Source organism: Quercus lobata, chromosome 10 (assembly GCF_001633185.2).
Source record: "Quercus lobata isolate SW786 chromosome 10, ValleyOak3.0 Primary Assembly, whole genome shotgun sequence".
In the NCBI taxonomy this organism is placed as follows: domain Eukaryota; kingdom Viridiplantae; phylum Streptophyta; class Magnoliopsida; order Fagales; family Fagaceae; genus Quercus; species Quercus lobata.
The window spans coordinates 46,662,692-46,723,639 of record NC_044913.1 but is presented as its reverse complement, the minus strand read 5'-3'; the positions used below and the strand labels follow the sequence as shown (position 1 = coordinate 46,723,639).

General features: G+C 33.3%; 1 protein-coding gene across 1 annotated transcript; it reads right to left on the bottom strand.

Moving 5' to 3' along the window:
- Positions 1–20,186: 20,186 nt before the first annotated feature.
- On the bottom strand, positions 20,187–21,603 carry LOC115962617 (galactolipase DONGLE, chloroplastic). The gene has a single exon (XM_031081502.1). The coding sequence runs from the start codon at positions 21,591–21,593 to the stop codon at positions 20,253–20,255; it is 1,341 nt and encodes a 446-aa protein (XP_030937362.1). The 5' UTR covers positions 21,594–21,603; the 3' UTR covers positions 20,187–20,252.
- Positions 21,604–60,948: the final 39,345 nt, after the last annotated feature.

Here is a 60,948-nt window from a genome sequence, read left to right as displayed (position 1 = left end):
AGAACTTACCAAGAGAAAGAAGCTTGGATTAGGCCAAAAACTTGAAGGGAGGAAGGTTTTTGGTGAAAAGTTTAGGTTTGGAGAGAGAGAGAGAGAGAGATTTGATTTGGCACAAAACTAGGTCGAAGTTCAAATATATATATATATATATATATATATAAACGTAGCTCGATAGATTGAAAAAGTATCAAGCTTCTATCAAGAAGAAAATCTCGATAGATCGAGAGGTATCGAGGAGGTATTGACGGCAAAAAGATCTCGATAGATCAAGGAGGTATTGAGTATCTATCGAGCAAACAGAGACTCCAAAGAATTGGCTCGATGGATCGGGCTATCTATCGAGAGGTATCGAGAACAAACCCAGAAATCTCGATAGGAAGAGGCATGTATCGAGGAGCTATTGAGGAGGTGTCGAGCTGCCATTGATAGGTTTGAAAGGGAGTTTTCAAGGAGGAGAAGCAGCACAAGAATAATGCAATCAAGATGGACACCAAAACAAGCAATCAAAGAGCATGTTAAACATAAAAACACATCCTCAACTCTAGATGCAAAGCATTCCTAGATAAAAAATACACTAAACAAGTTTAACTAATTTTATTACAAAAACATGTTTTTAGATAGTTTAGAGAGCATATACTACCGTATGTATTCCTTGTAATGGCCAAATCACATTGTATATATACAATAGTATTAAAAGTAGCAAAGAGTATGCATGTTGTGTGTGAAACTTTTGCAAAAGGCATAGGTAAAATATTATATGAAAAGTAATGATGTAGGGGGATCAAATATATTCACACACAATCATAACTGTTTGATAGGGACCATCACTTTCAAGGTACATCATATAACTCCCACATCTCCTAGAAACATGCTTGCAACCATATTAAAAGTATTTTGATTCTTTTTGCTTTTCATGTTCTTTGCATATTTTTTTTAAGCATATCATGCATGGGCATATAGGAGAGAGAAAAGAAGATACCCAATTATGTAAGCTGAACATCCTTATATTGTTGTGCAAGTGTTACATCTTATCGATCACGGCTTTTATGAATTGCACACAGATGTTTTATGATTGACGAGTTTTAGTGGTGATATGGTTATTTATGCCTCTCTCTTAGGATTTTCTAGTCCTTCATGTCAAGAAAAGTGATTTAAGATATGAAAGATAAGAGATCAACTAAATCATGCAAATCACATAAACGAGCCACAAAGCTCACATTGCTTGGTTGTGCATGAAGATGCTCATCTAAGTTACAAGTAATACAAAGTTGAGAAACTTTATTTCAAAGGCCATCCAAGGTACACAAGTACCAATATGCACAAACACATTATTTTTGTATTTTTCAATTTTTTTATTAAAACAAAAAAAGAAAAGAAAAGAAAAAAAAAATAAGGCAAGCATATAAAAAGACAGCATAAAAACTAGATGCATATGGATGAAGAAAGGGGAGAGAGAGAGAGAGAGATCAATCCATAGATATAACACCAATGTTTTGGTGCAAGAATTCAAAGCGTCTACCATTTAAAGGCTTGGTGAACAAATCAACTTTTTGATCATCAGTGTGAATGAATTCAAGAGTGAGAGTACCATCTTCAACCAAATCATGAATGAAGTGATGTCGGATTTCAATGTATTTAGTTTGATAATGTTGAACAAGATTTTTAAAAATGTTGATGGCACTAGTATTGTCACAATATATAGTGAGATGCTTTTGACAAATACCATAATCAAGAAGGAGTTTTTGCATCCAAAGAAGTTAGGTACAACAGTTATCGGCAGCAATGTATTCATCCTTAGTAGTGGAGAGAGAGATAAAGTTATATTTTTTGCTTATCCATGAAACAAGGTTATTACCTAAGTAAAAACACTCACCAGAAGTACTTTTCTGGTCATTAGCATTCTCAGCCCAGTTCGCATCAGAATATCTAGTTAAGACATTATTAGTATCTTTATTATACCATACTCCAAAGTTACTGGTGGTCTTAACATATTTGATAATATGTTTTACTATAGTAATGTGAGACTCTTTAGGGATTAGCTTGATATTTAGCACACACTCCCACATTATAGCAATGTCAAGCCTACTAGCAATAAGGTAAAGGAGACTACTTTTCATGCTTCTATACAATGAGGGATCAACACTTTTTCCTAACAAGTCAACAATGAGTTTAACATTTGGACTCATAGTTGTTCTGACAGAGCTAGCAGGCTCTAAACCAAACTTCTTTACAAGATTTTCAGCATATTTAGATTGAGAGATGAAAATACCTGAGTCACTTTGACGAATCTACAATCCAAGGAAGTAGTTCAATTTTCCAATCATGCTCATCTTGAATTTAGTTTGCATCATGCTTGAGAAGGAGTGAGCCAAGTCGTCTTTTGTAGATCTAAAGATGATGTCATCTACATAAACTTGAACTACGACCAGTTCTCTATTAACTTTCTTGATGAACAAGATTCAATTAGCTTGTCCTCTTATGAAGTAATTTGACACCAAATATTCAATGAGGCGATTATACCACACTCTTGGTGCATGTTTTAATCCATAAAGTGCATTCTTAAGGTTAAGCACATGATCTGGAAAGTGTGGGTCAATGAACCCTTTGGGCTGAGCTATACAGACTTCCTCTTTGAGAAAACCATTCAGAAAGCACTCTTCACATCCATCTGATATAACTTGAACTTCAAGTGATAGGCCAATGCAAGTAAGACTCTTATGGATTCAATGCAAGCAACAAGTGCAAAAGTTTTATCAAAGTCCACTCCTTCTACTTGAGTGTATCCTTGGGCCACAAGTCTAGCTTTGTTGTGAATGACATTTCCTTCCTCATCGATCTTGTTGCAGAATATCCATTTTGTGCCAATGATGTTCACTCCCTCCGCCCTAGGTACTAGTGTCCAAGCATCATTCCTTTGAAATTGACGAAATTCATCATGCATGGCTTCAACCCAGCTTTCATCTTGAAGAGTGTCTTCAACCTTGGCAGGTTCTACCTTAAGACAAATAACAAGAATAAGAAACAAAATTAGTCACATATTTATCAATTGTGCGCTTTCTCAAGGTTAGTTCATTCATGTTTCTCATGATCATATTTGAAGGATGATTCAGTTTGATTTTGGATGAAGGTTCTCTTTCCAGGTGATCTTCAGGTTGAGGAGATGTAGAAGAGTCTTCTAAAACTTGTATAGCACTAGGCGAGGCAGGAGGAGAATGATCTTGATCACTTACTTCTTGGTCAGTCTCTAAAGTTAAAGGAAGAACTGACTTTGGCATTTCCTCAACAGCTTTTGGAGACTTTGAAGTTGATGCTTCATCAATCACAACATTGATAGTTTTCATGACCTTTATATTCCTTTTGTTTAGCACCTTGTAAGCTTTGCTGGTGGAAGAGTACCCAAGAAAGATTCCCTCATCGCTTTGAGTGTCAAACTTTCCCACATTCTCTCTGTCCTTTAGAATGAAACAAGTGCTACCAAATATTCTGAAGTATTTCACATTTGGTTTTCTTCCTTTCCATAGTTCATAGGGAGTCTTCTTTGTACCTGGTCTGAAGTACACTTGATTCACAATGTGACATGCAGTGTTTATCGCCTCTCCCCACAGATCTTTTGCCACATTCTTGTTTTGTAACATAGCTCTGGCCATTTCTTGAATGACTCTATTCTTTCTCTCTACAACACCATTCTGTTGAGGAGTGATAGAAGTTGAGAATTCTTGAGCTATGCTAGCACTTGTGTAGAAAGACTCCAATTGAGAGTTTTCGAATTCTTTGCCATAATCACTTCGAATTCGATCAACTTTCAATCATTTTTCATTTTGCACCCTTTTGCATAATGACTCAATGTGATGAGGAGCTTCAGACTTAGATCGTAGCAAGATGACCCAAGTCTATCTAGTAAAGTCATCGACCACTACCATGATGTTCTTCTTTCCTTCAAGAGATTCTTTTCTTGTTGGGCCCATCAGATTGACATGAAGAAGCTCGAGAGCTTTGGCCGTGGCTATGGTCAAGGTAGCATGGTGTTGAGCTTTTGTTTATTTTCCAAGTTGACATGGTCCACACACAGCATTTGTCACCTTATTGAGTTTAGGCATTCCTAGAATGACATCATTTTTGGACATAATTGATAGTTGCTTATAGCTAGCATGCCCCATCCTTTGGTGCCATAAGTCTTCATTTGGCATTCGAATGCTGTTACATACAATCTCAACATCAGGAACTAGACCATAGCAGTTTTCTAGTGTGCAAATTCCACTTATGAGTTGCTTACCTAACTCATTAAAAACTAGATACTTCCCTTTTGAGAACAACACCATGAAGTCTTGATCATAAATCTGACTTATGCTTAATAGATTCACTTTCTGCCCTTCCACATACAACATATTTGCAATGTCCAGTAGTTTTGGTAAAGAGATGATTCCCTTTCCCTTTATTTGGGATTTGCTTCCATCACTAAAAGTGACATTGCCACCTTTCTTGGATTCAAATTCCTTGAAGAGAGTGTGGTCTTTGGTCATGTGTCTTGAGTAACCACTATCAAGATACCATAAGCAGGTGTTCATAACTTTGAAGGCTAAGTGCATCATGAAGCATACTTCTTGCTTATTTGTTAAGTCATCAGGTATGGACTTTTCTTTGATTTGATAACCACATGATTTTACCCTTGCCTTTATCTTTCTAAGGCGTATGCCCTTATAAAGGAACAATTTGAGATAGTGTAGTCTTCTTCTACTCACAAATAGACATTTTTCAATAATCATCAATAGAGTTTTCAAATAACTTTTAGACTTGCATGTTTTGAAAAACTTAAGCATATAAAGGTTAGAAACGCAAGAGATATTAGAAGAAAAGTTTTTTCTTGCAATTTGATTCCATGACAATAGGGGTTAATGGATCACACAGCAAAGATTAAAACTTAATTAGAGTGTGCTTGCTCTGATACCACTTGTTGGGTTAAGATAGCTTTACCTCGGTTAATTAATTCAATTACCGAAGTTGATTTAGGTTTAGTTGCATGCAAATTGTGAAGGTGCCAACAAATCACCAAAAATATTAAATGCAGCGGAAAATAAATTTGACACGATGATTTATTGGCAAATGGGAAAAACCTCGTAAGGCAAATACCCCACAGGTTAATTTTAGGGTTACTACTCTTAAGAATCCACTAATCAATAATCAAGCGGTTACAAGTATAAGGAATCTTACCAATTACCCTGACCTATCTCGAAATACCAACCTACAGTTGAACCTTTGCTTTAATACCCAATTGGACTTTATCTTGTAGTAGCCTTCTTTCCCTTGATGCACAAGCCTCCAATCTGTGACTAACCTTTTGCACGGATCCCAGTACGTAATTAACTCCAACAACTTGAACATATATTGTTGGCTGTAAAGTTCTCCACTTCATCAACGATGAAGATCAGGAAGCACTTGGTTACAAAACTTTATAGCGTACAAACGCAGTAGCTTCTCACAGAGAAAATAAGTTTCTTGATCTCTATATCCATATATGACAACTCTTAAAATAAGCCTTATATATGTCTAGGGTTGTGAGAAAAGAAAGCCTGAACAAATACAAAAGCCTGAGCTAGATTTCAGATTTGGAAATTCTGAAATTGCAATTCTCGATAGATTGAGCTGCTGTCAAACTATCTATCGATCTTCACATTAAGTCTCGATAGTAAGCAACTGTCGAGCTATCTGTCGAGACTTAATGAACAACTTTTCTTCACTTGTTTCTTGGACCAATCTTTATGTCTTTAATACTTGACTTGAACAACATGTTTCTTGAAGTACTAAACTCATCTTAGATCTACCTAATTACAAGTAAAGTGCATTTTGTCAAAGGATTAGCTAATTACAAAACATATGACCCTAACAAATACAATTCCACTTAGTATTTTATTTATTTATTTATTATTGAATGTAGACTAAGACTACATCTGATTGATATTAAATTTGACATGTGTTTTAAAAATATAAAGAAGATTCAATTTATAGGTTAGATTTTCAAAATATTTAGTCATGTTAATTTGTTTAGTGAGAGTTCTAGCCTTATGCTACAACTAAATTTGTAGCCAAACTTTTCTTTACACTTTGGTCCTCTTAACAATATATTAGGCCCTTACAAAAAAAAGGAAAAACCCAAGAAAAATTTTATTGAACTAAAATTTTGAAAGAGGTGCACCTTGTAGTATTGATAATGAGACTATCGTGCAACGATTTCAAAATAAGAAAACTCATAAAAGAAAATTGTATGACTTGTATTTGTGTGTGTGTTGGTTTCTTTTTATTAGATTTTATATAATTTAAGTTTGAAAATGATCACCTTAGAAAAAATACCGTGTTCTCTTACACTTATTGATATACACTTGGTACACAAAACATCCATATTTTCATGTGCTTTGACCACATTTAAAACGTAAAATTAGTGACTTTTAATCTTTGTGTGTGTTAAAAGTCAAAACTTAAAATCCAATTAGATTTCAATTGGATTTTCAATTTTGTGCCATGTGTCCCATCTAATTTTTAATTTTTGTACGAAGTGAATTATTAAGTGTAGAAATCAAAGAGGCTAAATCTAAATAGATTCTAAATTGGAATTCAATTGCACTCTAATTTTGCGCCACGTATCCATTTAATTTTTAAAATTTTTGTGGCAAGTGAATTATTGGGTGCAAAAACCAAAAAGTCTAAATCCAATTAAATTCTAAATCATATATATATATATATATATAAAATGAGAAATCATTATGTATTTTAGAAATGTATGGTTTAAAAAAATGTGTAAGCTAATACCATATATAATTTAAACTTCTTCTAAAAAAAATTATAATTTAAACCATATAATTGTAATTATTTTTAATTGTAGGTTAAACTAGTGTATAATAAATATATATATATATATATATATATATATATAATGAGAAATCATTACATATTTAAAAATGTATGGTTTAAAAAATGTGTAAGCTAATATCATATATAATTTAAACTTCTTCTAAAAAAAAGTTATAATTTAAACCATATAATCGTGATTATTTTTAATTGTAGGCTACACTAGTGTATAATAAAGAGCAGGCGAGAATCAATTCCCTAAATTTTCTATTTAGGGTTCGTTTAGATACCGTTTATTTTGCTGAAAACTGAAAATTGAAAATACTGTAACAAAATAATTTTTAAATGTGTGAATAGTGTCATGAGACCCATTTTTAATGAAAAATTTGATGAAAAAAGAGGTTTGTGAGTCCCGTGAATAGTGCATGGGACCCATTGGTGTAACATAAAGCCACTGAAAAGCGCTTTTCCAAAAAAAAAAGAAAAGAAAAAGAAAACGCAGACTTGGATACTGTGCTCTCTCTCTCTCTCTCTCTCTCTCTCTCTCTCTCTCTCTCTCTCTCTCTCTCTCTCTCTCTCTCTCTCTCTCTCTCTCTCTCTCTCTCTCAAACACTGGACGTTACACGTGAAAATAAAAACTCAACGAAAGACTGTTAACAAAAGGTTCAAATAATGTATACACTATTCACTACACTCATAGTCCACTCCATGAATTGCATGTAGAGGAGGGATACCACGACAGAAGTGTAAATAGTTGCAAGATTGGAGACATTTTGAGATTTCCGAGTTCTAAGGGTCTATTTAGGATTTGCTTATTTTGCTAAAACTGAAACTTTTTTACTGAAAGTACTATAGATAAAGGTAAAAGTTAGTTAACATAGTACAGTTAGACCAATGAATAGTACCAAAAAGTATAGTGGAACTCATAAATAGTAACAAAAATAAGCTGAATAGTAAAATAAGTTAACAACTTTCATCAATGCCAAATGGTGTTAGCTTATTTTACTATTCAACTTATTTTTATTATTATTTATAAATTTTATTACATTTTTTAGTAATATTTATCGGTTTTATTATATTATTTTAACCAATTTTTATTTTTATTTATAGTTTATTTTTAATAAAAAATTTTTAACTTCAGTAAAATAAAATATGTCAAGCAGTCAGTAAATGCCATGCTTTTCTTGAAAAATCACGTTTGGGCTGGCAACTCAATTATCTATTTCGTGATTAGACGTCTTGACTCTTGACCTTTGTTATTTTGCCTTTTCAAGATTGTCTTGTTCTTTTTTTGATAACCTGTTGTCTTGTTCATCTTCTATGTCTTGCAGCGTGGAGCGTGTTTGGTACTGGGTACTGATGGAAGTTGTCAGTTTATTTTATTATTATTTAAGAATTTTATTTATAGATTTTATTAAACTATTTTAATTAATTTTTATCTTTATATAAAATTATTTGAGAAAGAAAATTTCAATTTCAATAAAGCAAGCAAATTTCAAACAACCCAAAATGCCATGTTTTTCTGGTAAAATCACGCTTGGGCTGGCAACTCTATTGCCTATTTCGTGATTAGACGTCTTGACGCTTGACCTTTATTATTTTGCTTTCTCAAAGATTGCCTTGTTCCTTTTTTGATAACCTGTTGTCCTATACTCCTATTCTTCTTCTATGTCTTGCAGCGTGGATCATATATTTGAAGACACTGTTAGCGTCTATGCCAAAATACCTTCTTTTTTCTTTCAAAAGTTAAAGATATTTTAAGACTCAACCCTTTTTTTTTTTTTTTTTTGGCTAAACGAAAGGGATTGGAGTGATTATTGTGACTCATCTTCTTGAACATGATTATAGGGACATTCCTCGTTAGAGAATGCTAGATTAAGTTATAATTATTGTGGTTGAGGGTGATCACAGACCTTATCTTAGCTCTATGAGAGAGCTAATAAATCATGAGTTAGTTGCAAAAGGCAACTTCACTCCCCGCTAGGGTTCGAATGTAGGACCTTAAGACAGTGACCACACACCTTGACCATTAAGCCATCCCTCTCGGTGGTATAAGTCTCAACTTGAAGATGAGATTTATAATGATAAAATTAGGATGAATTTGGTTTAGCTTTTTGAAAAAGTAATAATTAGTTTGCAATTGTTGTTTAGGAAATAAATGTAATTTATAAGATTGAAAACCACGACTTCAAAATTTTACCAAAAACGACATATAATCATGTTTTCAAACTACCAACGTCATTTTTGCCCAAAAGGCTTTTACCAAATGGATATTAATTAGTGTTGTACCGATTTAGTCAAAAAAATATTTGAAGATAGAAACTAAAAAGTAAAAACACAAGATAGATTAAAGTCATGAGTGAATCACGTTGCTCTTGCTCAAATTGAACTTATACACTGCGGTCGTAATGCATGCACCTTAAGACACACGAGAACATTAGGCAACTGTGGCTTGGTTACGTTAATATGAGATGTGACAAGCCATTGATGGATGAAGTTCAATTGGCTGCTACCTAACATTTATATATCGAAATTCATGTTTTATATACTACTCTATATCATGTGAATTTCGACAATCGAAGCGTTGTGTGGACGTTGTTAAGTCTAGATTCGTACATATAAAGCGTGGCTTGTCAATTTTTCTATATGAGTGATTACAAGAAGTTGTACGTACACAAAATTACAACTTATATTGAGTGTTGTATATGATCTCCTACAGTTAGTCGTCGATGTCATTGTTAAAGCTTGCATTGTGCTGCAGAGTTCATGTGTTACACATCCTTACTAAATTGACTTTTTTTTTTTGATAAAAAATTGACTTTAATACTATCTGTCACGATTCAGCATTATTGAAAAACAGAAGATTAATTTCATTTATAAGCAAAATACATTAAAGTGTTTACAACTTGATTAATCTCATAGCATGACTAGTTTTTAACATGATATTGGAAAAGACAAAAGAATGGCTGAAATAATTGAAATAGATCAACATAGGACTTAAATTTACCAATCAATATAGGAAAATAATTTTGTGACTAATGATTCATAATTGAAATAGATTAGTAAAATGTTTGATTATCAAAAAGAAAAGTATTAGTAAAATGTTTATCACATGGGGCACCATGAATCTATGAAAATTGAGTACGCAACTAGTGGCCTAACTAGACAAGCATGTGGTGTGTTTCTTTAAAAAGTTGTGTAATGGTGTGAACAGTGAAATTGCTACTTTAGGAATGACAGTAATATGTCACCTTAGCCGAGTACAACAACAAAATTAGGGACTAAATATACTCCCCTATTATACTCACACTACTGTCAATACATTTATATTCCAAACAATTACATAGACAAATGTTCTCCAAAGTAGCTTTGACCAAAGCCATAGCACGCCTGGTCTACAATGCCACCCCACTTGTAGCACCCAACTTTATACTTTTGCACCACCAGAGCTGAACTTTAATGATACGAGATTGAGATCAGGTACAATATTTAAGGTTTTATACTATTATATGCAATTGTTTTTAATGGCTGAGATTGAGAGTTAGAAAAGCCATTCTCAAACTCAACTATTGGATAAAAAGTTAAAAAGGAAAAAATAAAAATAAAAATAAAGAAGTACAATTATGTTAACTTGTGAGAAGCATGAGAGCAATTACAAATAGTGCAAATTGCATCTGCTCTCATTCCAACAATACAATATCTCAAGTTCACCTACTAATAAAAGGGTCTTTTGTAACATATTTATTATTTTTTTAGAAAGTTGAATCAATTTTAATAAGTGAAGTTTGAATCGGTTGTACTTAAAAAAAAAAAAAAAAAAAAAAAAAAAGCTTTGAAAAACATTACCTAATATGCCAAATAAACCAAATGTATTTTAAGCTTAAACAAATGAGCACTCATTAAGACCACAACAATATATTATTCAATTTCCTTAAAGAAAATAACCCTTTGATGGATTTGGATGTTGTAGCCATTCCCAAAAGTCTTGCAATTTTTCCCAAATTTCACCAAAAAAAAAAAAAAAATTGTATATGTTGAGTTTAATTTAGTGTTTCTAACCTAAACATTTATGGTTCAAATCTTTATTTTCCAATTATCAAATTATCGAATTATATATATATATATATATATATATATATATGAGAACGTTGAGGTAGAGAGTACACTTTAAACTTGTCAAATGAAGTGCCTGTAAACAATACTAACAGGAAAATCCATATCCGGATCCCGAAAATTTTCAATTCTTGAAGTTTACATGATATCATTAATTGTATTTTAATTCCTCAGTGTAGCTCGTGTGCTAATTTCCCTGTGCATGAAGGAGTCAAGTAAACAAGAGAACTTGTCTTGCAAGTATTGCAAATTCGAGGAAATGACAGGCCCAGGCACCATTTGTGACTAGATTACTTTGTCAATATATGGAAAGACCTTTACACAACATAATTATTTTTGTACTATGAAATATTCTTGTAGATATAGGTCAAGCACCAAGTTTCAAAATATTTTTGCAACTTGCAACTGATGTGTGTGACAGTGTGAGAGAGAGAGACAGAGAGAGTAAAAAAACAAAGATGGAGCCATTGAGGTAATGATCAAAGGGAGTCACCATTTGTCTAATTATGACTATGTTCCTTTCTGGGTACAAAATAATGCGTAGTCATTTCGTGCTGTACACAGTTTATTGATCTTATTTTCTTCTTCTTCAGTAAACAAGCTCTCAAAATTAGGTACTTGTCTCGGACTTTTACTCTTTTTAACTTTTAATTTAGGTGACTTTTACTCTTTTAACTTTTACTTTAGGTGACTTAATTCAAAAAAGTAAATGGCATTAACTAGGTTCTTATCTAATTAAAATAAAAAATGTTAATCCCCATGATAATATGACTATTCATCATTGTCACTATTAAATATTAGGATATTATCATAATTTGAAACCCATAAATGATATTAAAATATGTTTAAACTATAGCTTTGAAGAATATTATAGATTACCATAATTTTGTAATATCATTAACTACTACGGGGGGTTTTTAGGATTACTAAGGGCCTAATATTTTCCTATATATACACCCTAAATTAGGTTCTTTATATTACACCATTTCAAATAGGGGTGTTCACCAAATTGCACAAATCGTAAAAACTACACCAAAATCATCCGCAAAATGGTATAATTGCACCGCACTACAAGTAACAGTGCACCATACCGTATCGCATTACATGGTGCAATGCAGTTTGCGGTTTTATAATAAGAAAACCACAATGCACTACACCACATCGCACCCTGGTTTTTATTATAAAACCGCAAACTGCACTGCACCACACCGCACCCTGGTTTTTTAATATTAAATATATCATTAATAGTTTAATAACCTTGGTTTTTTTTTTTTTTTTTTAATAAAGTTTAATAACCCTAGCAAGTGTTGATTAGGAAAACTAGCCCAAAATAAAGAAAAAATAGCTCAATAGTTTAAAACTTGGCCCAAAACGAAGAGAAAAAAAATCAGTTTTAGACAGACAGGAAAACCTAAAATTTGAAAAATATACCACGTTAAAACAATTCAAACCACATTTTATACACCGTATCGCACTGCACATGTGACCACAAAAATAAGATGCGGTGTGGTTATGATTTTAGCTAAACCACACTGCAAAGTGCGATGCTAAAAGCAATCTAAAACTGTACCACACCACATCGCGAATATCCATGTTCCAAATAACAAAATGTTGCTCAAAAGATTTTCCTTTGTAGTGTAGAACTTTAGGCTGAACTTTATGTTAATTCGTTTTTAGTTTTCGCTCTCTCTCCACGTACAACTTTTTATTATTTATTTATATTTTAGCACTATTAGTTAGAAAGGGAGGACCAAAACTTAGATTGCTATAATTTTTTTTTTTTATTTATTTATTTATTTTTTTTTTATGAAAAAGAAATTAAAGAGAGAGAGGGTTTACTATGGTTTTAGATGGGTCTCACTTAGTGATATTTCACCGCATCATTCTTTCTCAGAACTAAAGTAGTGATCATATAAAATGCACATAAAAAACTCGTTGTCTATACTATTCCACTATATATATATATATATATATATATATATATATTATAAGCAACATCACTAATGAGCTTCATGAAAAATATGAAGCAATTGGCAAAGTTCAGTCAACACTATGTGCGCATGCACTTATTTTGACCTTTCAAAATTTTACCCTCATCCAAACTCATCACAGCCACGGAAAAACTTAAAAACACGGTTTCTCTGCCAAACCAAGATTCTTCGGCGGAGTAGATGATTTTATAACAGTATGTGCAGTGAATGATTTTTGATGTTATAATTTATTCGGCGATGTGACAACTTTAATTACAAGGATATCTATAATCTATATATTTTGAGGGAGAATAGTTTGATGCTGAGCCTATCTTTTTCAATAATCGATGCTAGCTAAACATGCGTTAAACACAGTATTATTGAGGGCTTGTATCAAACAAACGAATTGAATGATAAGACCATCCTCTATATATGTTTGAAATAGATTATTAGGTATAGGTTCCTTTTTATTTTATTGAGTCTTTTCATTTTTCTTTTCTTATTTGGTCGTGGAGTAAAGGGTATTGGAAAAGAAATTCAAAAAACACTGTTTTGAGAAATATTTTCTTTTATAAACAGCATTTTTTTTTTTTTTTTTGGGTATGATAAAGTTCATCTAGAGTCCAAAATTGGTCATGATGTGATCATTGTGGATTTCTTTTTTAACCATATTGTACAATTGATAATGTTTAACTAAATTATATTTTTGGACCTTAAAGTTTGGGGTTATTTTCTTTTAGGTCCTTAAATTTTGAAAATTTTCATTTTTGATTCATCAACTTTGATTCTGTCTTCAAAATGGTCTCCTAGTTATCGCCATTAGTGAACTTATTGTTAAGTGCCATATACGACATAGGTATTCAATATGAAGCTACTTTGTTTACCCCCATTAACTTTTATTTTATAAATTGAAGAAATAGACGAATAATATTATCTTTCTTCCCCCCCTTTACTTGATTTATTTTTCTTTTGGACTTTCTTTTCCTTCTCCCATCGTTCATGAGCTACCCATCTTCGTGTGTGTGTGTGTGGACCTGTTGGTCCCTTGTCTTCACTCCCCCATTGCCCCACTCGCCACCATGTTGCACTAACCAAAATTTTGAGAGAATGACCATGAGTGAGTTGGTTAAGCATCACATCCTACAAGGCAAGCCTGGCGTCATCGAGGTTCCCTTAGACATGGAAATGTAGGTCTAGTTCTTATGGATGAGTATACAGGATTGACATATGGTTCTCATAGATAACATACAAGAGAATTATGAATGATACGCATGTTGGTAAAGGTAAAAGCCCATAGGCAATGAGGAGCTAGAAGGATTTATTCATGACTTACATAAAGGTCTTGAAACCCACAGAAAGGCAATGACTCATGCGTGAGGAGGAAATTATTAGATATACACATGTAAGTGAAATATTATATTTAGTAATAATAACCATAGTTTTCAGAACCGGACCGGACCGGGAGGTCGGATCGTAAAAACCGGAAATTGGGATGAAAATCGGTTTTTTAAGCCTAAAGAACCGGACTTTTTGTTAATTTCGTGAACCGCTAAAACCGGGGTTGGACCACACGAACCGGTGAGAACCGTGCGGTCCAACCCCTTAGCAATTTTTTTTTTTTTTTTTTTTTTTTTTTTTTTTTTTTTTACAATTTTATTCTACTTAATTAAATTATTCATCTCTTACAAGGAATAAAAAAAATTATAATTAAAATTCTTCAAAGATATTCAAATTTACTTCAAAAATTAATCATAGATTTTAATGTTTTCATGGTTATTATTTTATTTTATTAACTTTCTTATTTAATTATTAAATATATGATTGAAAATCATTAAATTTCCCTCACATATATAGATATATTGTCAATTTTGCTAGTTTTATAAATTTAATATCTATATTTAGACTTTAATTAATTATTAAATTAATTATGACGTCATCACGGTTCAACCCCAATTCAACCTCGGTTCGACCTCAAAAACCTTGAACCTCTCCCTTTTACGGTTCAATGAACAGTCCGGGTCTGAAAACCTTAATAATAACAAGAGTGAGTGGTTAATATAACATAACATGACCCAAATTTATAAGTTTAAATTTTTGGATTTAATGATGTCCTATATGTTACATAACTACTCAATTGAAGTCATTTAAATGTGTTGTTTCTTCAATAAGTGATATCAAGCTTCTGTTAGTGCAAAGATTGAGGGCAAGCACTAAACCCAAAATTCAAAAATTGAGGGCATCTCATTCATTTATTCATTTTTCTTTTTGTCGTGTCCCTTTATGTTAGTGCTTCCTGTACACTGCCATTTATTCATTCTTCTTTGTCAATAACCTCATCTTAATCATTATCTTTCTTTATATCATGCTTTCCTCATGGCAGATGATCACCGTTCTTGTCTCATCTTGTCCTTGCCTTCTAATTGCAAATAGAAGTCAGATAAATCAAAATCCATGATCTAAATAGTCTCTGATATTATTACGAGTTTATGACTATCCTCATAAGAATTCAGGAATCTTTTGAAATCATAAACTGCATTCTATAATGTCAAAAGTTCACTGTTGCATTCAAATCTATAGTTTATAATACACAATTTTGAACAATAAGATGTAATTGTTAAAGGCTTTCCTAGATAAACACACATTAATTCTTTTCTTGCTTCCACTTTCTCTTCTTCTACATCTTTATATTTCCTTATTTATATTTTAACACTATTAGAGAGGGACAAAGGAAAATTAAGCTGAGAAAAGACACCTTAGATTACAATAGTTTTTTTTTTTGTTGGAAAAGAAAAGGTTAGGGGGATTACTAGATGGGCTTCACCTAGCTAATGATATAGTACCACTCATCAGTCGTTCTCAGACCTAATAAAGTGATGATCATATCAAATGTACATAAAAAACTCGTTGTCTATACGTTACCAATATTATAATATAAGCAGCATCAGCCATGAGTTTCATGAAAAATATGAAGGAAATGGCAAAGTTCAGTAAGCACTTTTTGTGCATGCACTTAGTTTGACTCTTAAACTTTTTACCCTCAGCCGAACTCACGGACTAACTGAAAAACACGGTTTCTAGCTTTTGTTTGGCAAACAAAGTTCTTTCTTCGTGGAGTACTAGACAGTATGAAGCTAATGCTTGATGCTATTATTATATTCGACAATGGGACAACTTCACAAGGCTCTGTAATCAATATATTTTGAGTGACATAAACAGATGGATACTAACCATACCTTAAACACAGTGTCATAGAAGTAAAATATGTTTGCATATTTGTTTGGAAAAGTTTGACTTCAAACATGTTTCGAGTTATTTTTTTTCAATCTAATATATGATGATTGAAAAGATCATTCATGTGAAATTTTAGTTATATAACTTTGTTAATGAGTCATGAGACTTTTTTAAATAAAAAAAAAAGTGTTTTATAAATCGTCATTTAATAAATTGAAAAAGATAATTCCAAATAAGTTATTAGAGCCGAACTATATTCTCTTTAAAATATATTATTAAGGGCTATATTTCCTTTTTCTGACTGTGTTAATTTTTATTATTTATTTTTCCTTATAAGATGTGGAATAAAAGGTAGATTGGGAAAGAAAACAAAATAGCACTGTTTTGAGAAATATCTTTTTTACACAGCATTATTATTATTATTATTATTTTTGGAGAAGATACACAGCATTATTTTAGGAAAAAGCTCGTCTTATTTGAAGCCCATCATTGGACATCATAATGTGATCAGTGTGATTTATTTATTTTACCATATTGTACAACAAATGAAGTTTTTTAAGTTCATACTTGAAGCAGCTGAACAGGGTTTGTACACCCTTCTATACATCATGACTGCATGGATTTTCCATGAACACATTAAATAAGTGAGGGCCACATAGAATAGCATCAGCAAGTAAATATTCAATTAGAAAAATGTACTGCAATAATCTGAAGTCACTCTTACACTGATAGCTATTAAACCTTCGGACATTTTAGGTGAGCTGTTAATTAACTAAGGCATCACATCAATTGGGTAGCTCATTTCCAGCTAAAAACATTGCTGCATTAGTATTTATATCAACTGTGGATTTCAGTTCTATAATAGAAGCATTGAGATTGATCTGATTTGGTTAGTTTGGTTTTCATCTTTTATGCAATTATTCGTAAGTACATATAAATTTCAAGGGCAATATGGCATCGCATGTAGTGAATAATGTTACTCTCATTCATTTACTCGTTCTTCTTTATCATTAACGTCATCTTAATCATTAGCTTTCTCTTTATTTTGTTTTCCTCATGGAAGATGATCACCCTTCTTGGCTCATCTTGTCCTTACCTTGTAATTATAAAACAGAAGTCAAAAAATAGAAAACATGATCCAACTTGTCTCTCTCTCATATTAACATCATTATGAATTTATGACTAACCCCATAAACAAGAAGTCCGAAATTTTGTGAAATCATTAGCTGTATTCTATATTGTCAAAAAGTTACCGCTTCATCCAAGTATACCATCGACCATGGGATCAATGATTGATAACAATGTCAGTGAAAAAAAGAAAAAAAGAAATACATTATACATGTATAATGTAATTCTAGAACTAGATGCTTGATGCATGTATAATGGTTTCTATGCATCCATTTTTCTTGCACTTGCCTACTTTATCCCCAACTGTCAATGGAAGTAATCTTTAAATTGTTGCCTCATGTCCACCATCAATTTTCTATCACAATGAAAAAACGCAGCTGAATGTGAGGTATTTTTCCTTCTGTTCTTACCTTGTTTCTAGAATCACCAATCACACATTTAAAGAATGCGCAAAACTAATAATGTTCCAGAGTTTAAGTGAATAAATTAAACAGACTATAAGCTGAAGTATACTGAGGAACCGTTTGAAGGGGTCAAATTTCATCATGATTAAGATGCTTTCACTTGCCATGATAGATAGTGGCAGCTTTAGGAGTTTTTCTGAGGGCCTTAAAAAACATAAATTATATAATCTAATAAAAAGAGAAATTCATATATTGATAACAACAAGAATAAAAAAAAAATGTAAATACATAAAATTTATAATTGCTTTCTACGGGTTTTCATATTTTGAAATCGGTGCATGATAATTATCAATGGTACAAACTATATCTCTTTTAATGTACACAACCAAGTAATCATTCATTCACTGAATGTAAAACAAATTATGAAACAAAATTTAATTTTATTGGCATAAAAAAACTGAGTGTTCCCAAATTTTTTTGAAGAGTAGAGAAATAAAAATTTTAAATTATTATATATATATATATATATATATAAACATAAATTTCTTGTTCAGGATGGTCCTGGGACCACCCTGGCCTTAAGGTGGCGCCGCCCCTGATGATAGAGACCTTCATTCAACTACCAAGCCATTTATGTAATTGTTTTCTCATTCACAAGGACTGCTTATTAAGCATTCTGTATGAACACAGGCACTCGGGTATGCTGATTATACACTTGGTTGAAAATAATGGCAATATGCAATTATACTTGTATATCTTAAGGTGCATGAATGATGGAAAGAACATTCATTACCTTCTTGAAATTGTTTAACATATGATTGGTCTTCTCATTGATATATTACCTAATCGTATCATATTTGAATTTGGCAAAGACCAGATTTACTCCCTTTCAAAGTCAATGTCGTCAAGAAGAACTATTCAAAACTACCTGTACGCAATATGGTGAATAATGATTTAATATTTAGACTAACCCATAGGGGTGATCAAACTTTAAACTAAGTTTTTGCCGAGTTTCATTACCCATATGGGTGTTTAAATCACAATCAATGTTCAGATCATTGTTGTTTTATCACAAGTCTAATGGCGTATTTTTCACAACAGTTAAAGTGGAATGTTGTAATTGGTACACAATAAAAATGGTTTTAATGGAAGAGTCATGTGAGGGTGATGCACTAATCATAATTTACCATTTCAACAAGTTTGTGAAAGAATTGTAAAATAATTGTATTAATTGAATTGCACTTGTTTTGTTTTCTTAGCATGTAATATACAATGTGTGACATAATTTTTTACCAAATTAGTTTAAAAGAATTTCCTACTATGTATTAGTTGGCGATGTAATAAATCTCGTTATTCATCAAATCATTTAAATAAGTTATATGACTTTTAAGTAGGTCATTTAACTAAAATAACATATGAATAATCTTTTAGGTTGGCATGTAGTAGGTTGGAGGAACTTTCCTCCAAACTACTTTGAATGAAAAATTTTCCTTCATTGTGATGCTATTTAGTGTTATGGTTAGTTGCATCCCTAGATGATTTTTTTCCCTTTCCGGAAAACAAGAGAAAACTTGTTCATTTTGATTTAATTTCTAATTATTTGAAAATTTTGAGTATCTTTGTTAGGCAAAACACAATTATGTTAATGGTGATGGTGAATGCAAGATACTGGAGAATGGAGATGATAACAACAATAACACGGCTATATTGAAAGAGTGGCAATATTGTGACACTAGTTATTATGATATGAAGTGTGATTTCGATGATGGGACAACAACGGTGGTGACATGTTATGGTTATGTTGTAAGTAGTAATGTTGGGGTTATGATGACAATTTGGTTGTGCATGGCGGAGATGATAATTAATGATAATGTTTTGAAGAACATGATTGCAGTGACGACAAAAGTGGTCTAACAGAGGTATGATTATAGTAAGGAAAGAGCAACAATCTGAACTGATTTTGATTTTAATTGTAAAAGCTCCTAATCAACATGGACAATTTGTTACAGAGAGTATGATACACTGCACGTGTGCATGTGAATAGGCTTTAATTGATGCAGAATTGTTCACAATAATAAGTAGACTACTTTGTTCCAATCATAATTCGAATTTGCTCCTAAAACTAAGCTAGAAAATTTTCAAATTATGATGATTTAGATAACACATGCATGACTTTTTATCTTCAGGCTTGAAAACTTCATCAAGGAAAACAGATCAAGAGGTGAAGCTTCATCGCTTCATCTAGATGACAGTATAAAATTACAGGGAAACAAAAAGGAACTGAAAAACTGAGACTGAAAATTTGCTAATATTTTCATTAGATACAAGATTTAGATTATTATTCTACAATAATAATTCTCATAATTATATTCAATTAAGAGATTATAAAAAAATCTTCCCTAATTTTGTACATTTTATAAGATTTCTACTTTGATATATAAGTAACTCCATCCTCCAGGAGGGTAAAAAAAAGGGAAAAAAAATATTAAAAAATATCAAGGTCGAGGATTTCAAAGAATACTTCAGATTATCAACAATCACATGTTTTGTGATCAGATAACCAAGTTTAAAATAATGCTGGTAGCATTTCCCAAGGCAACATGTTAAAATTTTGTGCACTTATGAGCATCTCTCTTGCTCTGTCGAGTAAATCTACAGTATTCCTTTGGAACTGTAGTTTCTTGGGACATTTAAGCAAGCTGATATATGTTCCCAGATCATGAACACAAGAAGGATTTTGCATGTTGAAGAAGTCAAGGACTAATTCAACACCCACATGAGCATAACATGAACAACTCCAAGGTAACTCATATCTGTCCCCAAAAACCCTAAAACTCTCATTCAAAAAAACCCCTGGCATCTTTGTAATGGGGTCATTGACATTCACTATTCTTAGTACTTTAACACCCAATTCCTCGCACCTTTGCTTGAATCCCGAGTTCCCGACTCTCGGGCCTCCGAATGAAAAAACTGTGATTGGTTTTCCCCGGCTTGAATTCTCTTTATTCAATCCAAGCTCGGCGATGTCATAAGCAAGTAGAAGAGCCAGTGAGCTCCCCATGCTATGTCCTGCTATTGAAATGCTAAGTTCCTCACCTTTGTACTTTGTTAACAGCCGAGACACCTCGGATAGAAGCTGTTCTCGGCAACTTCCGAGGCCAAACTTACTATCACTCTCGTCTGAAGTGTATAAACTCAGAAATCCCGCTTCCACCTTCACGTCTGGCCGCGGATCATGAGGATCTAGCCGTGCCGGTGTGAGTGAGCTCATTAGGTTTGCAATCCATTCATGGTTAGTCACTGTTCCCCTGAAAGTAATGACTATGTCTCTCCTCCCAAGTCTCCGAACTGATTCATCATCGGACACTGCAACATAACCGATCCAACGTCCACAAGGGGCACCATTTTGGATTGGAATATAGATGTCCGGCGTGGCGTAGATGTACTTAGTGACCTTATAGCCGGAATTCTCCATCCCAACTTCATTCAACATGTTCTTCTTCCCATACTTACAATTCAAGTAACGTTTTGAGTTGGGGTCTAGATCGAAAGCCTTGTAACAAGCGGTGACAAACTCCCCGTACCGAATAATCTCTTGACGGAGAAGAGGGTGCAATGGTTCAACAAGATTTTCCCAGTTGTTTAAACCATGAACCTCTCTCCAAAAGTGAGACAAAGAAGTAGTAGTTGAGCTAGATTTTAAGGCCCTGGATGACACTGTTGTTGTTGCTGCTGTTTTTGTTGCTACATAAGAAGCAGCAACTGAGTGTCTAGCTAAAGAGGTTTCAGTTTTCTTAGGCAGTGAAACCTGACCAAAAGAGTGTTGTGACTTGGGTATAATGTTTTCTGAAAATGTAACGTGGCTGTTGGTCTGTGGGTTTGGTATGAAAACTGTGGAGGAAGCCATAGAATTGAGGTGTATGAGAAAGAGAAAGACAGAGGGAGAGAAGATTATTGTGGTGGACGGTGGGGGCAATGGCGTTTATATAAGGGGAGAAGTGCTATGTTTGTTTGTTTACACAAAAGGTGAAAGTGAAATTGTAAAGAAAATAAAAAGGCATGTTCGGCGAGGTTTTGACTAGAGCCTTCAAAATTCCAAGCCCCTTAATTTAAGTGGTCGGTTGAGACTTGAGAGGTGGGCTCTTTTACAACTCGTTGCGGCTGTTGAAAATGAGCGGGAAATAATTCAACTAATTTTGTAATCCCTTATTTTATTTTTTAACTTCTTATAAGTTGACTTCCTTTTCTCTTTTTTTAATTAGGGGATATATTTGATTTTGTACAGTATAATATACTCAATTATTCGGTTTATATTCAACGCTCCAATGCATCAGATATATTATATCTCTTAAATATATTGTATATCTGTTTGAGGCAACTTATTTTTTAGTTTTATTTTTTAAGATAAGTTGTTAGAAAAAGTTGTATCTAAAAACAATGTACTGGTTTGAAAATAGGATGTCAAAGAAACATGGACTTTTTATTATTATCTGTCTATTCTAATTCTTTCACGCCAAGTAATTTCATTAACTTCTTTTTGCTGTACCTAAACTAATTAGCACCTCTTTAATCAGGAGTACTTCAAATCCAGATGTCTTGCACTAGAGTTTTATAAATTTGTTTAGTTTTTTGGTTTTCAAAGTTGTCTATGACAGGTAAGATTTGAGTTATTTTTCCATTTTATCAAAAATATATATACACAAAAATTATTTAAAAAAAAAATGAGTGGTCCCAATTGTTCAACGGTTCACATCATTTTTCTTTTTCCATAATATGACGACAAATCTGACGCACACGTGGATGCACTCTGATGGGAGTTGCGTATGTGCAATGAAAAAACATGAGCACAAGGGACGTAATCTTGAGTAGTATCGTTACGTATTTAATATTTAGCATCAAATAATGAGTTTGTATTTGTTATTTACAAACAAGTATATAAAGTCTTAGACACTACCGGGCCTTGTAGCATGGTGGTACCCGGTACCATGTGTATTTAAGAGCTCGGGGTTCTATCCCCGCAATTACCTAACTCAAAAAAGAAAAAAAGAAAAAAAGAAAGTATAAAGTCTTTTTTTTTTTTTTTTGGGTTAAAAAGTATAAAGTCTTATACATGATGGGAGACCATTTTTGTTGCTGACTGTTAAGATTAAAAATTGTCCAAAAAGGAGCAATGACTCTTTCAAAACAATTCTAAAGTGCACCATCTTTTGAAAACTACCTCACGTGTCAAAGAAGCAAGGTAAAATGGGAGTACATTTTAGACTCAACTTCATTCTTAAAGGGAGGAAAAAACCATAAGCAAGTAGGAAAGTGGGAAAATGGATTAATAAAGACTTGTTTTTTAATTTAAATTTTTTCTTTTTTTATTAAGTATTTCGTGTAAGAAGGAAAGTGGGAAAATGGATTAATAAAGATTAATTTGGTTATAGAAAGATAAGATTGATTAATTGCACGGATAAGAAAAAGTGTGTTGATTTAAATTGAGAGAACAAAAAAAAGGTAAAAAAGAAAAAAAATAATGATATTAGTAAAAGTAGTTAAAAAAAACTTATCAATTAAGAAAGTAACAAAAATCAGAGACTATGATTTAAGAGAAAATAGAATGAAGTAAAGAATATATATGGCTAATTAACCTTAGTTAATATGTTGAGCATCCATAATTGACTGCACAAGATTTAAACTAAAACATTGTTGTTGTTGTTGTAGTATTTTATATATATAAATTAAATATTTAATATAGTGTGAAAGGAAAAATTTGACTCCAAACCTGTTTCAAGCTAGCTTGTTACAATTTATTATGCGATAATTATAAAAATTATCTATGTATAATTTTAGTCATAATTCTTTTTAAATAAGTCGTGTGAATTGTTTAAAAAATAATATAATACACATAAATCATACATTGTCTTATAAATTACCACATATCTAGTTGAAAAAGACAACTCCAAACTAACATCAAACCAAATTTTTGTCACAATATTTTCTCAATAAGTCGTGTAGCTTATTTAAATAATAATATAATACATATGAATCATGTATAGTCTTATAATACTCTACGTAACGCATTAAAAAAAGATAACTTCAACCCAATTTTAAACCAAACTTTATTAAGTGCGAAAATGATTCTCTCTATTTTTAATTAGGTCTATTTTGTCGTACCTTTCTTTGGATACGTGTTATGCTCATGTTTTGTACGACTGTAATACTGGACACAAACCGAAACCTTTCATGTATTACGTATTTGAAGCATAAATGTCTTTGTATGTATATTTGGTGGGAGCCTGAGAGACTGGAGAATTTGCAGTGAAAAAAGAGAAAAATAGACGGCGCCGACAATTTCTCTCAAGTTCCTCAGCTTTCTTAAATTACATGCATGCCCCTTATAAAGTAAGGACCGCGCGTCATTCGTGAAACAGTGCTACGCGATTATAAATTGCATGCACGCGTGCATTAGAATTTTCCTTTTTCTTTTTCTTTTTCTTTTTCTTTTTTTTGTTTTTGTTTTTGTTTTTTGTTTTTTAAAATATTTGAGCAATGTTTCACAGAGTAAAGAAAATTCAACGCGGCGAATGGGTCTTTGCCGATCACTCAACTCAGGTGTCAATACAAGAATGTCCTACCCAATAGTGACGACCTTTTATGCTTTCTTTGTTTAGGTTTGTACTTTTGCCTAAAAGAAAATTGGGATTAAGAGCTTATAATAGTCATCTGAGTCCCTAGGTTGTCCTCTTTTGACTACATGTAAACGGTGGGATAAATCATATATGCCGTATTTGGTGGTGTGCTAAAGCAATATTGCTTGCCAAATTTAAGCGACAATGGGTGTTTTCAATGTCATTTTATGTCTCAAAAATAGTGGTGAATTTTTTTTTAGTGGAAGACACAATAAGTAACACATAACATTGAGTGCACTTTTTGTTTGAAGTAAAAAAATATGTGTGTTCGTCTTTAGTCCAAACAAAACAAAATTTTATTAGGTGGGTCATTTGTTTTTTTAAGTCAGATTCACACTTACTGCTGCTGTTGCATGTAGTAGATATATATAGTCAAAAAACGGAACATAATTTATTTGATAAAAAAAAAAAAAAAAGTATATGCATGCGTATGGTTTCGTTCATGTTATAAGAAATTGACTAAACTTTTGGTTTAGAAAGATATATAAAGACAAAATATAAATATTGTATAATAATAGTATGTACTGTGTCTGTATTGGATTTCAGTGGGAAGTTCGGGGATGAAACTACGGCTACTTAAAGCTTAACTTGTTCGTAATTTTAAATAATATATTGGTCTTGTTACGTTATTTTGGTTTTACAAATGTCAAAAATATACTATTTAAAGATAGTTATTTATGTAACCTAATATTTTGAGCATTTTTATATAATGAGAAACTAGAAGGAGTGATAGAATAACATTAATAACCTTGTACCTTGATTTGTGTGGCTCTTCTCATGGGATGAAAATCTTCATTATTTGTGGTACTATGCACAAATATGGTTGCTAGTACCTATAAAGATTGATAAATGATAAGGCATTACTTATTTTTATAAGCATTGATAAGCTTTTAGAACAATTTAAATTATTCAATAGATTAAAGAAATGAAAGGATAACATAGAAAATATAGTATTATTCTTTTCCTTAATTTTATCCAAATCTGATGTGATTTTTCGCATATCTATGCCGTTCAAATGTATATAAACAAATAAAAATCTATTTAAAAAATGTAAAAGAATTCAATATTCATTAGATAACCGATAAACGGATATAAAAATAGATCACCTGATTGAGTTGACTCTCCTATATGCTCAAGTTTGGTTTTAATCATTTAACTAGTTCGAAAGTCAAGTTTCAGCTTGTTTATCATTAAAAAGAAAACATAAAGTGTTTTTTTTTTTTTTGGAGAATCAAATAGACAAACAAAACTGAGATCACATAGAATCAAATTTTGAGCTGGTCATGAATGTTTGGGCTCATCTATATGGACTAAATTTAAAAAAAAAAAAAATTCTTTTGTAATTAATTTGACATAATCAAGAAATGGATTGTAGGTGAGGGACCAAATTAATGAGAATTATTTCACTTCCTTACTATTCTTTTGGCTAATATTGAAGTCCAAAAGTAACAACGAAACCTATAAACTTATCTCCTCATTTGTTAATTTTAAGCTTAACAAATCTCCACCTTTAGTTCACGACGTATCTTCATTAGTATACATTTGGGTATTCTCTTTGCACCTCAGTTGTGGCTACGAGCATTCCACCAGGGCTTCAACAAAAGAATATGATTAATTGAGTTTAATAATAATAAAATTCTTAAACATCATAGTTAAAGTTGGCTTTGAAACTATGTTAGTTTATACTATCTTTAAATCTTTCTTCCTTTTATTACTTCATGATTATCTTACTCTAAAGTGTTCTAAATAAAGGCCCTCTCTGTTTTTTTCTCCAAAATGTGCTCCGTTTTTGTTTGTATCACCAATTAACTTGTACAACTTTTTTGAAAACTTTTACTCCTTTTTATAACTAACTTTTATAATCCATCTCTTATGGAATGTATTTAGATAAAAGAGTTCAACCAAGCCCCCGTGAATCCATTTTTCTTGTTAAGTTCACGCATATGTATCACATTACCCTAAAATTTCAAAATTCCTTTAAACATCTTAAGTTTTACCCTACGCATGCATTAACTAACAAAATAAAATCGCCATCACATGTTTTATTTTTTTCAAATCAATCCTTATTCCAATACGTATGAAAAAAGCTTGTTGAATCTAAAATACTTAACTTTTAATCGAATTGACACCTTTGCTAACAATATGAATATTTTCATCTCCACCATCTATCGTAGCAATTGTTGCACTTTCGACAATCTAACTATCACAAATTTTTTTTTTTTGGTTGAACTCTTTTAACTCAACTATTAACTTCTTACACTTATACTTCACATGCCTTAACTAATGATAGTACAACACTCCACATCTTGACTTCTTATTAAAATCTTTCCATGTGATATACTCATACTACAACTTGAATTGGGCTTCACCATGAATGCCTCAACTTCAATTACTCACTAGCTTCTTGAACTTCTTTGTCTATAAAAGAATGGTTGTCGCCACTTCTAACTTGAGTGTTTTATTTCCAATTGAAAGTTCAATTAGTGTATTAAACACTAATGAATGCTTAGACCCCCAATTTTAACAATACTAACACAAGCTTATACACAAACAACATATGTGCACAAAGATGTATATAAGCTATAACCATATACGTAAAACACTCTAAACCATAATTAATCACAAACACAGCAGCAATTAAAAGATAAAGAGTAAGGGAAGAGAGATACAAACACAGAGATAACACCGGCATGTGTTATTGAAGAGAAAACTGAAGACCTCGATGAAAAACCTCTTTGCCACCCTTCAAGCAGTCAAATGATCCACTAAAGAATAAAGTTGGGATACATGAATAGCAGAAGACCCTCCAATCCTAATCTACCCAATGCACCTAAGCCTTCCATACTTCTTGCTCCAACAGGGTTACGCCTAACCTTGTCTTCTTTAGCTTCATGGATCCTGCAATAAGCTCATTGCATCAACCAAGTAAATTGGTCATCTCCAAACTGTTTCCCAAACACCAAAATACCTCTTCACTGATATGGGTATGGTGAGATAAAGATTTAACAAAATGTACCTCTCAAGGATATGTCAATGGAGAGGGTGAGTGTAGACGAATTTGGAGAATCAAATGATAAAAATTGTGGATAAGTCAATCTTGTTTTTCTCTAGAGTTTCTCTCTTAAAATTTTCTCTGAAAACTCTCAACATTTCATAGGTATGATGGTATTAATAGTAGTATATGTGAGGAATGTGAAAAATCAGTTTTCATCCAAACAAGGCATTCTGGTGACTTAACCTCGCGACTGAAACGAGTTGCGAGTTTGAGTCACGAGCTAATTGCCAGGCCAGACTATACATTTTTATCCTATAGTGCTCTAGCTATCGTGACCCTTCTGTTCCCTGCATACTTCACAAGTGTGCCACTTTGGCGACTTGCCAGTCATGAGTCAGTCGCGAGATCCAATCGTGAGACTCCTTTGATTGCACACATTTTGATTTTTCTTCACACTCTCACACACACAACCCTTACATAATTCCCACCTAAATATAGGTTATCTAATTGCTAAAATACAAGCAAATTTGGTATGGAATAAAGCCAACACATGATTAAATAAGTTCAACCTTACTCCAATTGATAGTGTTCATTAGGATAAAATATGACAATAGTTGATATCAAACGATCCATAATATCAATACCTTCATACATGATAGATGTAACTTCTTGTGTAGAGGTCTCATTCAACACAATTGTCTTTTAGTGTTAACATTTGCTAACTACTGACAGACTCATGCCCCCAGTCCCCACTTAACAAATAAGAAATTAAAAACAGATTCAAATTCAGCAACTATACTCATAGATTCGATCAACTGTATAAATTAGTTGTAACTTTATTTGCAAGAATAGATTGTTAAGATAATCATATTCGAGATTACTTTAGTTGGACTTAAAAAATATTTAAGGTCAAGGTGTTCAATATTTTTATTTTAGGGGTTAGAAACAATATATATATTAGCTTAGGGGGTTCATTTGAACCCCTAGACCAAAGCTAATGCCACCCCTTGTAACTTCATCTCATGCTTTACCGTACATCATTGGACATAGGAGTTAGCTTCTTCGACTTCTCTAAAACACTTTATTCCATCTTTGCTATATTAGGATTTTTTGGTAGAGTCTTAATTACCAAATATAAATTTACAAACTGTTGATATAGTAAGTGATTATTAGTAAGTGAAAAAATCGTGTTACTGGTGGGTCTAGATGAGAACCAATAATAATTAACCTTAACAACAATTTGTAAAAAGGTTATAAAATAGTTTGTAGGTATAACATTACTCGTGAAATTAATAACATTGTAAATTTTAATTTAATACAAAATCTCTCCATCTATTAAATTGAGGGTCATAATTTTAACAAATTAGTATCTCCCCACTTACACCACCTTAATTTGAAACTCCCACTTTTGCTTGTATAACTAACCAAATTTATATGATATTAAATATCTAATTAATTCATTTTGTTAGGAATTATGAGTTTTCCTAATTCGATTACAAATTTATTTGTATATTTGTTTACAATTGTAATGTAATTTGTTGTAATGGGGGCTAAAGGTTGAAGCATTTGTTCACTATGCAAGAATGAAAATCTTGTTCTAATGAGATCAGGGCTCAATTGTGCAAGATCAAACAAAAACTCTTGGTATGGTCTCATTAGACACTCGATTAACCAAGACCACATTATTGAAATTTTGAGATTTTCTTTCACATCAGTTTGTGCAGCTACCGCAAGTCTAAACACTACATGTATAAAAACCTAATTTTGAGAGAGGGAAGACAACTGCAACAAAACCAAGAAGTACCCAAAGAGAGCCAATCTATGTCTTTCAACTCCTCTCACATCAGTTATTCTTGAGTGTTTGAGAGTTCCGTTCACAAAGATCACCTTCATTGCATTGGAAGTGTTGTTGAAACCACAAAGACGCTATATAATCTTCAAAAAGCCTTGGAGTGACCAAGGCATCAGTATTACGATCGATGGATCAACTTGCGACATTATGTAGCTATTAAGGAACAAGGTAGGAATTTGCAATTGTTAGCAAGAGTGGGGAGCTTGGGTATGGTGTTTAACTATTTGTATAGGAGTGGGTTCTAGTTAGCTCAATTGGTAAAGTCTCTTATGGTTGTATAAGAGATTTATGGTTCAATTCTTGCCTACACCAAAAATTGATTGATGTCTTGGTCTGATGATAAAATAGCTATCATTAGGAGCGGACGCCATAGATTAAAACTCTCTCAAAAAAAAAAAAAAAACCTATTTATATAGGAAACTATACCGGAACAACTTTCATAGTAGATTTGATAATTTGGACTTGGCCCCAAGGGTTTTTTTCTTTTGGCTTGGGTTTTAACTCCATGAACATGTGACTGTCTTTGTGTGAGTGCGTTCAATATTTTCTTGCTTTATTGTTTATCCATGAATATTGATGTACTTGAAATTGACTAATTAACTACTTAGACTTAATCTTAATTAATTGGTTAAAATTGGTATTAGACCGTACTAGGTTTTCACATTTTAACGTTAAAATAAACCATCGCTTATAGTACAATATATTTGGAGTTGGATTAGTGGGAATGAGGTGTATTGGTACCGACGTCTTTGGGCTTAGTCTCTTAGAATTGATATTTATTATATAATAATCAAATAGAGAAATAGAGGCTTCTTGAAGTATCTTTTCGAAGGATAGTTTGCTTTTTTGTCCTTCTCTCGCAATGTCAAAGGCTCTACCAGGCTTTCCTTTGACACGTAGGAAATAATCCCATCACGAAACAGAAACTTCACAAAATTTATGTCCAAAAGGTCTATGTCTAGTTTTAACCTTACTTTTTGCTTAAACATTGACAAGTAAAGATCATTTGCTGAATGGCCAGATAGTAACATAAACTGGGGGATTTCATTTGGTAAGGCTGCATTCAGTCCCTCTGGACTTGGGGATTTCATTTTGGGGATCCACATTGGTCTTTTCGGATTTCATCTTTTTAACTTAACCAAAATAAGTAACAATACATTATCTTATGAGCACGCTCTACGCACCATTGGGACCCGATTGGACTGAACGCAGCCCCATCACTTTGACCCTACGGGTTTGCAGCAGTAATAATCCTATGTCCCTGTTTTATGGAGCCAACATGCTATGAATCTTGAAAGACTCACAATCAGAGGCTCCTTTCATGAAAGGAGAATAGGAGATATTACCCGCACTCAAAGGCTATGAAGTATGAATCCCATAATTGCATGGGACCCATAATCTGTAGGTGAAGGTTATTAGAATTATTATTGTATGTTCTTAGAATAAACCATACGGAGGGTACGAAGATATATGAGTACAACGCAAATATGTGTGCACTACCAAAAAAATAAAATAGTGGGCCTAAAGGCCAAAGGCCTAGTATACACTAATGAAAGCAGTCCGCCTATTAACACGACCATTCATATATCAAATTTTAAAACTTGCTGATTTGTGCGATATATTGTGAGTGCGAAATATAAAATAGTGAGCCACACAAGACAAAAAATATTGACCACACACAATTGCATAGGTCAACAATTTGTGAGATTGGGTGTGTGATTTGTTGTCTCTAGAATTATTCTAACAAAGGTCATATTGTATGCAATCGTTGTATGTAACATTCCTCTTACATGAGAGTGAATTGAACAAATTTTAACTACAAATTAGTTTTGAGTTATTTCTTTCAACCCACTATATGATGATTTATAAAACTATTTATATGTATATTATTTAAACAAATCATATGAGTTGCTAGAAGAATCATATGATCAAAATTACACATGAATAGTCTTTTCAATCACTATATAATAAGTTGGACTGATGAAGAAATATATTTCCAAATCAATTTGAAGCCGATTTTTTTTTTTTTTTTTGAGTAGTTCCCACAGTAATATAAAAGGATATTATATACAATATATTACACAAAATAATAAATAAACGGCGTGAATAAGGCTCATGACACTAGGGGTGGCAAATGGGTGGGTTTGAGTGGGTTTGGAGTCGGCATAATTGGGTTGGGTATATAAAACCCATTTACCCATTAAAACCTATTTAATTAATTGCTTCTAACCTAAATCCAACTCAACCTCAATTATTATGGGTAAACCCCAACCCACCTAATTACCCAATTATCAAAATTACCAAAATGCCACTAAAGTGAAAATGACCAAAGTACTCTAAAATCTTCAAAAATGACCAAAATACCCCAAAATTTAAAATTACCAAAATACCCCAAAAACCCAAAAAATGACCAAAATACCTCCGAAACCTAAAAAATGACCAAAATACCCCCGAAACCTAAAAATTACCAAAATACCCCAGAAACCCAAAAAATGACCAAAATACCCTCGAAACCCAAAAAATACCAAAATACCCCTGAAACCAAAAAAATTACCAAAATACCCCTGAAACCCAAAAAATTATCAAAATACTCCCAAAACCTAAAAATTACCAAAATACCCCCAAAACACAAAAAATGACCAAAATATTCCTGAAACCTAGAAAATGACCAAAATACTCTCGAAACCCAAAAATGATCAAAATACTCCCGAAACCTAAAAAATGACCAAAATACACCCGAAACCCAAAAAATGACCAAAATACCCTCAAAACCCAAAAAATGACCAAAATACCCCTAAAGCCCAAAAAATGACCAAAATACCCCCGACACCCATAAAATGACAAAAATACCCCTAAAATCCAAAAAATGACCAAAATACCCCTGAAACCTAAAAATGGCCAAAATACCTCCAAAACCCAAAAAAAGTCTAAAATATCCCTGAAACCTTAAAAATGGCCAAAATAACCTCGAAACCTAAGAATTGACCAAAATAACCTAAAAACCAAAAAAATGATTAAAATACTCTCGAAACCTAAAAATTAACTGAAATACCCCCTAAAACCTAAAAAATGACCAAAGTACCCCTGAAACCTAAATATGACCAAAATAACCCCTAAACCTTAAAATGACCGAAATATCCTCGAAACCTAAAAAATGACCAAAATACCCCGAAACCTATAAAATAACAAAAATGCCCCTTAAACCTATAAGTCGATAAAAATACACCTTAAACCTAAAAAATTACCCAAATCCCTCCTAAAACTAAAAAATGACCAAAATACCCCATAAACCTAAAAATGACTAAGATAACTCAGAAACCTAAAGAATGATTGAAATATCCCCAAAACCTAAAAAGTTATTAAACGACCTCGAAAACCTAGAAAATTACAAAAAATGGCCCCAAAATCTAAAAGTTAACAAAACACCTCTAAAACCTAAAAAATTAGTGACATTCCCTCAAAACGTACAAAATGACTGAAATACTCTTAGAACCTTTAATTTAACGAAAATACCCTCGAAACATCCAAAATGCCCCAAACCCCTATTTTGGTAATCTTAGAGGCTTCAGGTGTATTTTGTTCATCTTATAGGATTAGTGGTATGTTGGTCATTTTAGATATTTTGAGGGGGTATTTTGGTCATTTTAGGGGTTTCAGGGTATTTTTGGTAATTTTAGAGGTTTTAGGTTGTTTGTGGCCATTTTAGACGTTTTGGGTTTATTTGGGTCATTTCAAAGGTTTAGGGGTATTTTCGTCACTTTATAGGTTTGAGGGTATTTTGGTCATTTTTTAGGTTTCATGAGTATGCTGGTAATTTTTTAGGTTTAGGGAGTATTTTGGTCATTTTATAGTTTTAGGAGGGTATTTTGGTTATTTTTAGGTTTCTAGATTATTTTGATTAATTTTTAGGCTTCGGGGTTATTTTGGCCGTTTTTTAGGTTTCAAGGGTATTTTTGTCATTTTTTAGGTTTCAGGGACATTTTGATCATTTTTTAGGTTTTGGGATTATTTTGGTCATTTTCATGAGTCATGAGATACCCACTTAATTGATTAGTAGGCTCCTAGGCTGCTGCCAATTATATGTAAAAAAAAAATAAATAAATAAAAAGCCGCAGCCCCATTAGTTTGGCCCGTGCGCATCTGCTGCCATGCAAGAATGTACTAAAAAGACGTCCAATAGGATCCAAAAGTGTTTCCATGTTACGTGGCTAACTGCGAGATGACTGCTTGAAGTGAAAGGAGTTAGGGTTTAATAATACATATTTGTACGAGTGAGCATCATATAATTTTTCCTTTCTTTTTTTTAAAGTTAAAAATATACAAGTTACCTTCAAAAAAACAGAAGAAAGTTTTGTTGTTAATAAGAATTAATTTTATATTTTATTAAGAATAAGAATCAATTTTAATTTAACAGAAACAAAAAATTTAAAGCCAATCATACTATTGAAGGATTGTTCCAATTCTATAGTTTGGCAAAGGCCCCAAAGACTTTAAATTAAGTTTACAAGCAACTACTAAAGATAAAACACAAACAAAGAATATTATTCCAAGGATTATTATCTTTTCATATATAACACTAGATGGTCTAGATTCATCTTTTCTATCTTGGACAACTTGAGGTCTTAAATGGTATCTTCTCTAGTACTCTCTTTGCATGGAGGTAGTGCTAGTATCAAGGTTGGCTTATTACGTAAGCCAAAGGTATGGAAGAAGCATGCGTGAACTACTTTATTTATAGTTGACAGTCCAATGCAATGAATGAAAGAGATTTGGCATTTGTCGAGTCTAAATACAAAGGCATGCATGAGAAGAATTCAAAAAGACCAATTATTTTAGTGATTCAGAAACCAAAAAGTAAATTTGCTTCTACCATTCAAGCTACTACTTTCTGGTAGTCTTCAAAATGCTAATTAAGTCTCTTTTCCATTTGGGAGTTCTATCTGCCTTTCAAGTCAAGATACTACCCGAAGCACTTTTGGATCTCATTTCGTTATGTGTGTTCCTTTCTTGATACCTCCATTTGAATTGAAGTCTACTTCTATATTCTATACCTACCCCATTAAGTCGTACGTCTTTTCATCAAAACTAATCCATATTCGTTTCACGAATCTCTTTCTGCTTCTCCTTGGAAATACCAATAAATCTTTTGCTTTAAAAATATCTGGTAAGAGTGTCGAATCATAAAGACGCCCTTTCAATGCTTTCATATGACATTATGTCGTTACTTGACTAAATTTCATTTCTTTCCTAGGTTGCAAAGTTAGGGTGAAACCAAGGGCCGCCCATAACTTGTCATGACTTATAGAATTATTACGCAATTATGAATGTAATAATTGTTCGTTACTTGTTCGTTACTTTTGAATGTGTCTCATAAAAGATGTTGGAAAAGGTTCCATCAGGTTTTCCTTGGTTTCATTTTTTGAAGGACTGCATAATTGTCAAAACGGGAATCATATCGATTATCATAACTCATTTAATAAAAAAAAAAAAACAATTTTATAAAGTTATACGATATCACTTTTGAAGGGCTGCTATGGTCATAGTTGTAATATATTCAACGAATGATAATTCAACTATCACTTATACAATAACATTCAATCAAGTGAACTAAATAAGTCAAATTCAAACATATTTATAACATTTCCGTTCAAGCTGGTCTAACTCAAAAGTGATGATACATAATATGTTAAGTTAAAATATATTCATTATATTCATCATCTTATCTAATTTACTTCATGCACGTCATGTCACAGGTATTTCTATTTGGATGGAGGATGTTCTAGTCTGTTGTTTTGCTATTTATTAGGAGGACATGCCTGTATCTTAATAAAATTCAAAGTCTTCTTTCTCCACCAAAAAAAAAAAAAAAAAAAAAATCATTTTAATAGCCAACCAAAGTCAGTGTTATTGTCATCTTTATTATCTTGGAAAATCATTTTTTCATTACCATCTTTTATTTGTCCATCTGTTTTTTTCAGTCATTTCCAATTGTTAGTGCATTTTAAATTAAAGTACATTAAAACTTAAATTAATTGAAGATTAATAAAGAGATGAGTTATAGTGGAATTTGTTAAAGAAAGAGTTAACTTGTATGTAAGTTAAATTAAATAAATTTAGAAGAGTTATCTAAACTAATAAATAACATGTAGGTTATAATAAGACTAATATATGGCTATGCTACGGACTAATTTGATATCAAGAGTGAATGAAGATAAATAATTAAAGCAAAAAGTATTTGTGTGAGAAAGTGAATTTAATAATACTCTAAATACTTGAGAGATTTCGGGCCAAAGAAATGTGTTTCTGTTGGTGGAGCTTTGAGCTCAACCACTTATGCAAAGTTGATCCGAGCTACACAACGAACCGTTGGGCTGTTGTATCCTGGAGGGGGCAAGTCAGAAGTGAATTTCTGCTACATTAATTTCTAGGCTTTGCCAACCATAAAGGGCTTGAATCACCTTAAAGAGAGCAAGATTTTCGTGCCTTAGTCCGACATTGTTTGTTCATATTTATATTTTTATTGTAATTAATATATCATTTTTTGTTTTATATTTATATTTTTATTGTAATTAATATATACATATATATATATATATATCTTGTTTTTCTATTTCAATAAATTTTCATTATATTTTTTTAATGACATTCAAGGTTTTTGGACTTGTAATAATAATTAAAAAAAAAAAATTAAAAATAGTATCATTCAATCTTTTGTTCATCGTATAAAAAGAAGAGATTGCAAATGAGAAAATAAAGTGTCAAGTATGGGGCTAAATTTTGTAAGAGAGAAGAAGAAAAACAAGAACTCATGGACATGTTATTTTATTGGGCTCAACCAAGTAATCCAATAATTTTGTCTTGAAAACAAGTCCAAGTTCTTGTTGAACTCAAGTCAAAACACAAATTTTAACACCCCCCCCACCCCCCCCGCGAAAAAAAAAAAACCCAATTTAAATTCACATGTCTATGTATTACCCAATACATACATTTCATAAGATATAAATCATATGGTGCATAGATGAGTATCATATGATTCATGGCATGGTCAATACATACATTTTTGCCTCATTAAGAAAAAATGTATTATACGATACAAATTTGTTAGGTTTTAATATGTGTAGTTTTATTGGCAAATACATAAGCACAAACTTGCCTAGTTATAGCTCTTAGAGTCTATAGGAATTTTTAGACAATACTCGAGGTACTACTTTAGTGTGCAAGAACATGAAATCAACTTATTCAAGGAATCGGATTTTTAACAGTTTCGATAGATTGAAACTTAAGTTCGACCAATCAAAATGCATATTTTAAGAAATAGATTTGTAGCCCATCAGCTCATGAGATGATTAGGGTTTCTGACCTACTTCGCTAATTATTTAAAGAAAACGCTAGGGCACATTTTTTAAGACTTTAGAGCAGCTTAGTTTGAGATCTAAAATGTTTGTACCTACCGCTCTTTCAAGTCTCTACTAGTGATCACTCACACACATTTTGAACTGGTGGATTCAAGTTTCTGATCTCCAAATATCAAGTGTACTGGATTCAAATCTTCAAGGGAACATTGAAGTCGTGAGCTGGAGGTTCACATAGAAGCATATTACAATCAAAGACGTCTATGAGATTTGGAACTCAATTTGGTAATTATAGTTAGATTTACAACAAATAGGATTATTTTAATTGTAAATCTCTATCTAATAGTGAATTCGTTCATCTCAAGATTGAAAGGTCAAGTCCCTCCAAGTTTTTCATGTGAAACGATTTCTTTCATTGGTTTCTTGAATAATCATATCTTGTCTTATTTATATTTCCGCAATTACATGATATAGATAAATTTTATTTAGAATAAGGCTTCCATAATTAATCTAATTATCAAATTGACCTTAAAACTAGTTAAATACAATGTTTTGACAGGGGTCTAAATCCAACCACAATAAACATCATACTATACTAAAAACTATGGATATGGTATTTAGAATCTTTTGGGTTTGCTTGGGTGGGGGAAGAGAATCGATCTTTAATGAATATTCCACCTGTTATTTTATTTAAGAGTTTAGTGTGAGGATTGGAATTAGTAGACTTTGATAAAGTTGGTCCTTAAAGACAATGTTGTTGGAAGAGGCTCTAGGTATCGCACTAGAAGATCATGGCGCTATCAGCTATGGAAGTGGTGATGATTAGGGATGGAAATTTTTCCGAGAGAGAGAGAGAGAGAGTGTGTGCCCACGCGCGCATGCGCACTATTGAGCATATTTTTTTTAAGTTGATATCACATCATTAGAAATAGGTCACCTTATTTCTTCATCAATCATATGCAACAAGAAAATAAATAGAACATGATGGAATGATTAAAAGAGCTCATTTTTTGAAGATTTGATGACTAAAATTGATCATTAAACATTAAGGCCAAACATCATTTTAAACATTAAGGATAAACATTGTGTGAACTTCAGAGATCAACAATAAATATGAGCCCAAAAGAAGTTATATTTGATCGATTGAGAATTAAGGAAAGGTAATGTGCTTGACATCTTGTGGGCAATGTAATGATATATAGGGTTTTAACCAACCTTCCTTTAAAATTTGGAATTGGGCACCAATATTAGACTTGTTTCAAAAATACTAATTTCGGACCTCCCAACTTTCAAAATATTATCATGCTAGTTGTCAATCCATGCAATGCATATAAAAAAATTCGAAATAATATATTTATATATGATATATTTTAATTTAGTAAGTGTTATCAAATAAAAAGTCAAATTAAATATTTTGTAAGAAAATAAATAAATAAATTGCCTAGTTTAATTTTTTTTTTTGAGAAGTTTAAACCTAATATAATCAGAATTTGATTAATCTTGTCTAGCTTTATCCAAAAAGACTGTTTAATTTAATTTAAACCAACATAGTTCAGTAAAATTAGTAATTCTAAAATTTAAATTAAAAAATAATATTACAATGATAACATGGAAAAATAAGGGTTAAAAAACTTATATGATAATATTAAAATAAATTAACAAAAAGTCAAATTCTTATATTTTTATATATTATAGATTAATTCTACTTCCATTCTTAATGTTATGTTGTGGTTTTATTATGAGATGCATAATAATTTTCCGCTACATGGGTTAATGCTATATCATCAATAATTTTAAAATGTTTTTAATTGTCCTATACACATAATTTGATTAAATATGTTAGATTTTAATGGAAAATACTCGTAAATTATTTGAGTTTTAACAAACCTAGTTTCTAGCATATAAATTGTTCAAATTGAAAGTCCAAAACCAATTTTTTTGTCCGCGTACAACCGAATCAATGCAGCTAGAAAACCTTCTCTAAAATTAATTATTAGATATTTCCAACATATAACTTACATCATTTTCTTTATCATGAATTTCATACCATCCATTAAATATAATAATTAATATATATATTCTTTTTTCTTTAATGTCAAATTTTTATTATATTAAATTGCTTGCATTTATAGGTGTGGACTCGAACAATACCTATTAATTTTCCCTCATCTTAGTCGTGTACAATATCCTAGTAATCTATCGAGAATTAATAAGAAAGCAATAGTATGTAGTACGTAAATTTGTAGAATTGTGATCGACCGTGAAGGAACGAATACGGATACCCCACCAAATTGATCATTAGCCTGTTATAAGTACGTGGTACCTGTACTTTGAATATAACACTCATCAACATTTTTTTCAACTATTGGATTTAACGTATCCCATACGATTTCAATAGTTTCCAAATTCCAAGTGCAGATACGTAACCACTGGGCTTTTGGCCTAAGTGGTACCTGGTTATCCTAGTGACCGTCAATTCAGGGGTACTAGCTCTACATAAACAATTACCCAACAAAAAAAAAAAAAAAAGTGCAGATATGTAGATCCCTTATGTACAGTTAATGAATGAAAGTTGCATGCAATGTCAAAACTTTTTGGTTTTTCTAGTTTTGTTTGTTTGAGAGCAGCTAAACGACAACCCTTGTCCTTGACCAAGAGATTTACGCATCAAAGTTCTGTTCCATATGGATAGATATTGGGGACTTGGCTTGGGTCAAATCTCTAGTTACACCTAACTTAAAATTAGACATGTGTCATCATTTTAATGAGTCCAATACAACATGACATTGAACCCAAATTTTACCCATAATTAATACCATAATAAAACGAGTGATGTTGGTTCTAGTTTGTTCACCTGATAAAATTTTTTGAACCCGCCTATACTAAAATTCAATTGATATCTTGATTTGATGATAAAAAACAATCATCATAAAGTGAAAACCATAAATTAAAATTTTATCATATCTATTAAAAAAGAATAATACGAGTGATGATAAGACATATACACGATCTTCTTCTATAACATGTCGAAGTGATAAGTTGTAATAATAATAATTTACTTTTATATGAATTTATTATTAGTAACTATTCAATAACCTAGAATTAATATTTACTCATCTCCAATAGTAGCAAGTCTCACTAATTAAATTTATAAGAAGATCCACCATTCGTGTAAAATGAGGGACTATCACGTGCTTGTAGTAATAAAAAATTTCCCTTTTTATTAGATCTAATCACAATATATCACATCAATATTTTATAGATAAAACTTATATACTTGCTGATCAATATAACCAAGTGTTTGAATTCAATTGAGGAATCTAATATACCCTAAGGTGTATCTAACTTTACCCTATTATTATCTAACTTTATCATCAGACTAAGATATTAATCAGTTTTTGATGTAGGCCAGAATTGAATCTCATATCTCTTATTTAACTATCGAAGAATTTACCAGTTAAACTAATTGAAACTCACGAATATAATTTTGTTATTCTCACATGAATTGCAACATAATCAAATAAGGAAAATAGTAGATTTCAAGAAATTAAAATTTTAGGTCACTTAATATTCTTCACTTTTTATTTACACTAAAATAATAGCTTATTATTAATTACCTTTACGTTTTTATTAAAAAGGTCCTTAATTTTTTTTTAATACTAACATTTTTATGAATTAAGGAAAAAAAAAAAATAGAAAACGGGCGGCGCGTGTGAAAGGCTAAATATTATTGATGTGGTTGGTACATGCAGAGTGCACGTGGTTATGTTCCGTCACGCCTGGCTTGCACATGGGCCGGTTGTGTCTCCTGTTAATTTGTACGGTCATCATTCACGTGATAATCGCGGGAATGTTTTTAATTCAAACGCGCTGAAATTATATAGGCGCGTGCTGAAAAACAAATGAAAACGTTGTTTTTATCAACGTTTAAAGGGTCGGTGTTCCATGATACTGATAGTACTAACTAGTAACTACTACTCTCTTATCTATAGATCGAGTCTTTGAAAATCCCCGCACTTTCCCATTATTGACTCATAATAAAGACACTAGAGGCTTTATGTGTACACATTGGTTTCCAACTTCCAAGCGTTCGGTCCCCATTTCTAAGATCAATAAATTTTGATAACTTACTAAAATGAATTTCTGATATTAATGTGTTTTATTCTTTTGGTTGATGGTAAATAAAAAGGTATAGAAAGGAAGGGTGACCGAATGTTCAAAATGTGTATAAAATACCTATAAACGTTTAGACTCTTAAATTACAAATTACCAATTCAAGTTTATTATCAAATAATGTATGTGTGGAATATAAACATAAGCTAAACACAGAATTGATAAAACAATCTAAACCAAATAAAATCACAACTACTGATGGAATAATGCATGTGCGCAGCGGAAAATTTAATGGATCTACTTCATTCGCAATAGATAACATGTGCTATGTAAATTTTAGAATATGAGAATAAGAGAGTGTACCTTGTTAGTTTTTAGACCCCTTAAAACACAATTGGATTAACCTAGTTAATTAGCCAAGTTGTTACTTAGTCCAAATTCCAAGTCTAGGTTATCACAATCAAACAATCATATCATGCATAGCAGCGGAAAGATAAATAACACAACGATATGATAACCTAAGAAAACCAAACCGGTAAAAAACCTGGGGAAGACTTAACCTAACTATCCTCAAGGTAAAAAGCAAATCCACTAGAAAGAATCGAAGTTCATACAATAAGATTTACAAACCCCCACGCTTGACTTCTTATTACTACCCACCAGTAGAACTTACTGACACGACCACGTGCAAGTTCCAAATCCACGGACTCCTTCTTTCTTTGGCCTTTGCAAAATACAAACACCCACTTTTGTGACTTTGAGATCCCACTTAAAGGTTTAGGAACACAAACTCTCTTGTTTGTGACTCCAAGACCACCCTTGAAAGTTTAGATCATCAACACTTTTGATGACAAGAGAAGGCAGCAACTTCTACAACACCGGATCTTAAGATTCTTCAAGGAATAACACCGGTAGAAGACATAAGAGAGCTTTTTAGGAACAAAACCCTAAATACAAAAGAGGCACACTCTTTTCTCTCTGAAAAGCCACATAAAAATGTGTTTAGGGTTTCCTTTATATACTGGGAGAAGTAGATTAGAAACCCTAATCCTTAATGGGCTTAAACTGCTGTTTGGGTTTAATTAAAATTCTGCAGATACGACTTTCGATCGATCGAGCCTGTCTTTCAATCGATCGAGCTTGTCTTTCGATCGATCGAACCAGACAGATTATGAAATCTTCTTCCTGCAACTTGTATGTTCTTGAATCTTGACTTGAATCACCTTGAGTATTGTCTAATAATACCTATAGACTCTAAGATCTATACCTAAACAAGTTTGTGTTTACGATTTGCCAATTGTTCTAAACATTTAGAACCTAACATACCTTGGTGTGATGAATTTCAAAACAAAGATTGTAAGCACTTGGGAATACTTTTAATCTTCACTCCAATTCCACTAACGCCCAAGATGTGTGGTCTCTCAATTAGTAATGTGAATTTGTTCAGGAGAGAATTAGAGAGTGTCCAACACTCACATACACCATTTCATGTAAGTTGTTTTTCCTTCAAAAATCTGTATGTTTCTCTCTTAATAACTTATTATCTAACTGGGGTAGCCTTTTGGGTATTTCCAATTGGGCTCTAGTATGAGGCTTGGAGTGGGACCAAAAGGGACCAATAAGACACTAGCTCCAATGGGCCTTGAACTTTTCTATCAACTCTTGACAAGTCTAAAGTTACCATTAATTACATTTAATACCACTATATAAATATAGTTGCACTCTAAGCCTTATCTATAAATTATATCACAAGATTTTATTGTACATGCAACCCCATCATAAAATATTCGCAGTAATACAAAGTCATAAATATAAACTACCATTTTGTAAATTACTACATCTTAATCCTTGAGTACCCGGTTTAATCATTTTAAGTTATTCACTATATATTTATGAAATCCAATTTCATAAATATATACTTTAATAATTTCTTACTAAAGTGGTTAGGCCTAACTCTCTGAATAACTGAACCCATTAAATTTATCTCAAGGGAATATTTTATATCTTTGTTAAGAGACTATGAATTCCATCTTGAGAATATATGTTTCATTAACACTAAATGTGGCTGCCGAATATACTGATGTTTTGACCATTACTTTAGATCTCACTCCTAATATATCAAAGCAACCTACATTCCATGATCAGGTCCATTATTCTCTCAAGATTAAGAGTTTATGTTAATATAAGTTGTGAGATTTATTATTCAATTGACAGTAGTTATGAGAATAATAAATCTTACAGCGGTCCAGTTCAATGTCTTAACTCTTAAAACATATCAACATATCAACTAAAAGTCACCACTTCCATGATCAAGATAAATCATCTTAGTTGATATGTTATAGTCTTCACAAATGAAACGTCCAATTTCATCACCGACTACGAACTATATTTTGAGTTTACAAAGAACTTATGATTTATATCTTTTGTGACTTTTCACATAAACCACATATTATGCATCTTATGGACTATATGATAATGTCCGAATATTCATGTTACCATTATTTCAGATAATAATAAAACAGCTTTATTAATTACAATATTAAGTCATATATCATGTCATACATAATATCATACATAATATTACATATAGCATCAAACAATAGGATTTAAGGGCACTAATCCTAACAACCACAACATAAATTAAGGGAAGAGAGATGCAAACACAAAGACAACACAACGATGTGTTATCGAAGAGAAAACTGAAGTCTTCGGCGTAAAACCTCTCTGCCGCCCTCTAAACGGTAAATAATCCACTAGAAAATCAAGTTGGGATACATGAACAGCAGAAGACCCTCCAAGCCTAATCTACCTAGTGTACCTAAGCCCTCTAAGCTCCTACTCCAACGAGGTTACGCCAAACCTTTGTCTTCTCTAACTTACCGGATTTCGCTATAGCTCATAGCATCAACCAATATCAATTGGTCCATTCCTAACTGCTTCCTAAGCAGCAAAAAGCCTTCTCACAGATATGAGTATGGTGAGAAAATGATTTGGCTAATGAACCTTTCAAGGATGTAACAAAGGAGAGGGTGAGATTTGAGGAATTTGAAGAGTCACTATGTAAAGATTGTGAATGAGTCAATCTTATTTTTCTTTAGAGTTTCTCTCTCAAAATTCTCTCTGGAAGCTCACAATATTTTGTGGGTATAAGGGGTATTTATACTGGAGTGAGAAATGAATGTGAAGAGTTAGTTTTTCAAAATAGAGTGGACTGGCGACTTGGCCTTACGACTTGACTGAGTCGCGAGTCCTAGTCGCGAGTTAACTGAATGGTCAGTCTGGACTATTTGTCCTGTAGTGCTACAGTTGGCATGATGGTTCAGCTTCTCTGCATGCTTCACTCGTGTGCATCCTCTGGCGGCTTGCCAGTCGTGAGCCACTTGCGAGATCCAGTCGCGAGTCCCTGCTTCAGTGCACAATCTTGAGCATTTCTTCACACTCTCTCATACACTACCCTTACATGATTTCCACCTAAATACAAAGTTTCTAAGTGCTGAATTACAAACAAAATGGTACGGAATAAAGCCAACAAGATGGTTGATTAAATTCAACCTTACAATCTCCCCCTTTGGCTATTCCGTGACAAAACCCTAAAACAAACTCTAGACTTAACATGTGAGTTGGGAACAGTTGAATAAAACTCACTCACACCTAACTCTAGAATCTGTGAAGCTCTTGAACCATAAGAACAAGTATCTCCTGAAACATAATAACATAGTATGATCATTGTATGCAGAAAACTTGTAATGCATATGAAGCAAGCACAATATGATCAAGCAAAGTGGACTTAAGCAATAAACCATGGTTTGACCAAAAACGAATAATCACTATAAATAGTGATCACAATGCTCATTCACACACGAAATGAACATTCGGACATGCGAGCTAATAAGCTTAATGCAAAGTATTATTTGCATGTCCAACACTCAACTGATACATAAACACTAGGTAAATGCATCAAGGACAAAAATCTAACAAAGGGCACAAGAGTGATGTACTTAAAGAAAATGCATAACATTTAGCAACAAGTACAAAGCTACAAAGCATGGGTACAAACTGGCACTCCCCCTCAAGAGCTACCCCAAAAATCTCCCCCTTTTTGACTGAAATGGCCAAATGGTCACTGCGAGGTGGAGAAGCTATCAAACTTTGCTGAGAGGATGTTCATTTGATCTTGAAGTGCAGCCAATCTGTCAGATTGTTCATTCTGGACATCTCTGAGCCCATCAATCCTCTCCAGGATGATCTGGATTGCATTTGAAGGTACAGTTGATGAAGATGAAGCTTTGCTCCTCTTGCCATGACCTCTTGAGCTTGAGGGTTCTCCTGCAGCCTCTGTCTCAGTGTCCATGGGTTCACCTTCTTCTTGGTCACCTTTCTCTTCATCACCCGGAAGACGAACTCTTATCCTTATGATGGTTAGTTTGTTAATTGCTGAAGGAGTAGACAATAGGCTAATATCTTGAGGGATCTCCACACCTTTCAACCTAAAAAGCCTCATAAGAAGGCTAGGGAAAATCAGCTTGGCCCTGATGGTTGTTCTGGTCTCATCCACAATGGTGTAGAAGATGTGAGCACTGATGTCTATGTGGGTTTTCTGCTTGAGCTCCATAAGGAAGATGGCTCTGGCATTGTTGATCGTGGTTAGCTTCTTCATTGGGTATAAGTTAAACATCATAATTTCTATTAGACATCTCATATTTGTTGGAAAGGCTGCGGTGTTGAGGCATCTCCCCTTTCTCACTCCACCAATATGTGTCTGAACAGTTTCTAAGGACAACATCCTATCCTTATAATGAGTGAAATCATGATCATTCATGCCCTCAAAACCTAACACATCATCTATGTCATCCACATCTATGGTAAATTCCTTTCCTCGTATCCAACAATTTATCTCATGCTCTCTTAACAATGCATTGGCATAAAACTCCATGATCAAAGGATCACAAACTCCAGGCAGGTCACTCAAAAGCTTATCCCAACCCCTGCCCTCAAAACAGCTTGGAATAAAGGTGTCCTTCAAATTCACCAAATCAATAAATCTCTCTTGGATGAGAGGTGCCTTCAAGTAAAAATCTCTATATCTCTTAAAGTGATGAGGAAACTTGAACTTGGTATTGTCCATCTTCAGCCTTTTATCATCCTTCTTGGCAGTAGTTTTCTTCTTGGTAGGAGTCATTTGCATAACACAGCAGCAAAGCCCACAAAAAACAGAGCACAATAGATGGAAACTCAAAACATTAGTAACATGTTAGTGGCATAGAAAAGGACAGAGTATTATACCAAACATTCAAACCAAACACAGTTCAGGATCAACATTGAATGAGATAACTCAAATTAGACGAGCATAGAACAAACTATCAACAATTCCACATTGTGATAGTGAGCACAACAACTCAATCATGAACACTCTAGGATACAGAGCAATAGTCACTCATTATGAACCAACCACACTCATAAACAGTGTATTACACATTAGTTCCAAAAAAAAACACATGTCAATGAGACATATCTTAATGGTATGAGATGAATAAACCAACACAGATCAATCAATACTAACTCAAAACAGAAGCAACAAACATGATAATAATAACATTTACCAACTTAAAGTCAAGAACAACAGAACCCATTTAGTCAAACTCAACACAAATAACAAACCCATGTTCGAAACACCATATTTCTCAAATCATCAACAATACCTCACAAAATCATGAAAACAAAACTATAAACATGAAGTATAAAGAGAGAATAGAAAAGCCCATACCTTTTTCTAGGAGCTTGAAGATGAAAAGATGAGCAACAATGGAGGTTTTTGTGAGAAACATAGTGGGTTTGAGAGAGGTTCTAACGAGGAAGACAATGGCAAGACACAAAATGTTCGAGGGAAAACCCAAATGTTTTAAAAAAATTGACCAAATTGCGCAAAACACACGATTTTCGCGATTGATTTAAGTCACAAGCAAGTCGCCAGGGTAAGTCACGAGACTCTTTGAAACCAAAATTTTTGAAAATTTTTCTAAATGTTTTTCGCGACTAGAAGTTCTACTCGCGAGGAAGTTACGAGGTAAGCCGCGAAAATTTTTGTGTACCTCTCACGACTAGACCTTCTACTCGTAAACAAGTCGCCAGATTGAGCTGCGAGAAACATTAAAAACCCAAATTTTGAAAAATATTCTAAGTATTTTTTGTGACTGGGACATTGACCCGCCAGTGAGTTGCGAAAAATCTCTGTGTGGGCTCGCGACTAGGGCATGCGACTGGACCAACCCGCGATTGAGTTGTCAGAACAGGGCAACACTGTTTTTGAAGATTTTGACAATTTTTTCAAAAATAAAATACTTTCCAAGAACAACTAAAATACTCAAAAATATTTTTGTGTTTGATTAACAAATATTGAGCCTGTGAAAACACATTTAATCAAGTACAATCACATAAATGAATATGACATTTATTGAACATAGACATGTGTGATGTGTGTGAATATTAACAATGAGATAGTCCTTAGTCTAACGTGAAGCTTCAATGATCAATTCAACCAAGCCATACACAATTAGCACTAGATAAAGTGACCTATCTCAATTATAGAAATATGCATATATGACCTCCCGTATAGCTTGATAACAAAACTTTGAAACTTTTCATTTGGCTTCATATACATCATATCATTTGATCTTTTTGAATTATTACATCTCATTGTGAGATCGATGCCAAATTTTTTTGATATTTCAATTGATGAGCAAGCCTTTGGCTTTTTGGGCATCATACATTTCATTTTGCGTCACTTTCCATTTTTCCTAGTCAAATACTAGTATGTGTGACAGGCTTTTGTAACTCATTATCTCTTTTCATTTGGAGATTTACATTTGTTGAGCTCTTAAGCAAAAACAATAAAATAAAAGAGTGGAAAGATATATAGACACAAGTCTATGCATGACTCAAGATCAACAAAACCATTGACTGATCATTCATGGCAAGTTTAAAGATTTATTTACAACAATCACATAAATGTCAAGATTTCTCCCACAATTATATGAGTGCATAGGGAACAAGCTATGCTTGTAAATGCACAAAACCATTAGTACAAAGGTACAAGGCAAAATATGTAAGTGACAAAACACAATAATGTTGATCAAACTTTTTGGATTTTCTACTTTTTATGAGTTTTTGGATTTTTGACATAAAAGCAAGAATAGATTGATAAAAAACAACAATGTAAAAACATTTAAAACAAATGCAAACAAACAAAAAATTTTAAACTCAAGCTAGCAAAATAAACACACAACCAAGCATAGTCACAAAAAATTGGAAATATTAATGCATGGACATGTTGTAATGCTTATGCATGAGTACCCCTCTTCGCCCACATGTCACATGCGTTTGGGGTGATATCCTTATAGCATTGGGTACGAGTGTTGTGGCTTCCAAACCTTTTGTTGAAGCTTGCCAAATAGGTGGTGAATGCATCAATCATCTTCATCACATCCATCACTCCGGAATCACTATCTCGACCTCTTGAATGCCCAATAGCCCAATTCCTTTTGTCATCTCTTGGTCCTCATGATCTTTGATCCCTAGCATTATTCAATGCTCTCAGCTTATGACAATTAGGTCTGGTGTGCCCTTGAAGTCCACAATGATGACAGACATGGTTCGTTCTCGAACCTCTTTGTGATCTTGGAAGAGATTTCCCTTTGTCTACAGGTCTGACCATTGATTGGTTACGGGGCATATTCAACACCCGTTGGTTAGCCACATTCTTTTTCTTCTCCTCTTTCACTTTCTCCAACAGTAGGGGTAACCATTATTGGCTCCTTGGCTTTCACAAACTTCACTTCCTTGCTGACATTAATAGTTGAACTGCTTTCTCCAGTATATCCCAATCCAGTTTTATCGGAGAATGGTTTTTAATGAGAAAGGACTTCATCAAGCTTCTTAGTGGAGACCCTCTCTATCTTGGCATTTGCTTGAACCACCTTAAGCTCAAGGAATTTTACTTTTGTGTAAGCTTCGGTCAGCTCACCATTCAGCGTCTCTATTTCACACTTGGCCTCCTTATAACGTATTAGAAGACTTCTATAGCCCTCCTTTGCCTTTTTCATCTTTTTCACGGCTGCCTTGGCCACCCTTGCATATTTTCCTGACTTTTCAAGGAGGGAATTGTAGTTTTCTTGAAAACCCACATTACTTCCATTTTCTTCAGCATCCGATTCTTCTACAAATCCTATTGATTCCTCATCACTATGCTCCCCAAGCTCTTCTACAAGCAAACTCAAGTCCTCTGAAGACTCAACATGATCAATGGTCATAAAAGCAGAGTAATTCCCTTCTCCGTCACAACTTTCCTCCGAATTAGAATTAGAAGAGTTTGAGTTACTAAGAGTGGTGGCATACACCTTGCCCTTCATTCTCAAATAATTAGGACATTCCTTTTTGAAATGGCAATGTCCATTACATTCAAAACAAGTGACTCCTTGAGTGGATTGAGACTCCTTTCCATCTTTCCTTTTGAAGTCCTTTTTATCCTTTCCGGAACTTGGAAATTTCCCTTGGTTGCCAAATTTTCCATTGTTCTTGAACTTCAAAAATTTTCGGAAATTTTTCACAAGGTAGGCAACATCCTCTTTGACAACATCCTCATCTGATGAGTCATGAGTCTCTACCCTTTGATTAATAGTTTTAAGAGCAAGAGATTTGCTCTTCCTTTGTGTGGGCAATGACAACTCATAAGTTTGAAGCGAGCTAATTAGCTCTTGGACTTTGATATCATCGAGGTCCTTGCTCTCCTCAATTGCTGTGACCTTTGCACGGAAGCTCTCCGGTAATGAACGAAGAATTTTCCTAACTATTTTCGTGTCTTCTGTTTTCTCCCCCAAGTTGAACTTGCCGATGACCACTTCATTCAGCTTGCTATAGAAAGAGTCAAAAGACTCGTCCTCACTCATTTTCAGCTCCTTAAACCGGGTGGTCAGCATCTGCAACTTATTGTCTTTTACTTTCTTCGTTCCTTTATAAGTGGTCTCCAATATCTGCCATGCCTCCTTGGCAACAGTGATGTGAGATATCTTGTGGAACTCATCTGGAGATGCACCACAAAAAATAGCATTTAATGCTTTACTATTCGCATTAGACACCGTAAGAGTTGCCTTATCCTAAGTGGATTTGGCAGCCTCCGACCTAGTCCATCTAATATCAACGGCATCCTAAATAGTTTCATCTATTGAACATAAAAATACTCTCATTCGGACTTTCCAAAAGGCATAATTGCTACCATCAAAATATGGTGGAGCATTTAGAGATTGAGACTGGTCCATCTCAAAAGGGGTCAAGGATCGCACTAAGGTAATTAAACCACAGCAAGTGCACCCGCTCTGATACCAATTGAATGTTCAAAAATGTGTATAAAACACTTATGAACGTTTAGACCCCCAAATTATAAATTACCAATTCAAGCTTATTATCAAACAATGTATGTGTAGAATATGAACATATGCTAAACACAGAATTGATAAAATAATCTAAACCAAATAAAATCACAACCACAGCAGAAATTAAATGGCAAAGATTAAGGGAAGAGAGATGCAAATACAAAAACAACATAGCGATGTGTTATCGAAGAGGAAATCGAAGTCCTCGGCGTAAAACCTCTCCGTTGCCCTCCAAGTTGTAAATAATCTACTAAAGAATCAAGTTGGGATACATCAACAGGAGAAGACCCTCCAAGCCTAATCTACCCAGTGTACCTAAGCCCTCCAAGCTCCTACTCTAACGAGGTTATGCCGAACCATTGTCTTCTCTAGTTTACCGAATTCTGCTATAGTCCATAGAATCAACCAATATCAATTGGTCCCTTCCTAACTACTTCCCATGCACTAAAAAGCCTTCTCACAAATATGGGTATGGTGAGAAAAGGATTTGGCTAATGAACCTCTTAAGGATGTAACAATGGAGAGGGTGAGAGTTGAGGAATTTGAAGAGTCACTATGTAAAGATTGTGGATAAGTCAATCTTTTTTTTCTTTAGGGTTTCTCCCTCAAAATTCTCTCTGGAAGCTCTCAATATTTCGTGGGTATAAGGGGTATTTATACTGGAGTGAGAAAGAAATGCGAAGAGTCAGTTTTTCAAAACAGAGTGGACTGACGACTTGGCCTCGTGACTTGACTGAGTCGCGAGTCCAAGCTACGAGTTAACTGAATGGCCAGTCTAGCCTATTTGTCCTATAATGCTACAGCTGGCATGACAGTTCAGCTTCTTTACATGCTTCACTCGTGTGCATCCCCTGGCGGCTTGCCAGTTGTGAGCCACCCGCGAGATTGAGTCGCGAGTCCCTGCTTCAGTGCACAGTCTTGAACATTTCTTCACACTCTTTCATACATTACCCTTACATGATTCCCATCTAAATACAGGGTTTCTAAATGGTGAATTAGAAGCAAATTGGCATGGTTTCAACTCGATTTTATGGCAATAAAAACAATGATAGGTATTAACATGATCACTAGTTGAGATTAGGAAGACTTGAATCTAATATCAAAGTTTTGTTGGCCCAAGACTTAGTCACTAGACTACTTGCTACGTTAGTATATTATTATGTTTTAGATGCTTATGGAGGAAATTATCTCAATCACCATGCATAAGTAGGTGAAGCAATAGAGGTATAGTCCAAGATATCTGTTAGGACATATGTGAATCATGTTAGGAATATATGTTAATGTAAAATTGGCTAATCCTTTGACAAAACACACTTTACTTGTAATTGGGTAGATCCAGGATGTGTTTAATGCTTCAAGGAACAAGAGTTCAAATCCAAATGTTAAAACCATGCAAGTTTGTCCAATAAACAAATGAAGAAGTGTTAGATTTTAAAACTCGACAACTAGTTTGATAGATAGTATCTATCGAGGTTTAAAAGGTAGTTTAACCCGATACTTGACAGCTACTCGATAGATACCCTATCTATCGAGATTTATGATAATTAGATTTTCATCCAATCCGTGTATAGATGTTTGGGTTTTCTTTTCTTACAACCCTAAACATATATAAGGATTATTTTAAGGGCCGTCACAACCAATGCAAGTGAGTGCAACTTGATGCAAAGCTTTTTTACAAGCATATTGTGATCGGAGATAATTTGCCTTAGTTTATCTTTCTCAAGAAGCTGCTACATCTGTACGCTGTAGGGTTTTGTAAACAAAGAGTTTCATGATCTTCATCGTGTGGATGAACTAAAGAACTTTACAGCCAACATCTTTCTCAAGTTGGTGTGTAAGTTGCGTACTGGGATCCGCGCATCGATTGGTTAGCCACGTACTGGGAGCCGTGCATTAAAAGGAGAGATTGTCACTACAAAACAAGTCCAATTGGGTATTAGGGTAAGGGTTCAACTATAGGTTGGTATAAAGTACTGGAATTTCTTTATTTGTAACCGCTTGTTGTGATAATAATGAATTCTCGAGAGTGGTGACCTTAAAATCACCCGGTGGGGTTTTCGCTTAGAGGTTTTCCCTATTCGTAAAAAAATGATCGTGTCAACTTTATTTTCCGTTGCATATTAACTTAGTTGGTGATTTGTTTGTGCTACCATGCGTTTTGCATGTTAATTAACTTAATTAATTTACTTGGCTAATTAATTGGTTAATTTATCACAAGGAGCCAATACATTCTTGGCCTGTCAATATCTAACAAATAGTTGAACTTGTTGTACCTATTTTTGAACTTTCTCAAACATTGAAGGTCTGTTTGGTACTGTATTATTCAACATTTTTCAATGTTTAAATACTAAAAATTTTTATTAAAAAAAAGAAGTGCTTGCTAGATAGTTTTTTTTTTTTTTTTAATAAAGTTTTTGAATTATATTATTTAAAATATGGTGTTTAAACACTAATTTTAGAAAGTTTCTCATACCAATTTTCAATATGCAAACAATGTTGTTCAGTGAAATTTTTGTAAATAAGTTAAAAACTATGGGTCCCATAGATTTGACAAATATTAATTGAATCTCTCTCTCTCTCTCTCTCTCTCTCCAATTCGTCGTCCTCTGACTCTCACAGAGGAACAAAAACTTAAATACTATCAAGATCATCGTAGTAAATGAAAAAGAAAAAAGGAAAAAGAAAAATTGCCAACCCAAGAAAAAAATAAAATAAAAAATAAACACCAAACCCGTGGAGCTCTCTCTCATTCTCATATGGGTACTAGTTTTGGTTGAATGATTTAGGTGTAATTTTATGACCTGCAAAATAGGCCTTTGGAAAGGAGTGGAAATAAAAGGAAGAAGAAGATGGGAAGAAAATGAAGAAGGAGATGGGAAGAAGACTTGGAAAAAGAAGAAGAAAAAGAAGATAGGGAGAAGAGAAAGTGTTAGAATGTGTGTGGCTATGGGAATTGGTGGGCCATGGGCAAAAAATTAAAAAACTTTTTTTTTTTTTTTTTGGAGAAACAAACTCACACACAAGGGAGAGGGAAATAGATTCTAACATAAAGGCACACCACAACTTCACTCAAAAGCCATGGTAACTTTTAAGGGAGGGTGGGGCAAGTTATATTACACACAATACACTCTCTTAAGTAATGTGGGACAATTACCCATTCTTTTTTTTGAGAAACAAACACACACACACAAGGGAGAGGAAAATTAAAAAACTCAAAAGTACTATTATTGTCAAAAAAAGTAAAAAATTTACCACTTAAAAAAATATATACACATACCAAACACAAAATCCTATTTTTTCACATTTAAAAATATGTTATTAGTAATACGGTACCAAACACATTTTTTGCATTATGAGTACTATAAACATGTATTTTTACAACACTTTTTAAACCATAGTTTTCACATCATTTTGAATAACAATACTTGAATATTGCTACCAAATAGGCCCTGAATGCTTGAATTTCTTAAAAAGAGCATGATTTCTTATTTATATATGATTTGGATTTAAATCAAACATTATTTTCTCAATAATTTGAATATTAAAAATATCAAATCTTCTCCAACAAAAACCCAAATAATCTTAATTTAGTCAACTTTTTATATATAAAAAAAAATTGAAATAATCATACATAAGTATTAATTATCATTAAAAGATAACTATTTCTTCACTCATCAATAAATTATTTATCAGTTTTTAGTCTAAACATAAGTTAGCCTATGTTTTGGTGTGCCATTCACATTGTTCGTATTGATTTCATCCATGAATGAACAAAGCACATTACGATCAATTTTTTTTTTTTTTTTTGAGAGAGAGAGTTTCAATCTATGGCGTCCACTTCTGATGATAGCTTTTTATCATCAGACCAAGACACCAATCAATTTTTGGTGTAGGCGGGGATTGAACCCCAGATCTCCTATACAACCATCAGAGACTTTATCAGTTAAGCTAAACCCACAGATCGATTGTTATTTTGTCCAACATGACCTCCAATTGATCTTTGTTACTTCTCAAAATTAGCTTGCAAATATCTTTACCAAGTCACGTACCTAGGGATGCTTTCATCAAGTTTCTAAACTCAAGTTTGTCTCTCACCTTCCACCTAGAGTTTGAGGATCATTGTTAATGTATAAAACCCAACAGGCGATAAGCCCTTTGTACCATATTTGTATTACACTCTTATTAGTTGTACAACACTCATGCCTATTTATATAAAGATAGTCCCCTGTTTAGTTTTACATGTATAAAATATAGAGAATTCTTTGTCATTCTAACAATGAAATTAATTTGTTAAATTAAAGAAGAGATAGAAATGGGGGTTTAACATGTTAATGAGGTGTTACTAAAGAGTTAGTTTTTGGGTAATTAATAATAATAATAATAATAAAAATTTCAAAAGGGAGAGGAATGATGCAAACTCTAGATATTTAGATTGGAAATAATAGAATGTGTCATTTGACCAACTAAAGATTATTGGCTATCTACAAATAAAAAATAGTAAAAAGTGTCATTTGACGGACTAAAGGTCATTGGCTATGGTTAAAAAAATTATTCTCATATTTATAAGGAGAAAGAGTTTATATTGACTTATAATTTATGATGTTTTTAAGTTTTAGTGGCTTATGTAAGAAATGTGATCAATCACCATGGATGAATAGGTGAAGAGGTAGAGGTATGGTCCAAGATATACAACGAACAATTGGACCTCTTGTGCCAATTTTTGAACTTTCTCAATCGTTGAATGCTTGAATTTCTTAAAAACAGTGAGATTTCTTTTGATTTGGTTTTATACCAAATATTATTTCTCTATAATTTGAATATTAATGTATCAAATTTTCTCCAAAATGACCCAAATAATCATAATCGAGTAGATTTATAATTTAAAAAAAAAATTAAAAAAACTCATATATAAGTATTAATAGTTATTAAAAGATAGCAATTATCTTTTCACTCATCAATATATTGTTTAACAGTTTTTAGACAAAACATAAGTTAGCCTATGTCGCCAAGAAATTTCCCTTGATTTAAAAGTTGTTCCAAACATCCAATTATACCTAAAACATTAAAAACAAGGTCGTTTTTAGAAGGTGAGTTAATAATGATATCAAGTATTATCAAAGTTATGGTCCGTTTGTTTCAACGAAAAACATTATGTAAATATAGTTTTTTGTGTTTTTTAATATTTGGTAACATAAATAAAAAATAAGTCAAAATGAAACTATTTTTTGTTAACATAAAAATTATAACTTATTTTTAGAGATTGTTTTCCACTCATTTAAGGTTTGAAAAAAAAAATATAATGAAAGTGTTGGTAGAAAGTGGAGAGAGAACCTGGCCCCAGATATGAAGGAAATTGAAAGTCTTACTTATTTTAATTTTTTTTAAAGAATTAATTAAAAGGAGTTTATTTTTTATTGTAAATTATTTTATATTTTATTAACTCAACTTTTGGTATAGATAAAAATTGAGAATTATTTGATGTAATTTTTTTTCAAGAAGATAAAAATATTACTAGATTAAAATTTTATTATTAAAAACTTCAAGAGTTATAAAGGAATTTCATTATTTATATACTTCATTATATTTGGTGGACTTTAATTTCACCATTTCATTCTTATAATCAGTTTTATTATTAAAATATTTACTTTAGTTAACATATGATTTTTTATTAATCCGATTATCATATGAGCATAGTATTAATTATAAGAATAATTTTAGTCCTTATAGTTCAAACATATATTAGCTGAATATTAAATATACTTACAACATGTGCCTTATCAGATAACAGGAGAAACCTTTGTGTGGATTGTATATATGAAAGTTTTTGTGAACATATGTTAAGTTTTATCTTAGGGAGCAGACTAAATTGATACGAATTATATAAATAATTATCTAAAATTTTAATTTTAATTAATTCTTTTAAGATTTTTTTGAGAAATAATTAATTCTTTCGAGGTAGAATGCAAATATGAGTAGTGCCATTTTGTTTCTCACTTTTTTAACTATTCGATCGACCCTTTACCAAATGCTGTGTAGCTATAATAGTTTACAACTTTCTGTCGATTTTTTTGGTCCATAAATCAGCAACCATTTTGTTACTTCCACGATAAGGTTCTCACTTTGGTCAAATAGTTCACACGAAGTCACTGACTATATGTTTGTAATATTGTGCCTATCGTGTCATAATTCGAAAGGTACATGATTCCAAGACTAAGATGTCCCATCTGTAACAAGAATGGGCAGCAGGATGTGATATGTCTAACAAGAAAACCAATTTGTAAGGGAACATTGAAACCCTTTGTTGCTTGAATGTAAGGAAACAATGAAATCACATGTTCTATTCAAGATATGTGCACATTATGAGAGGAGGAAACACAATGATTAAAATGCAATCTCCTTGAGTTACACTGAATGGTGAAATGAATAGGGGGAAACTTCTTCTGAGCTTTACACAAATTGAAACAGACTCCGGAAAAGAACAAGCAATATTATAGTTACACGGAAAAATGTATGAAAGCCTAACTTCTTTTATGAATCATAGAGTAGTACTAAACAAATCGAATAGAACGTAGAGAAAAACATGTACTATGTAAGTGGGAAATGTTTTGAGACAATGATAGCTTATGAGTCTAGAAAAATCATTAAAGTCGTCCATTTCAATGGACGATTTTGTCTCATTAGTAGACCATCAAGGAAAAAGATACAATCGCTCAAGCACATTCAACATATTAAATGATGACTATAACTCATCGGCCTTATACTCTGAAAGTTCAAAAACGTGTAAAAACACCTTTGAACGTTTAGACCCCCAAATTACAACTCAACCAATTCAAGCAATATGTCAAACAACTAGTGTGCGGAAACTTAACATATGCTATAATATGAAATTGGTTAAAAACTATCTAAGCCATAACAAAATAAAACCACAGCAGATAATAAAAAGGCAAAGATAGAGAGGAAGGAAGATGCAAACACAAAGACAACATGCGATGTGTTATCGAAGAGGAAATCGAAGCCCTCGGCGTAAAACCTCTCCGCCGCCCTCCAAGCGGTAAACAATCCACTAGAAAATACAGTTGGGATACAAGGACAGCAATAGACCCTCCAAGCCTAATCTACCCAGTGCACCTAAGCCCTCCAAGCTTCTTACTCCAACGAGATTGCGCCGAACCTTTTTCTTTTCTAGCTTCCCGGATTCTGCTACTAGACCGTAGTATCAACCAATGAAGATTGGTTCCTTCCTAACTGCTTCCCAGAAATCCAAACAGCAGTCTCACAATGATGATGATGGTGAGAACCAGGATTGGTATAATGCCTCTCAAGAATTTGACAATGGAGAGGAAGAGAATTGAGGAATTTGAAGAGTCTCTAAGGTATAGATTGTGTGTGAATCAATCTTATTTTTCTTTTAGGGTTTCTCTCTCAAAATTCTCTCTGGAAGCTCTCTTTCAATCGTGGGTAAAAGGGGTATTTATACTGGAGTGGGAGAGGAATGTGAAACGTCAGGTTTTACAAAAACAGGGGTGGCTCGCGGCTTGACATCGCGGCTTGACCAAGTCGCGAGATAACCGTATGGCCAGTTGTCCTGTTTTGTCCTGTAGTGCTCTAGCTAGCATGACTGTTCATCTTCCAGCATGCTTGGCACGTGTGCTGCTTCTGGCGGCTTGCAGCCACGAGTCACTCGCGAGTCCCAGCCGCGAATCTCTGTTTTCTTGCACACTCTTGAGCAATCTTCACTCTATCTCACTCACTACCCTTACATCAAACCCACCTAAATACAGGGTTACTAAATGCTGAATTACAAGCAAATTTGGCACGGAATAAAGCCAATTAGATGGTTGAGTAAATTCAACCTTACAATCTCCCCCTTTGGCTATTCCGTGACAAAACCCTAAAACAGACTCTAGACTTAACATGTGAGTTGGGAACAGTTGAACAAAACTCACTCACACCTAACTCTAGAAGCTGTGAAGCACTTGAATCATATGAACATAATACTCCTGAAACACAACAATACACCATGATCATTGTAAGCAGAAAATCATAGAATGCATATGAAACAGGCAATATGTGATCAAGCAAAGATGGAGTTATGAAACAAATCATGGCTTGATCAACCAAGTGAACACCACAAGGTAGTGATCACAGTGCTCATTCACACTTGGAATGAACATAAGGACATACAAGTTAACAAGCACAAGGCAAGACACTTGTATGCTCAACACTCAACCAATGCATAACACACAAGGTATATGCATCTAGGAACAATCCTACAAGGGCACAAGAGTGACAGTACATAAACCAAAATGCAGAACATTTAGATTAAAGTACTGATTTCAACATAGCATAAAGGCTGCACTAAGCAAGGTACAAACCATATAGCCTACAAACTATGCATAAAACATAAACCCCAAAAGCTTACAAAAGCACATGGGTACAAAACACAAAACATCCTGAATAACATCATCAAAATATATTAAAGATAAAACCAAGAGTATAGATTAAGAGTTAGAAACAGCTATACACCAAAACACAGTGTATCAAACCCATAAAAACATTAAATAGTACCCAACAAACATAAACCTAAAACCATAAGTTTAGAGGATAAGACTAAAAACAAAAGTATGACAAAAGTATGTGTGTACTCCCCTTATCACTATGCACACTTCCCTTTGAACTTTTCTCCCCCTTACTGAATGCTCTCCCCCTTTTTGTCACGAATAGCTAAAGGCTCTCGTCCAACTTTCGTTGAATATCATCTAGCTGATTCTCCATAGTCTCGAGACGCATTTGGACATGGTTGTTTGTGGAGTAGAGAATTTCCATAAGCTCATCAACGCGTTTCTGAATATGCTCAAGTACACTGCCGACTCTATCAGTATGAGGAGCAGTCTGTGCTTGCGGAATACTAGCCGGTGAAGCTTCAGGAACAGCACGTGATGAAGATGTGGTATGTGCAGGTGTCTCTGAGTCAGGGGCAGATGGAGTAACCGGAGAGATGTGAGCACTCCTTGGTGATTTAGAGGAGTGACTTCTGCTAGCTTGAAGAGTGAACAAGGAAATGGGACGTTGACGAGTCAACATTTTTCCATCTGCAGGAGGAATAATGCCTTCACGAAGAATGAGCTTCATGATGAGACTGCAAAATGGAATAACTCCTCGAGCTGCAGATCGACACGCGGTCTTCCTCAAGGTATAGTAGATGTGAGCACATATATCAATGGGGGCTCCTGTAATAAGGTCACAAAGAAATAGAGCTCTCCCAAGATTGATGAATGTAGTGTTGGACAGTGGGTAGAGATTGGTGAACATAATCAACTTCAGTGTGGTCAGCTCAGGTGCAAATTTTGCGGTGCTGATGGATGTTCATGCACTAGATACTTCATGATCGTATCCTAGGATTTGTAAAATTTCTCCAACTTCTGGATTTCGTTCATCGTAAGGAGTTATATTCACATTCTGAGGTCTGGTGATGCCGAGAAGATCTGCGATGGAGTATGGGGTAACACTAAACTCTGTTCCTCTGACCTAGAAAATGAGTTCAGGTCCAAGATCAGTTGCATTGGAGAAGCATTCTTTGACCAGCTCATCCATTGGATCATCAAAGTTCCCGAACAAGTTTGCCCAATCTCGTTTCTCAAAGATTCGAGGGATGAAAGTGGTCCTTAAGGTGTTGAACTCTACCACCCGTTCCATTATAGTGGTTGACTTGTCAAACAAGTTTGAGTAGACGTGTGAGTTAAGCGGAAGTCTGAACCTATCCTCATTGGGATCTTGAGATGCCTGAGATGATAGTCGAGTCCTTTTAGCAACTGGTGTTGCTGGTTCGTCAGCAACAATGTCTTTACCCCTGGAAGATCGACGAGACATCTGCAAGAGAACAGGCCCACAGCAAAGAACCAAGCAACAATACCACACAAGATAAATGTCAACAAGATTCAGTTTAAACACAATTTGAATATATAAACACAAACTGAAGATAGTGCAGACCCAACCAAACTTCCAACAATACAAAGAAGCACAAAATAACAGGTGCACCAAAATGGTGATAGTGCACAAAGACATAGATAGACAACACAACTGACAAAACTGTCAATGTGACAGGTTATCATGACCATGATATGCAAACAGATACAGCATTCGAACATTTAGAACAGATAACATAAATCACTCCACCAAAGATATGAACAAGGGGAAAATATTTCAACATGAAGAAACCAATCATCCACACTTAAGCACATGGTTGGAAGACAGACATTATGTTATCATAGAAACTCAGTAACCAATACCGAATACTAACATCAATACTCAAGCAAGTGAAATGAGTAAGTCAAATAGACACCAAACCCATTTAAGAAAAAAAAATTTAGACTCAATAATAGACAAATATCAGAACAATGAAAATCACATTGTGACTGCTCAACATGAAAACAGATGAGAACAATATCAAACAAGACACGCCAAACCCATTACACAAAGAGAAAAGTATTTCGAACACAATATCAATCCAAACTGTAACAGAAATATCCAGGAAAAGGAAAATGAGACTGAGAAAGCAAAAACCCATACCTTTTCTTGATGATTTGGATAAGAAATGAAGCACCAATGAGGTTTGAAAATGAATTCACGAAGTGTTTGGAAAGGAGAAAGTTTAGAGAGAAGGTGAACAGTTACCAAAAGTTCGAGGGAAAACTGAAAAAGGTTTAAAAACTCCTCCTGTTTCTGCCAAACACGCGAATTTCGCGACTTGATTAAGTCGCCACACAGTCGCCAGCTCAAGCCGCCAAAGCACTCAAGAACAAAAATTTGAAAAATTTTTCTAAGTGTTTTTCGCGATTGGAAGGTCTACCC

Excerpts from the sequence above, each read along its gene's own strand:
- LOC115962617 (XM_031081502.1), bottom strand. The coding sequence starts at position 21,593 with ATGGCTTCCTCCACAGTTTTCATACCAAACCCACAGACCAACAGCCAC.